This window comes from Lepisma saccharinum, chromosome 10 (genome assembly GCF_977018435.1).
Source record: "Lepisma saccharinum chromosome 10, izLepSacc3.1, whole genome shotgun sequence".
NCBI classification, from domain to species: domain Eukaryota; kingdom Metazoa; phylum Arthropoda; class Insecta; order Zygentoma; family Lepismatidae; genus Lepisma; species Lepisma saccharinum.
In genome coordinates, this window is record NC_139238.1 from 35,206,648 (window position 1) to 35,267,595 (window position 60,948).

Here is a 60,948-nt window from a genome sequence, read left to right on the forward strand (position 1 = left end):
TTTAGATGAATCTCTGGAAGACATTTTTCATTAACGAAAATAAACTTACACACACTTAAATACTTGAATATTAATCAAATGCAGTTAGAATTCGCTTCAATCCAAGACCTACTGAGATTATATTTCACATCATTTATCCGAAGAACTACTTAACTTCAGAGTCCTGTCACACGGTCGCCACTTTTTGCTAGTGTCGTAGAGGCTTGAGCATTTTACATTATACTCAGTAAATCACTGTTCTACTTCACAGCAAATTATGAAATAACAATAATGTATATAGTTCAAAATCACAACACTGTTCTCTGATGAGTATACTTATTATTTGCACTGAATAAATACATTAATTATGCACCAATTACTATGATTCGAACTATATGCAACAAAACGTCCTTGTTATCTCTCTTCACTTGTTTCTTACAACTGGTTGCTACGCAACAAAACAGTATGCTATGACATTTCTTTCTTTTTCTTTTACACAAGAAGTGATTATATATTTTACAATTTGAAAACAGTCACAATATATTGAAAAAGATATCCAAAATGTTTACAATAGATTGATCCAAAATTTTTAACCTCCATGAAGTGAGGAACCTAAAAGTTTCATATGTTATTCTTAATTTAAAATAAATTATATTTATGTTTAAATGTTATTACGACAACTGGAATCCCTTCACAAGTTTGCATAAAATGCCTGTTCTGGGGTATATTTTAACCATATTTATTTGTGATGGATTAATTACATGAAATTAAAATATTAGTATCATTCTTTAGAAACATGGATAGACTCATTTGATAGCAGTTATTGAATATCGTACAATCTTCAACCTCCAGAACATGAGCTTTTTCATCATATTCCTAGTCACAGTTGATGGAATAATGAAGAAAGCTTATTAGAATGATATAAGAAATGAAGTGTGTAATGTTTGAATTCCATGGCGAAAGTCTCCTCGTGCATCTCATCGAAAATTAAAACCTCCATTTTAATCAGAAGCTTTGGCAAACAGCCAGGAAAATGGGTAGCAGAGTAGCACACTGAGACCAGCTAAACCTGGAGATATTTCGTTAATCACACCTGCTACAAAGATATGATTGCACAGTGTAGTTTACTTTATGACAAAAATTTATGGCGCCTGCTCTAAATCTGTGCTTCCAAAGGATTTTGTGTCGAGTCTCCTTCCTCGGCCTTTAACTACTAGAAGGGGAGGTTTTAATCTCGAAGTTAAGTCACGAGTTAATTGGGAGATTGCAAGTTTGAATGCGCAGGTGAGAGAGTTTGTGCTGGATATAGCTGCCTGTTATCTCTTCATTTTTCTCAAGCGCTTCCGAGTTTGAGGTTAAAGCCATGCTAAAATCGATTGTCTTAACTCTTTAAAGGTATTTCTTAGCCTGCCATGTTAATACCAGGATTAGTATTCTTCCTTTACCTTACTAAAAATATAGCGTTTGTTAAAACGTTACGGTATCTTGAAGAATAGCTATTATAATGTTGCAGTGTTGCCACAAAGTGTAATGTTATATTCCCGATCAGGCCCGTGCCCAAGGGGGGCAGGGGGGACATTGCCCCCACTCGAGCCATGGAAAATTTTAATTTGAACGTATAAAAACCTACAAAAATTACGTTGATGGTTTTTCAAATCTTGCTTGAATTTCGATTTTGTCCTTGCACAAATAAATAGGTGGTTTCTGGACAGATGCAGGCTCTAGAAGTCTGCAATATTGGGTTATTTTAGTTCTATAACCATTGATGCAAGGCTATCAGACGTTCAGATTTAGTCGGGACAGTCCATCCCTTTTAATCCATGTCCCGACCTTTTCGCCTTGGCTCGGACACTACTTGCTTTAATAGAATAAACACTCTTGCGCCACTACAGACATTGTACTGGTTATGTAGGACTTTCTGTAGAATACTGTGTCAACTGTACGTTCGGGCAAAGAACGCGCTAAGAGAGAGAGGGGGGTTTGTGTGATGAAGCCCGCCACGAAATACCTTGGAAATAGTAGTAGAAGAATTTAAAATTAGCCTTGCCTCTTCTTTATTTCGCAATGCTTAAATCACAGTTGCTTGCCTACAGATCAAGTAGAATTGTTATGTAAGCAGCTGTCTGTACTGTGTTGTCGTATAATGAAAACTTACTTGAACTCTTACTAATAACTCAGGTAATAAGAGTGTCTCGTCGTCATGCATTTCAAGTTCTTGCAAATCACTAGGTATGCGCGGTGTCCCGAAATTTTGGTGACAGGTTCGGGGGAAGAAATTTAGTCTCTATCTCCGATTTTCAGGATTTCGAACAGTACAGAAATTTCGAATGCGTGTGTGTTTTAAATTTTAATCCTTGAAGTTCTTTCATCTGCATTAAAATTGCCTGAAATTTCTTGAAAATGTCCAGAAATTCGAAAACAATCAATTCAGGGAGAAATACTGTGTAGCATTCAATATTCCCACACAGGTATATGTTAGGAATTGTCTGTCTCTCTCTGTTTGTGCGTGTATTAAAATTATGGCCCTGCGAAAAATCGATCCGATTTTTTTTTCTGGACAGGTTCTTGTTTCACACGTTTTGAACTACAATTTTAACACACTCAAAAGTTTTTAGATCTCATAGAAATTTTACATCATTCCTTTCAGAATATGAAAATATATTTTCACTTCCTTCAGTGTCTAACGATTTTTTTAGTAGCTGCCATGATTATTTCATGTTGTTTTTACGACTTCCAATGCCGATATACACTACGTCAAGCAGGAAGGAAAGATATTGAGTTTTCACAAGGCATAAGAGTTGCCAAGTCACGTTCCGGAATACCCCAAGGAAATCAAACGGCACATCCACTTTTCATGATTGTATCTTAATTTTTGCTGAATATAAACTTACGTCCTTCATTTCTTTATACTCTTTTCCCCAACCTTTCCACACGTTTTTGGTTGCAGATAGTCGCATCTGGTTCACCGCCAATTTCTGTTTGATCGTGCACCCTGAGAGTTTTCTCAAAGCCCACAACCAGAAGCAGGAAATTGGTTTTGGAGCTTGAATTGCTGGCTGTTGACTCGGGGGAAAGCTTTCGTCCGTCGCGGTGGTGCTAACGCTGCACTGTTGCCAGTTAACGTATCGCCAGCAGCGAACACTGAATTCAAAAGAGGAATAGCGGAAGTTTACAAGACACTACCGCCCCCTATATTTAGAAGTGTCTGTGTGTGTGTGCGCGAACGTACGAGGAGGTTATAATCATACCATAGATGTTCGAAATTTGAGCTTTCATCACATATTATAACCTGTATGTATTATCTTGGTTGATTGATTGATTGAATTAGGTTATTTTACGTCGCTTTTCTGCCGTTTTTTGCTAATTGCGACCATGAGGATGAATGACATGATGAAAATGATGAAGGGACACTCACAAAGAACACCCATGCCCAGGCCGGAATTCGAACCCGGGATCTTTGGAAGCAAGGGCGCCCGCAGGGGTGGGGGGCCAGGGGGCACTTGCCCCCTGAGATATCTGGAAAAGGTTCATGTAATTCAAATGTTGAAATTGTAGCGATATTTCATTACAAATAATATTGTTTTCTGTAATTTACAGGCTGTCAGTTACAATTAACTGCCATGTCCGAAAAAATAACGAGAGAACGTTTTCACAAGACGTTAGAATCATGTTGACTGCCGTAACTCAGGGTGCGCGGGACGGAAAATTTTTGATCGAGACAAGATTGGGAAGGAAATATTAATAATCTTGACGTTCCAGACTGAAAAATGTGAAATTTTCGAAATTTCCCGATATGGTGAAAATCTTGAATTGCGCACACTATTTCCTCTTCAGGTGATTGTTCTTGTACTTCAAGAATAAAAACTTAATTTCAATTTGAGACATTTATAATGCAGATAATATCAAGAATTAACTTAATATCTGTTTGATATTTGTACATTATGAAGAAGTACAAAAAAAGACAAAGAACCATTCAACAACAAAGTGGTAGATGTTTATGGAAAGGTCGCAAGGCGATTTTAGTTTCTATCTAAATAGTAGACTCGAGTCTGAACCTGTATACAACACCAAAACATTTTCAATTCAATTTGAATTTTATGATTTGTAAATTAATAATAATAATAAAGTATCTATAACTGAAGGGTAAAACTAAATATATGCTTACAGGCCGAAACCAAGTGTTAGGTAATAATCAAAATCTAATTATTGATAACAACTCGTTTGAACCAGTTTCCAAATTCAAGTACTTAGGAGTAATACTAACAAATTAAAATGATATTAAAGTGGAAATAAAAAGCAGGCTTAATTCAGGAAATGCATGTTACTTTTCTCTTCATAATCTTTTGTCTTCTCGTCTTATATCTAAGAAACTAAAAGTTAAAATATACAAAACAGAAATTTTGCCTGTAATATTATATGGATGAGAAACTTGATCCCTTACATTGAAAGAGGAACATAAATTGAGAGTATTTGAAAATAAGATATTTAGGGCCTAAGAGGGATGAAGAGACAGGTTAGTGGGGAAGGTTACATATTTTAGAAGTACATAATTTGTATTCATGTCCAGATATTATTAGAATGATTAAATCAGGTCATGTGGGACCAATGGGAGAGGAAGGAAGAGTTTACAGGATTTTTGTTGGGAAACCTGATGGTAAGAGACCAGTAGGAAGACCAAGACGATGATGGAGGGATAATGTTGAGATGGACCTAAAGGAAATTGGTAGGGATGGAAAAGAGTATATAGATCTCGTTCAGGATAGAGACAGATGGAAGGACTGTGTTGCTGCAGCCATGAACCTTCGGGTTGAAGAAGGCTAGAGAGTTAGTTAGTTAGTTAGTTAGTTGACTGAAGGGTAAGATACTCTGCGTGCCCCCTGAGACAAAAAGAATACTCTATGCAGTAGTAGTGTTATTAAATAAAAAAATATAGGAACGCCCTGCATACATTGCAATATTGTCGAGAAGGCATATGGTAGAGTGGGGACGTGAGGGTACGGCTCCACACATCCCCAATCTCGATCTTTTGTGAAGATTCTCGCCACCGAAGTTCTTGGGTGCTGGGAAAGGTGTTCTTTGTAAATTTCTCTTCATCTAATCATCACTAATCAGTAATCATCATTGTCGCGATAAACAAAAAATTGCAAGCAACCATATTTAGTAATATACATACCACCTTGAGGTGATGTGATCAGCATCGCGTTCCAGCCGCCTTGGGAGACTGAAGGAAGCCACGGGAAAACCTCGACAGCATTCCCTCCTAAATTCACTTTTTAACTGGAAATATGAGGGTCTCCCTTATCGCACAACACTTGAGCAACCTTGTGTTTGCCGTCACGGGAGAAGGCTTTTAATTTTAGACTAAATGCCTAAGTTGGTAGGTTAGGCAAGCTATGTTTAGTTCTCTTAGCATATATAATACATTTGCTTTATGCTAAAAGAACCAAACCTAACAGACAGTGGCGTAAATAACACCCCCGCAGTGTGGAGGGGCGCATGAGCTTCGGTGATGTAGTAAGAATGAAAAAACCAATAGTTCACAAAGGTTTTTCTTTCGGTGTTAAAATATATTTTCAAACAAACATATCATATTGTTATGCCCCTACAACTACAAATAGAAAATGTTAATCACTAGAAGAGAAGCTTCATGAGCTCAGTAGTTCAAGTCCTTAGCTAAGAGGTCGTTTTCCAAGCTAAAATTGATCAAACATTTCTTGAGAACCACAATGACAAGAATGAAATTGAGAAGCGATCGGGCTCGAATACTGGACTTGACCAAACTAGCTGCTTGACTGGTAATGAGCATTTAACAATATCGTAATTTTTGTAGTAACTGTATTTTCAATATATAATTTTTCACAATTTGTCTGTTGTCTTAAAATTTCGTACCAGTTTTTTTTTTACATTGATTCAAATTACATGTATGTATTTTCATATTTGTATATACCTAATATAAATGTAGGCGGGAATTCATATTTTAGAAAAGAAAGCCTTTTTTATTATTTAATGAATAGGGCACACAACTGAAAGTTGCGGGGGGGGGGGGCGCAGAGCGTGTTAGTTACGCTACTGCTATAGCGCAGGAGGCCTTAGAAAGAGCTTTTCGCGGGCTAACAGCAGACGTCGCTCGCACACTATTGCCGATACTCTCGTGTCGTCTGCTCTTCAGCCGAACAAACAGGCAGAGGTCACTGACCCTTCCAGAAGGGTGCAGCGAGCTAGCTGTGGCAACCGGGCTCGCTCATTCGCGGACCTGATTGGTTCTCGCAGACACACCCCCATATTGTCGTCTGCTGCAAGCCTGCGAAACGATCTTTCTAAGGCCTCCTGCACTATAATTGTGACTGTCTTCTACATTCACAAATAACTAATATTTACTTGATTTCTATTGCGTACAAGTTTATAAAATTAACAGGGAACTATTGAGATTAAGAACGCTGTATCAATGTCGATATTTGTTTTAAGTTGTTGATTTCGATTCGTTTTTGTTATATGTAATGGATTGACTTAAAAAAATGTCTTGTGTCAGAAATCGAAAATGAGTTTATATCAAATGTTATAAAGTGAAATAATATTTTGGAAGTTGAGTTGTGTTGTTTAATTCTTGCAATGTAAGTATAATAACATTATGAAAACCAGTTGAGCGCTGAGGACTTGCAATTTAATTTTAAAATTGTGTTAGTTTTCATCCTTCGCGTACAATATATATTCAGTGTGAAGTATCGTTGCATAATAGACCTATAAGAACGTAGGCATTCCTCGTCTGACGTGAGAAAGAAAGTTTGCTCAAGGGTTGTGCGATAAGGGAGATCCCGAAATATGAAGTTACGCTCGCTCACCGCCATGATAGTATCCCGGCTTCGAATTTTTGGCTTCAAGTTGGCCCATGTTAAAAGGCCCACGTTTCCGGTCTGGTAGTTGGACGTGGTTATTTTCAAGGTTATTAGAAGTTATTTTGATCTCCCTTACTTCAACATGCTGCACGTGTTGGCTACATTGTCTAACAGATTCGATATTAGGTTTAAGCAATATGGTGTATACTCGCAGTAAACGAGTGATCAAAAAGGAGTGATAATGGATCGCCAACAGTGGAAAGATAATTCACAGAGTTCACAATGGTGTCTTCTATGCAAAAATGTGTCCAATGGTAATTTTGAATCGGAAAGGATTAAAAGGCAAATATGTCTGCAACTAGCGTCGATTCATAATAATCACGTAAGTAGTGAAATATCTTATTTTTGATAGCAGTAGCTTATATATATAGTTTTTGTGTGTGTTGAAACCAAGTTATTTTATCAGTAGTTCATTTACGTGGAATTGTCAACGCGAAAAGAATGTCTACAACTTTATTATTTCTACAGCATTAAATCAAGCAAACACTAAACAGCATATGTTGAACTGAAAAATAAGCTGCCATTGTTGTGTTATGTTGAGTATAGCAACCATCTTTATAACAGTAACTTTTATACTTAATAATGGTGTCATGAAATTAGGTTAAAACGTACAATTTTCCTATTCCAATTGCTTAATATACAGAGATCAAAATTAAGAATATCCATGTTTCAGTTCCCATTGTTAGATAACGAACTATTATTTATTTTCATCGACATTGATCTTTTTCAGGTCACTGTTGCACATGTCAAAAGTACTTCATGGTCGTTTAATGCTTTTGGTCCTTGAACATAAGCTAAAAATATTAAATATTACGTTTAAGTTTTGAAAGTGTGACAAACATTATTGTGTGGAAAAGAACTTTGCCGTGTTCACTGAATAGGTTGATAACGTTTTTGAAAGGCAACAATCATCACTTCATCACCGTATTCATCCGTTAGTTCACTGTTTTAACAAATCTGTTCTTCGCCACCTTTTGATAAAATCTCAGTCAATGTTTTTAATTACATTGTGCATTTCCGATTATCACAGTCCCCCTCGATCAAGTAACGTTAATGATAACTTCAGTATTGTGTTGAAAGATGATTCCTGCTAAATTAAAGTGCAAAGAAACAGTAATTTGCTTGCAACTATTTTCCACTGATGTTCGCCTACTGTAATTCTGCCTATTAAGGGTTCTAAAAGTCCAGTTTTTACAGAATTTCCTGTATTCCACAACCTGATTTACTCTTTGTAAAAGCTTATATTTTATATTGTTTAATGTAATATGTAATGTAATGTGCAATTAAGTATAAAGGGCGATTTTTAAATTCCATTTTACCGTATGCCATGTATTGGAAAACGAGAAATTGCAGTACTTCACTGTCCCCTTTGTTTTGCATAAGAGGGTGAGGACGGCTGCGAACCGAAACGGTGTGGGGAGCCAGGGCTTGGGCGAGTCGTGAGGAGACATGCAAGCAGGGACGGCGCTACAGGGGGACTAGGGGGGCTGAAGCCCCCAAAACCAGGCCTGAGACCCCTGATTTTTGTAGTACGGTAGATGCATTTCGGCCGAAAACTTATAAAAGTAAAATTTACATTTTCCATTATAAAACTGGAGGTACATAGTGGTTCGGAACCCACTTTAAACTATAGGTCCAGTCCCAATTAGCCTTACTGTGCATAAAGTGGACTTAAAACACCAACTCAATCCAATCCAAATTCATTATAAAATTTCCATTGGGGCAAGTACAATATCCAAGTACATTTTCTAATTCGGTTAGATCAAAATTACTTTATTATTATGTGCTCTGAAATCAATGGGTCACTGGTCATTCGATACTAAGTAACTTGCCAATCTTGAGTCGCCAAACTTGCTACGGAATCTGTTACCTGCCTGGAAGATGTACGTGTTCAGTGGCAGTGACATGGTTCTCTAATTGTTGATGGCATTATTATTAGTCTCTGAAAATCGTATCACTATATTTCGGAATAGGTCTAACAGGTGTGACAAATGAATTTTTATAAGTAAGACGACGTTCAAAATCTAAAGAAGCGTTATGTTTCCTATCTGTTTGTTAGTTCCTCATTGGAGTACCGACAATATTGCATGAGAGTTAGAGATGCTCTCTCGTTGGTTTCATCGTTATATCTACTCTAAGTAACTAACTCTCCAGCATTCTTAAACCCGAAGGTTTATGCCTTCAGCAACACAAGCCTTCCTCCTTATCGCTGAAAATATTCGAGAGGGAGAAATGCGAAGTTAAAGAATCAAAGAGTACACAAACTATCTAATTCCTAAATGCTAAACATTAGAAATATTAAAATTGGCTTCCCAGGCCCTATAGTCTAGCGATAAAATTGCTGTCTTTATATCAATGGGTTCCGGGTTCAATTCAATTCAAATTTTCTTTATTGAAGGGTGAAGTTCAGCCTGTGGCTGTTCCATCCATCCCCGGTTGAGGTAACATTTCATTAAGTCGTTCAGATTCCACTAGAAGGGCTTCCCGGATGGCGTAATGGCAACGTCGTCGGTAACGAAGGGGTCCCGGGTTCGATTCCCGGTGGAGGCACATAGTGGTTCGGACCCCACTTTACACTGTAGGTCCAGTCCCGATTAACCTTAATGTGCATAAAGTGGACTTAAAACACCAACTCAATCAATCAATAATACAAATTCAATCAAGTAATCATTGAAATACGGTGCGAATATCAGCAGACCTGGGCAATTTTCTTGCTCGCAGTCCATGTTAATTAATGATAATTTGCGAGGTTAGCAAATAATTGCTGCAGTACCACCATAGTAGCCAAACTTGATTCCGTGGAGAAGGATCAGTCTTTGAAGTACTTCTAAAATTATTGATCCAATTCTGTTCAGTATTTATGCATATATTCTGAAATAAAATTGAAATCTTCAGCAGTTATTTTCACCAATCAAAATGCCCAGTGCAAGAATTGCAACTATATTCATTGCTTTTATGTCAATGTATTTATTTGTCTCGTAATGGAGTTGAAATTGTATTGAAAATATGTTTGTTCCTTGAATGTGACTGACACCTCTTAAGTGGACGGTATTTTACTCTCATCCTCATCATTTTAGCCCGAAGTTCTGAATTCCAGTCGTTGAACAAGAAAAAGTAAGATATTTCATCATGGCAGAGAAATTTACACACTTTCTATTCAATGGTCGTATTGTTTATTTCATGCCTACTTTATTAAGTTTGTTCCACTTTACTGAAGCACGAAAAGCTACGATCTATCTACTGTTGTGATTTGGACAGTTTAGAGTTATGGCGCACTGAGGCATGAAGGAATTCAAAATGAAGACCCTTCAGCAGCTGCTTGCAATGGTTGAAATATTGAAAATTGCATTTTACGAACTTTATAAGCTTCGTGATATTGAAATGTGCATACCACCATCAACGGCTGCTTGCGGCAAATCAAGTGTTATCTTTCGTAATCGAATTGGTAACGAGAGGTTTAGTGATCCATCTATTCTGTCCTTTGAGAAAGAGCTTGCAAAATATTTGTATTTAAACAAGGTTGTAGCTGCTCATGAAAAACGAAGTATCTTATCGTAGTTTCTTGCTGTGGTTATTTTCTTATTTGAACAAAAATGTACTCGCACTCTTTACATAGAAAGAGTATTACGTGTAGTATTTATACATATATCCAGCGAGTTGATAATGAGTGTAGATTTTATAGTGTATTTTGTTTACTGTTCATATGAATAGTAATTATGCAAAAAGTAAAATAAAATAAAAAATATATAATTATTGTATTTTATTTGATATAAAATATTCGTGCCTATGGGAAAAAATGCAACATAACATCTCAGTGATTTATCTGTGGATCTGACAGTAAAATATGTCGCTGGTAAAAGTAGTAAAGTAAAGTATTACGTAATTACCTTTTAGTCGGTATTAGTTAGCCCCCTAGAATTTGACTCCGAAAACTGTAGCCCCCCCCCCCCCTTATTTTAGACTGGCGCCGTCACTGCGTGCAAGACTGTGGGTGGGCTCGCCAACGCTTCCGGAATGTCCGGGAGTCTCGTGGAATCACTCACCCATTTTCCCAGACAAACTTTGTTATCTCCTGGAATTATGAGGTTTAGTATTATTAAATGATCAGTGGTTCGAAAACTGGGGGGAAGGTGCCAAAACTGGGGGAAGGAAAAGACAATTTACTTCCCTTCGTAGATAAGGTTTAGCATAGTGCGGGGGCAAAAGTGGCAAAAAGTGAGGGGGGGACAACTGCCCCCAAGCCTCCAATAAACGCCGCCACTGAATATGATACATATACGTATATGTTTTATTATTATCTTTGTATTTTCTTTTGGTATGCATTTGTCGAGCTAAGAAATTTGTTGTCACAACCAAATAATTGAACTTCACAATACTATTTTGAAGATTCCTGAAAAGTGAGTCATTGTTTAAATACGTTGGAGGAGGGAGAAATAGAACTTTGTTGCCTCAAATTCTGAAGACTTCTTTATTTCTCTCCATCCAGTTTTGCTTCATTATATACAATTTGTAGTATTCAGTGAGATTAAGTAATTTTCAGTGTTCGAGAAAAGAAAAGGCTGTATTACTGCGCGTTCAATGGTGTGTGTAAAAGTTATTTCGATTGGTTACAGAAATAGTAGGGTTTGAAGCGGAATGTAAAGACTGTATGAATAAATTTATGGTCTTTTATTTTGAAGAATTTTGTCATAGCATTACGGCTTCAGAAGAGTCTGTGTAGTATCTGTACATACATTGATTTTGTTTTGTTTACGAATAAATTGAGGTTGCTAAGCTTGACGCGCGGTTTAGGTTGATTTGATCAAGTTGATTCAATTTTGTATTCAGAGTAACAAGACCACAAACAGACAATAGCTGGAGCTGATATTCAGGGCATTAATCTTCCAGAACATTTTAATCTAATGGGTTTGGAGTCTGTAAAGAAATCTACCTGAATTTTATTCTTTAAAGTTGGCAAGCGTAAGTGTGGTCGAGGGCAGGCCGTAAGAGTGAGAAAAGAGAATCTTCGTTGGAGGACACTGAACCACAGTTGTCTAGCGAAGCTACAATCACTTCATCAGCTACAAGTTCTGTTGTTGCACTCACGGAAGTATTTTTAGAAGTTTGGCCCCTAAGTTATCCTTTGTTTTGAACCCTGCCGACATTATTATTATTACACTAGTCAACAACCATTTTGCAACATCAAAGGTAACATGTGTTCTTAACTAATTCGGATGTGCTGATTTCAGATCTGAAACTGAAATTTTTGTATCACGTAACATTTGAGAGATACACGTGGCGTCATATCTGGCATAACGTGGATACGTTATTTACATTTGGATTCCAATTTATATGATTTTGGGCAACAATCAAAATAAATTTTGCAACATTGTATAAACAAACACACTTATAAAAAGATTTGTTTCTTTTTCTGGCTATGTTGACCTTCAAAAAGGCTGCTTCTCCCTCCCCCAGAATGAGTTACTGATAAGAAATAATAAGGGAGAATGCTCTACAGACTGAAGGGAGTGTGATTTAATGAGTTCAGTATTACGTGCTTTGAGGTAGAGAAGTTGTGTTGAAGTTACTTGGGTGATACTGCAATGAAGAAAAACCGACGTTTTTGTGTAAATTTACCAAACAATTTCTGCTATGTGCGGGCAGTACACTTTAAAAAGTCAATGCCGAATGTTGACAGAAACGTTGAAACAAGCGTATTATAGCTACTTCGGGTGCAATGTTGGTGATCAAGACAAAGTGTGGGCTTCCCATGTGTGCTGTGTGACTTGTTATTCAACTCTTGTGAGGTGGTTTCGTGGAGACAAAACCCGTGCTATGGCATTTGCGGTGCCAATGGTTTAGCGTGAACCGAGTAGCCATGCTGAGGACTGTTACTTCTGCTTAACAAGCATAGCGGGACATTCTAAACGAACAAAATCCAGTATTGTGTACCCCAATATTCCTTCCGCTATGAGACCCATACCACATGGACCTGAACTCCCAATCCCTAGCCCACCCTCACATTTAGAGGAATCTGATGCAGAAGAAGAAGAGCCACCCATCCTGTCCACTTCCAATGATCCAAGCTATTTTCCACAATCAGAGATGGAACCACTCATTGTCGACCAGTCCAGACTGAATGACTTGGTTAGATATATATATCTAACTAAGCAGCGGCTGAGGTGCTTGGATCTCGACTTCAACAGCGGAATCTGCTGGCTTCAGGAATTAGAATTACCCATTTCAGAAAGAGACATGAACAGTTTTCAGGCTACTTTGAAATGAAAAATTCCCTCTGTGTATGTACAAATATAGACTGTTTAATGGATAAGCTTGGGTTGGAGCACATTCCTGAGGAATGGAGACTGTTTATAGACTCGTCCAAAAGTAGCCTGAAAGCAGTGTTGTTACAAAATGGCAACCAAAAACCATCCATACCAGTCGCATATTCTGTTGAGATGAAGGAAACATATGACAGTATGTCTGTCTTGTTAAATATGATTCAATATAATAAGTACTGCTGGCAGATTTGTGGCGACTTAAAGGTCATTGCCATATTAATGGAACTCCAAGGTGGGTTTACAAATTATTGTTGTTTCCTTTGCTTGTGGGACAGTAGGGCTACAGAATCGCACTACACTGTGAAAAACTGGCCTCCGAGAAAAACCTATATACCAGGGCAACAAAATGTGAAGTATGCTCCATTAGTTAATTCTAACAACATATTGCTTCCTCCTTTGCATATCAAATTAGGCCTCATGAAGAATTTTGTAAAGGCCATGGACAAAGATGGAGATGGTTTTGCATACCTCAGGAGCTTCTTTCCAAAACTAAGTGATGCTAAAGTGAAAGAGGGAATATTCGTTGGCCCCCAAATTCGGAAACTGTTGAGAGACCACAACTTTGATAGGAAGTTAAGTGTCAAAGAACTAGCTGCCTGGAAGGCTTTTAGTGCAGTGGTGAATGGATTTCTGGGCAATACTAAAGCACCAAACCATAATCAATTAGTTCTGGAACTCCTTGATTCTTATGCAAAGCTTGGATGTCGAATGTCGCTCAAAATCCACTTTCTCCACTCCCACCTGGATTTTTTCCCAAATAACTTAGGAGCCGTCAGTGGTGAACAAGGGGAACGATTCCATCAAGACATTCGCACAATAGAGCAGAGATAACAAGGTAGATGGGATCCTCACATGATGGGCGATTACTGCTGGTTCCTAGTTAGAGATAGTGATAAACATTACAAGAGGAGGAAATAAGGGTAAGTGCATCCATTGTGATAGCTGTATATTGTGTATATTACATATATACACACACACATATGTGTGCGTGTTTGTGCCTTGATCGTTTTTACATCATATTGATGATATTTACTCATACAAGTGTAATAACTACATTCGTAACCTAGTTAAAAATACAAGTCACGTAATATATTTTCGTCGCCTTCACTACAATCCTCTATACTAGTGTAACACAAAAACGTTACGTGTTTTTACTATCATTTTCGTGTTCAGGAGGTTCGATTTAGTTAAACTGACCCTTTTTTTCCAGTGTTGCAGAAAAAAAGTTTAAATTTGTTGACTAGTGTTATTAGCAGTTTTGTTATCATGGTACTTCACTTCTACTTATCGCATGCTCTGCATAAATAATATTTGTAAACTTTAAAATATAGACACACCTGATTAAAAATTATTCATTCAACTTCGTTTTCGTTTATAAGGGCCACTCGCACTATGCATTTCGCCGGACAATACGAATACCGTGCACGCGCAAAACAAAATAAATCGACCCTACATATATATGGTAGCCACGGTAGCCACTTGACATTCAATTGTTGGCATTCAAAATGTTTACATTCGTTTCTTCAAGAAACAATTGTTTATATTCGTGCACTGTTAAGTGACACCGCGTGGCTTCCATAGTCTGCCATACAGACTTGTACTCCGGCCGGTTATAATGCAGAACTGATGTAACAAGTTACTTAAAAGCCAGAATCTCCTTTCTTCTACCTTCTTTCATGAAATAAGCAAGCATTTCTTAAAAATTTTGCTATTATCACAATATTAAGAAATATTAATAGTCGATGGTCTTTGTCACTTCTGCCCCTTCAGCATCTCATTTTTATGCACCCCTCCCTGGACTTGACCCTAGGCTATAGCCTAGGATAGCCTAGTGGTAAATCCCTCTCTGGTTGCACTTGGAACAGCCATGAGCCACAAGCATCATGGTAGATTGACACATTGGGTACTACAGTGGCGTATGGGGGTTATTCCTGAGTAAACAAAAAAATAATCGATCAGGCAATTCGATTATAGATGGCGGGGAAAGAACTTCTGGTTTGGGTAATTTTCCAATGTAAACAAGTGGAATACAGATCGTTACCGAGCTTATTTTCTTCTATAAGTTGGGATACAAAATAGATCACTTGAAATTTTTGAGTGATATAGAGAAACAAAGGTACATAGAAAAGATTGGAAATTTCCCGGATCCTTTGGATGAAGATTTATGGATAAATAGTAGTCTTTTCCAAGACAATGTTGATCTTCTACCAACAATTTCGTGTTAAGACTTCTGCAGGATGAAATAAAGCTTACGTAAATTATAAACATTGAAATACAGTAAAATGTATAATTTTTGACATTGTGTAATCAAACACAGCCCCTTTAATTTTAGATTAATTTTATCATATGGCTTAGAGAGAGCGTAGCCAGAAATTTTTGTAAGGGGTAAAGACCAGTAATAAAAGTAGAATAGTAGAAATAATAATAATAATTACAACTGTTGTAAATGTTATACAAGAAATAATTTCTAAACTAATGAAATAAAAAAATCGAAATTTATTATTATTATTTATTTATTAATGCTATTCGAGTGCATATCCAGCACAACAGTTACAATACTGAAATGCACAGTTATTGTATTTTATTATTTTTTAAAATTTTATGTTTATTTCACCTCGAATACCCAGACACATCGCAGAAGTGTTTACCATTCGGAGAGCGTCCATCATGAAGACAGAGTAGTTAGCATGTCTCGCTACGACGCCAGGGGGGTTCGAATCCCGGCCTGGATGTTTGTGAATGTCCATTCATCAATTTCATCATATCATCACTCATCTCCATCTTCGCAAATTAGCCAAAAGTGGCACAAAAGGCGAAGTAAAATGAAGCAAATCAATCATTCATACAATCATGAAGACAGGCCTCACCTTCAACTTCCGAAAGACTTGTGAGGTTGAGGGAGGGCCAGGGCTTGAGCGAGTCATGAGGATGACACCGAGGTTGGACATCGGGTCTGGCCGTATGAGTACGAGGTCTAGTCGTGAAGGTGAGGCTGGTTTAAAATGAACACCTCTGTTAAAGTCCGCGCGTTTATTATATCCCCATCGGCAACCCTTTTATAAAACTTAACACTGACAACAATAGCAAACAATAGCCAAGCCGCTCCCGATAAGCGCCTGCACTCAGACGTTGTTGCCACATTTTCTTTACATTTCTTGTAGTTGCAAGGCGGCTCTCGTTATTTTTGCGCCATAACCACGTGCGGGGTTGATTTTTTTAACTAGTTGTGTTGTGTTGTGCTGTTTTGTTGCTTTGTTATAGTGTTGTGCTTTTAGTTTTTCCTTAGACTTTGCATAATGCAAGTTATCACTCACGGCTGCTAGTGAAAATCCTAAGTATGAAGACAAAACTGCAGGATATTATTTCCTTCATGGAGAGCAGAGGTGCCCACCCCCCTCAAAGCCAATGGCGCATTCGCCCCAAAAATCATGTCATGCGTCCCCCCAGATTATATCATGTGCCCCCCCAAAACATCATTCGCGCCCTCAAACCATATCGTAATCCCCACAAAGTATTTAATTACGACAGTGTGTCTACCGAAAGTAACTTGTTTCTTAGCTTTACAGAACACTATACTTGATCTGTCCTTATTCCCTAAACAGGGGTGCCCATCACTCAAGACCACCCCTAAAATCGTTCATAAACCCCCGAAAATAGTTTGGATGAATGTGTAATAGTTGATGTCTATTTGAATGAAATACCATGTTACATTGTCCATATTTTTTGATTGTTCGATTTTCGAAAAAACTTAAAGCTAGCACATTGATTGGTTAAATGTAGTAAATTAAAATATGTAAATATGCATATAAATAGTATTTTTGAGTTTGTTAATAAAACTCAATTTGAGTATTTAACACAAATTGTTACACAACTTAAGATAAAGATAGACAATTCAACCTTGGCAAACCAAATAACATGCTCCAGCCGTATGGAAGATTCAATTTGTTTCACGAGACATTACAGAACCCTAGCTAGAAATTCTTAACCTCAGGGCGATAATATAACAGGGTTCCTCTTTCAAAGAACTCACCCCCAGTTTTCCTCGGGTAAATATAATTATTTTAGTAACAAACCATAATGCATAACAATAATTACTTGGATTTTATCTTCAGTGAAAATTTAAAATTTTCCTGTGACAAGTTACAAATACGGATTCGATATATTTTTGTCCCAAATGATGCACCTGCTTTACATTAAGCAGTATACCAACACTAAGCATTATATTTTAAGAAGTGATGTTATTAATGAATATCGAGAATATCGCTTGTGTCTTGTAATGCAGCTATAGTATGAAACTTCACATTCACCTCAGTAAAGCGCCAAACACGCATTCTCGCAACACATGGTTGCGTGTGAAGCAAGCAAGAAAATGTTTACACCCATTTCTTTGCAGGCTTTCAAGAATATTAATTTAATGGGGTGTCAATACTTCCTTAAGATCCCGAGATATTTTGTCTTTTCCAGCTCTTCCTTTGGCACGTTTGGGGTCGAAAACGTGTACTACATACAATATCGCTAAATACAGTCTCCAAAATTTAATGTTCGAACTCTCTCTCTCCACTACAGAAATCTCTCGACAATCTAAGATTTAACACTTTATCAAGAGCTTCCTATTTCCTCCTTTAAATTTAATACAATACACCAAAATTTCCATGCTAGTTTTAGACAGCATTGCTTCCTCCAAAAAAAAATAATTCTCAGTCTCCACACCAGAATTTCCGCAACAGTCTAAGACAATAGTAATAGACAAGAATTGGATATTCCCCCTCAATTTAATGTTCAATCCCCCTCTAACTAAAATACCAGCCATAATGTAAGACCTATTTGGATACTGCGCCCCCCCCCCGTTTAATTCAGAATCCCCCCAGAACCCCGGTGTCAATTAAGACCTAATATGTAAGAGTTGGATATTTCTCCCCCCCCCTTTCGATAATACCCTTAAACACTTCCTTTTTAATCTTTATCTGTATTTATTTTCTCTTTCCATATTCTTTAATTTTGTTTCTCTTTCTTTTTTTTCCTTACAATTTCCTTCTTTTCCTCTTTATCTCTTCAATTTGGCAACATCGCTTTCCTACTCCAGTTTGTTGCTTCTACTTCAAAAGAAAACCGCCAACTTGGGTGTTTCTTTTAACAAAGAGTACCGCTCCCTTTGTTAACCGCTGGGGATATAATGAACGCGCGCCTCCGAATTTGACCATTGACGAACGGGCACTACTGCCAATTTAGTTTGCACACCCATTTTCATTCACAAATATATTGAAGTGGAAATATTCTGATTAATTGGAACGTTTCTGTCAGAAACATGCAATGAAAATCAGCATGCAATTATCGCAAGCGATAAGCGACACGTGCAGCTTGTCGTGTCGCTGCGGTTTGAAAAGTTGCATTCATTTCTGAAGGTTGGTTTCCAAGAGACACATATCCGTGACCCTTCAGTCTGGATGCTCCGTAAAATGCATTTTTCCTTTCAGTCCCCCCCCCCCCCCCATAACCATAACACTAGCCTTTATCGGTACATGCATTTTCGCAATTCCTCCTGCCACCTCAGTGCCCGAAAATGTTGAGCGATCTAGCCACCACGGGTTACGGGCTCGAGTCCTGGCCTTGGAACGAATCCTCTTTCCTGCCTCCTCATCGATTTCATCAAATGGTCGCGATTAGCTTACGGGAGGAGAAAAAGGACATACAAATGCAATAAATAGAAAAATAATTTTGCCCTTCCTATAATTTCATATTTTTATTTTTGAGGGATACACATCCGGTACTGAATATATCAGAGGCAAGGAATTAACGAACATTTGTACCAGTTTGCGAATTAACGGGGGGAATGCCAGGGATTCCCCCCCCCCCCACAAAAAAATCTCAGACGAAAGAATTTTATTTTTTATCCCTGCCAGGGATGTTTTTAACACCTTCAAACACGACTGAAAAATAATTCGGGAATCATTTATTATTTAAAACTTTTGCATTCTACTTCTCGTTTGAAGTTCTAGTTTTAAATAGCATATTATTTACTTGGTAGACTAACAGTGTCATCGGATGCAGAGATTTTACAAAAAATTATAAACATGAAGGTGGGTTAGATGGGCAAGTTTTCTCAGAAACTTCATTAACTTTTTTATCGGAAATTTGACATCGTGATATATCGTCAAGAAAATATCGTCATAAACGATACGATATTTTTCCATATCGTGATATCGGCGATATATCGTCTCCACGCTATATATCGCCAAATATCGTGACAATATATAGCTGACAGGATATATATCGCTAAAGTATTTTGGCGATATATAGCCAACACGATATATATCGCCAAAATATCGTGACGATATATCGTCTAGTTGATACCGCCTGGACGATATTTTTTTCAATATCGCGATATATCGGGTAGACGATATATTGCCAAACACTAGTACTGTTTCTAAATAGCCTGTAAAGCTTATCATAAGATTTAATGTTAGAATCACTGTTCTAATGTACTTAGAACTGCAAGGCAGTAGTTTAGTTTACTGACTGCTCGCTCACATGTACAAATTTTTACACCCCTAAAAGAAACTACCCCCCGAAATTAAATCACACATACTCTTCTGGGTGGGCATCCCCCCCTAAAGCAAAAAGCTTAATTCTCACAGTGATTTGGACCATCAGTATTCAGTATATTCAAAAGCCTAGCATCAGTGGCGCAGGAACGGGAAGGGGGTACAGGGGTACATTATACCCCCAAATTTTTTAAGGGGGGTACAGTACCCACCTAAACCGTAGATCCGAGTTGTACCCCCTGTACACCCCTAAAATAATTTGAGAGACTCAAGGTGCTGCTGTAAAAAAAACTATTTTCTAATAGCTCCACACAAAGTTTATATTGAAAAGGTTTCTCGGGCAATCAGCCAGGTGATTTCCGGAGAGGCTTCGAGCTTTTGAGAGCTAACGTCACTCTCATCTTCAGCCATTGAAGTTTATATTGTTTACACACATTATCTTCCTTTCAAAAAAATCAAACAACTGTAAATGAAGACTAAAATTGGTAAACGCTGTAAGTGCCACAATAATTCAAACGCCGTTTTCCACGTTAAACTGTGAAATGTGTCATGCTTTATAACGTGGTAAACGTGAAATATGGCTGGTAGCCTATTAAGTAGTTCATATGGCGTGTAGAGAGGTCACTAATGTGAACGTTCTTACGGGCTGATGTGCTGAACGATGCGATTTCCCAACACTTTCGCTTTTGGCACTTACAGTTAAAACGTTTACCTCTTTTAGTCCTCAAATCTCTTCTTATATATTGTGGTACTCTAAGTTAGTTCACTTCATCTGTGCTCTTGGAAATCATTTTGAGGAGAAGAAATTGTTTAATGAGCCCAGAACAAGGTCCAGAGTTTTACATGTTTCCGAATTGTTGTGTTTTTAGAACATGTTTCTAAAATAACCATAAATTGTAAAAAGAAAGGAATAAAAATGTTTTATCGAAACTAAACATCCCATTAAAGAGCTGGAAATTTGTGTGCGTTGTTCTACAATGGAATTTTCACACCATCAATATATATATATATATATATATATATATATATATATATATATATATATATATATAATTCAAACACACACACACACACACTGGCGGACGCGGACCCTGTTGCCTGTTGTTAATTTCATCATTTCATCACTCATCCCCATCTTCGCAAATTAGCCAAGAGGCACAAAACGCGAAGTAAAATAAACTCAGTCAATCAATCAAAACACTGGCGGACGCAGGATATTTTTTCGGGAAAAGCTGGGATTGCAAAGGTGGATAGTATGTATCTGCTTTCCAGGGAGTCGGTACACACAGTAAGATATTTCGTATATTTATAATTTTGTACTCTGAAAAATGTCAATTGGGGATTACTTTAAAGGGGGTTGCATTTACTAGACTTTTCCCCCGAGTTCCCTCGCTGCTTTAATTTAAAAATGCGATTTTCTCAAAATTTCGGAAGGGGATGTAGTCCCATCATCCCCCCTCTGTGTACGTCAGTGCACCCTCCCCCCACACACATATACATACTCGTATATAGATACATATATATGCATATGTTGAATTTTGTACCCTCCCCCCAAATGAAAAACGTTCCTGTGCCACTGCCTAGCATGATCGTGCCGGGCTAGGCATTTTTAATAGTTGATAAATTACGTGAAATAATCTATGGCAACTATTGATTCGGCTAACCAATAATTTAGAAGACATCTAAGTTTAATTTTAAATGCACAAATATAAATATATTATATTTGATTGTGTTTTATATGGATGCAAAAAAGGCGATGAGAACTGTATTTTCTTCTCTTGTAGACAGAAAAAACTAATCGCACTGTTCGTAGCTGATCAGCGAGAAGTACAGTTCAATTTTATCTCACAAACTATCAGAGTTATAAAGATAAACTTTGGTGCAGCTACGAAATAGTAATTAACTCGATAAGACTGTTTAACTAAGAGAGAGAATAATCAAACCTCATACGGATATAACATTTTCTGAGGTTTAAATATCTACAGCTTGAACAAGACCCCCGGCAAACTCGCCAACTAAAGTCCACAGTCTTTCGTTTTCTCCTCTCGCTTCTCCCCTTCTATCGTGGCTGCGAGCCCTGTGTTGCCAACTTGCCACACTGCACTCTAAAGAACGGGGTATGATCCCTTGCTTTGCATAAAAGTGTAACAAACATGTGCTTTATTTACATTTATTTACAGAAGTGAGCGGACTAAATCTGACTCGTTCTTCTAATTATTCACCTACCAAGCCGCCTATGAACAGTTTGCGTTTTACTTATTTACTTAGTGTCAAAGATTATCACCACTGTTTTTTTATTTTCTTGAAAAAACTTTCCAATTTTTCATTCCAACCGCTGTATGCTTTGCAGCTTGTTTATAACTTCATTTCCTCGATTCGTTATATAAAAATTATCAACCATCGTATGTACAGTGACCGACAATAAAATGGGACACCTATTAGCTTCCCTGCAAGACGTTATGTGTGTTGCCTAACTTTACGGCGATAAGTGACTTTTAATAGCAAGTTTTCAAGGGCAGCTTCTACCAACGCCGTAGAGGTAGGCAACACACATGGCGTCTTGCAGGGAAGCGAGTATTTCAGGATCTAGGTGTCCTATTTTATTGCTGGTGACTGTACCAAGTGGGGCCAATAAAATGTCTTCACTAAGGTATCTAATAACATTTATATTTTTTTTTGTTTCAATAACACAAATCCATAATTGGGGAGGGCACATTGCACACATGGACGTCGGGAGGGGGGTCGAACGGGTCGATGGACCCCCCTGGAAATTGACATCGTTCATGTGATGATACAAGAATGTTGAAAGTTTGTTACTCTTATTGTTAAGAACAGAAATAAAGTTTATTTAGTTAGTATTCGAAAAGAATAATTAAAGTAAAAATGCATTGGATGCAAAAGAAATTAGTGAAAAATCCAGGAAGAAGGTTATATTCTACCATTTCATCCAAAAAAACAAGTCGTTCTACAGTTTTCGAAACTCTAAGAATTACAGTTGTAGGTGAGAGGTCACACAACAAACTTTATGAAAAAAAATTCTCCTAACATTTAAAGCCTTTTGTCGAACGAGACGTAATATAAAAATGCATTTAAGATACTAACTGCATAAAATGCAAAAGAAAAAATGGAAAATAGTTGTGCTGGTATTCACTCATTTGGTGCATCGAGTCTACCCATTTATGTAATAATAATAATAATAATAATAATAATAATTATTATTATTATTATTAGCTATTATTTCCAATAAAATTTACTTTTGTTAGTTTATAATATTTATAATTGTATAATAACATTTATAACCACGGTAAAAATACTTATTATTTTTCTATTCAGCTTTTTTCATTTGACCCCCCCCCCCCTCTGCAAAAATTTCTGGCGACGCCCATGATTGCACAGCGGTTTGGATCCCACTTCAAACTGTAGATTCAGTCTCGATTAGCCTGTACATGCATAAAGTTGACTAAACCCAAAAATCTAATTGGAAACACATGATATGAGGGAGACACACCATTATCTTTGGGGGATGGGTACCCCTGCCTTTCCTGATTTCACTTCCCTCTGTCATTTCTTCTCCTACTTTCACTTTAACTGATCCTTTCATGTATAGACATCTTAAGAGTCCTCTCTTTCCAATACGAGAAGAGGCTTTGAGAATTCATCAAAGTTCGTGAAACTTTTCCGAAGTTCAATCATGATGTTTTTCCGACCTTGTATGTTGAATGTGAAATATTCAAATTCCATGAGCGTCTTATGAATGCCATCTTTTCGCCGACAAAGGGAGTCTGAAATATTAATCTGTTGCCTAGGTCACAGGGTTATGTGAAATGCAAATTCTTCAGATAAGATTCGCTCTCCAAATATTGTAGGCTCACTGAAAATGCAATAGAATCAGAGAGAAAGTATTGCAATTTTGCTCTTTCTGTTTTGAATTCTTCTCCCATAAGCTGTATTTCGGTGACAGAATAATTTCCCCCTTTTTGCAAATCAGCAATAGATTTTCTAGACGATGTCTCTTCAAATATATTAACGTGTTCTGTTAAATATACAGAGTTGGCCAAAAATAAACTTAACAATAAACAAACTTAATCAAAGTTATCACTCCACTGTTCTCCCAGTTTTTCTTCATTGATTGATTTGATTTATTTTACTTCGCTTTTTGTGCCCCTTTTGGCTAATTTGCGAAGATGGGGATGAGTGATGATATGATGAAATTGATGAATGGTCACTCACAAACATCCATGCCCAGGCCGGGATTCGAACCCGGGACTCCCTGGCGTCGTAGCGCGATGTGCTAACCACTCCGCCACGGGGGCCGGCTCTTCCATTGTTGGAATGCGTTATTTTGTGTGAATAGTCTGCAGGTCCCGTATCGTTCTCTCTCTCTCTCTTCTATCGTCTCCTGTCACGCTGGATTCCATCCTAGGAAACAGAAAGAAGTTCACAGGTGTCAGATCTGTAGAATATGAAGGCTCGAGTACAACAATAGTGTTACTCTACGCCAAAAAATCTACAATAAGGAACGCTAGGGCATGGTCATCATGCATCCACCATCCTTCAGGCCAAAATCGCCGCAGGCACGGAACACTTCTTCGCTTGAACACTACCAGACTGGAAATGATGCAATGACGCGACAAACGCCACAAACGGAATATTATGTCCAAAGAATCCCACTAGGTGGCACCAGTAGCGGAATACCGAATATCGACACACTGGAGCGATACTTCGGATTCTTTTAGGACATACCTCGTATTTATAAGTCGCTTCTCCGCCTCTAGGAAATCGTGACAACCATGTATACATGTAAATTGTTTTTCGTTTTCATTGTCGTTATCTACGATAAAATTTAATTGATGCATCACGCACAACATTTTAAAATATGTACCTCTTTCAAAATGACTTCCTTCATCACTGATTTGGAGTCTTTTGGTGCTCGTTTATCAGGAACAACTAACCCGCCTTGTTTCATTGCAGGTCGCTGACGAGAACGTCATCTCGAAGCAGGTGTGCAAATCTTGCATCGCCAAAGCAGAGGAGTTTTGCAAGCGAAATACCGCTGAGCAGAGACGAAACCAGGACATGAAGGCGAAGGAAAGCAAATTCTACCCTTGGAGACATGTTGTGCCATCCATTGACGACTGGGTAAGTTAATATTTTTCGCTATTCCTTTCAGCCCCAAGAGATTATTTTACTGTGGAGAGTTCAACCTATTTCCCCAGAATATTTTAGTCTTACCTCCCACCCACGTCAGGCCCAAAGAAGCACGAAATTCAGCCGGCAACATCCTCTCCTTCCTCCCCCTTATCGTAATGTGATCCAGGAGTTCGCTTTCGCATGTCCTATTTTCGTTTCGTTGCTGTTTTTCGAAAACTTAGTTACCATCGATTTGGAGTCACGATGATGCAGTCGGTAGGATGTCTGACTGGCACGCGGGTTCGATTCCTGGGGCGGGGGGCAGGCCCATATCAAAGGTAGGCTAGGGGGAGTGAAGCCTAGGGTGCCATGCACAGAGGGAGTCATTCTCTAAGTTTATTGCTCTACTATAACTAGTAGAGATAAGTAGGTACTCCACTCCAGAGTCGCACAACCCTGCTTTGCTCACATATCATGAAAACTACGAAAGTTATTCACACCTTATTACTTTTTGCAATGACTTTGTATTTTAGTTACTTTTTGCAATATTTTTGTAAAATAAATATCTGTGTGTTCCTTGCGACCGCGCACTGTTTCACCCAGTGGTCGAATTGGAAATAAATTACAGCCGGTATGCTTGCTTGCATGCATAGACCTGTTTTTTGATACAATCCTTTTCATATGTGAAGTCTTAAATACTCGTACATCGATTCTCATCCCCTCTCTTTGTCACTACAAACTGCGCTCCATTTTCAATTGTGCCACGCATGAATTGTAATAACTAATAATGTATTAGACATTATACCACTCACTACTGGAGAAGTTCCTAACACAAACTGGTAAAATTAGAACTTAGGACCACAAGAATCGAGAGCAGAACTGAAAATTGGCGTGGGCACTTAAACGGATAAACCACGTGACTAAATTTTTAGCGCATAACATTTTATATAATTTTGATTAATGAAACCAAATAATTGTTAAAGAGATAAAGTTAATGCTAAAACTATGCAAAAAGCGAAGTTTACACTATCAGAATTTATGCAAGAAACAGAGGGAGAGAAATGAGCGAATAGAATCTTTTCCATTGCGTAGCTACTTGTGAGATCAGCCCCAATAAATAAATGCCAATTTTAAAAATGTACTGCCGGTATGTTCTTTGGCACCCGTATGCTATTCCGGCTCATACCGGCCAAATTCGATCCCTGGTTTCTCCGCTAAAAATGACGTCACCGATGCGACGTTGAGTTGCCAGCATGCAGGCAGCAAACGGTCTTTTTTAAAAGCTGTGGCGCTGAAATAATGCACCAACGATAAAAATGTTACTGACAAAAGCTGTCTGCACCATTAAAATGACACCCTGTATAATTTTTTACAGTTTGTCTGTTGTATTAACCTTTCGTACCAGTTTTTACATGTAGCCAATGTATTTTCATAGTATGTACGGTACCTAATATAAATGGACGGGTTAAAGTTACAGTGGTGTAAGTCACTTTTTGTTTTTAAGAAAAGAGTCTGACTCACAGCACTTTGCTGATCAACACAACAGCTGTTTCCTTTATCACTAGACCTTAAACTGTCGTCTGTTGACAGTTGAATGAATCTCTGACTTATTTCATGTTTTCTGTTAACAGATTGACTTATCTCGATGATCTGGTTTCTGTGTCTAAGTCTCTTTTTTTAAAAGTGACTTACACCACTGTAACTTTAACACGTCCAAATGTAGGCTGTAGAAAGGAAAGCTTTTTTTTCCCCCGAAACGAGAAGGAGCACACAACTGAAAGTTGCGGTGGGGCGCACAGCATGTTAGTAACCTTACTGGCTATCACAATTACCATTCATTTTTGCTTTGTTCGAGGAGGCAGCTTGTTGAAACGCCATAACTTCCGCCCACTTAGCAATCCTAGTTCAGCCCTATGCACAGTGATCCAGAATGCCAAAAAGATCAGGAGCTCGCCATTTGACCCCTAAATCAATACAAATGCGTAAGATTAGCATATTTAAGGTAAAGTTGACAGTTTGGGTCCACAGAATTTACATGAGATTTATCATTATGGTTTTTATACAAAAAGCATAATTTTGTCCTATTTCAATACACACATGGGACCACAGCATAGGCGCCGACTCCATGGGGCTTGGGGGGGCTCGAGCCCCCCGAATGTTAACGATGTGGGGGCAAAGCCCCCCAAATAATTTTGCTTAAGAGGATCTAATTTATTATTTTGCTTCTCTTGTAAAGTTTACTCTGAATTGTGCCTCATGAACTTAACTTTAAATACACATTTGAAATGTTCTAGACCATCAACTTTGGGGGGCTGAGACTGCTAAACCATCAACTTTGGGGAAAGCTATGACCAGAGACAGCAAAACACATGATTTGTTACTAAGTATATAACTATGAGTATTGTTAACATTTTTACTAAAAAGAGTTTTAAAAGAAGATGTGCATGAACTAGGAGAGTGGATGGGACGTTCGGGCTGCAAATGGCTCTCACATGCATGACATTCAGAACGAGATCATTGATATATTAGGGAGATCCAAAGGCGGCGATTAGGGGGGTGAGGGGGCAGTTGACCCCCCTTTTTGCCACTTTTGCCGCCGCACTATGCTAACCTTACCTACGAGGGGAAAGTAAACTATCCTTGCCCCCCCCCCCCCCCAAGTTTTTGCACCTTGCCCCCTAGTTTTGGCACCAAATCGCCGCCACTGGGAGATCTGTTTTGCGCTCCGTGGTGGCAGATATTAAAAGTCTGGAATATTTTGTGACATATTTATCTGTGAACAATTGACATTTTGCATTCGAACTGTAAATGAAAATTTTAATATTTTTGAGGAATTCAAGGCTTTTACGAGATTCCGAACACTGAGTCCAAAACTTTAAAAAGGGAGGGAGTGTGTCATTCATTAATTTATTTCAGTGATCAGAGCCCCCCCAATAATTTTGACAAGTCGGCGCCCCTGGACCACAGTAAAACAAAACAATACACACAGTGCACTTGGAAGACTGAAATACATTCCCAGAAGTATATAAAATAATATTAATAAAAATAATGATAATAAGGATAATAATAATAATTGTGAAAAGTATCGTTATAATCAATTTACGCACAATAAATGTTTACAGCCAGGAAGACAGACTTCCTATCAAATCACTTTCAAGATAAATTAATGTCTTTTAAGGCATTAAATAATATTTATTCATTAGTTTCAATATCTTTGCTTCTTTAATTGTACTTTGGTGGTGAATGTGAGTTTGTTAGACGTATTTTCCCGGCGAAGTTCTTCTGTTGATAACTTTTAATTTCTGTCGCTACTTTCTTCAAAACTGATAATCTGCTTTTGCGAGTGCATAGAGTAGAAGAAAAGCAACTACAAACACACAAATTTTTTAAAGTCAACTGAAATTATTTTTAAGGAATTTATCTTCTATCGCCAACAGTTCATATGCTTAAAATACTTTGCTGCACACATCAACGCTAGTGTTTTTAACACAATCTTCAGCGGTATTGTCAATATTTATAGAATCTAACACGAATGAAACAAATGCTTCATTTGATCATTCCTATCTTCATCAAATTTTTCATGAAGAATGTTTTGTGCATTTCAAGTGAACGGGTAAAAATGGCCCAAGCGATTTTGAAATATTTTTTCATCTTTACCAATGAAAGTCTGAGGCTACCCTTTTCAGTACCTATCCTCCAGTGAACACTTCCGAATGTTATGGTCTTGAATCAGTTGGCGATTCGTTAGTTCCCCTCACAGGGCCGTAGAAACATCGCCTGTGTAAATTTCACCCACAAACGCTCCTGAGTTTCGGCTTGATATTTAAACATGTTCTATTTTTATCATTTTTATCAATTGTGAAATACAATAAAGATGTTCAAAATTAATACAATTACTTTAACCAATAAAGGTATTATTAATCAAATGCTTCAATGTAATTACAATAATTTGAACTTAGGCACTAATTTTTATTCTGGCTGGGTAATATTTATTTGTAGCTATAAGCTCTTTTCAGTTCTTACGGCGGGCGCTCTAGAAGCTGGCAGGGTAAGTGGGGAGCGGTGATTACGGCGCAGACCAACCAGACAACAGCAGTGGCGCCGAGTGACAGGACGCGGCAGAAAAAAGTACTACTTGAACCTCGTTCTACTGGCTGCTGCGTTTCTTATCGTGCTGGATTGGTCGCTTCCCCGTTCCCCACTTCCCCTGCCAGCTTTTAGAGCGCCCTCCATAAGAACTGAAAAGAGCTAGCTTTTGGCAAAAAATTTCGGGAGGGTGTTAATGAAAGCTTTGAGGGGGTTTTAGGGGTTGTTGGGGGCTTTTGAATAAATCACTGTTACACTGCCGGAGACCTCCAATTCTCCAGCGCGCGCACACGTGACCACATTTGATTCAGGGTTGCCAGTCGACCCCATTGAAATCAGAGCACACGTTCACAAATACGCCAATGTTGACAAAAGTAGCAAAACTTTTCTCCCGTTTCGTTTTCACAGTACTGTAAAGTATCCTTTGCTTCAGAAATCGTCGCGGGAAATAGTGGCGAAAGCTATGATAACTCAAGATAACTTTTGTATTTTCAAGTCAAAAATAAAAACGCTATATCTTACTTTAATTCAAATATGTGTTCTTTTTCTGTGTATTACTTAGAAGTTGTGAGTCTACCTAATGTTATTGTCCGACGAAAAAAATATTGCTACAACAAAAGTAAGTACAAAATATAGTCCGAAAATTCCATTTTCACGAACCGCCATTTTGAGGCCCGAAAACAAAAACAAATAATCGATTTACAGATAAATTTCTCTGGCAGTTTAATGCCCCATTTAGTTGTTTAGAGAAGTGTTTTATCTCCTTACCGGAAAATCAAAATTTCTATTTTTGCCGACTATTTCGACATTCTGGATCACTGTGCTATGGGGAAAAATAATCTGGGAATATCTAAATAAGACATCTTACAAACAGTGGCAAACACTCCATTCGAAAGAGGGAGCTACAAAACACCCTTCCCCCTTTGTTTTTAATTATGTATGTGTGTATGACACTATCTTATCTTTCACACTGTGTTTACAAAAATGTTCAATATCAATTGAGGCAGGCCCGTACTCAAGAGCAGGGCACGGGTGCCATGCCAACCCCCCCTCGAGCCATGAAAAAATTTAATTTGAACGTACAAAGGCTGTCGCAGAGGAGGTGAGACTAATTCCTGTATAGGAAAACAGCTACCTCCATTGGCTAGCAAATGTACTAGGGTGAAAATTTGGTTCATTTGCTGCCGATTGAGACCAAAATGAGCGCAATAGGTCAAAAGGTCGTGACTGCGTAGTAGTTAAAAGACAAGCATGTACATGAACCTCTCCAAGAATCATTAAAATGAAACAAAAAATTTACAAACCACATTTTTTTCAGAATCAGCCATATAGAGTAGACGTACATCTTTTTCAAAATAGGCACCATTGACAGCTAATCAAGCGTCCATACGCTCCTGCCACTTTGTGAATGTCTTTGAAAATTTGTCGTCAGGTAGCGAACTGAAGAAAACTTGCGCTGCGGTGATCACTTCTTTGTTCGTCATGAAATGACGACCACGTAAAACGGCATTTCAAAGTGGAAATAGCCAAAAGTCGCAGGGTGCAAGGTCCGGGCTGTATGCTGTATGCAGTAAAATTTATATTTTTCTCTTCGTCGCGTAATCCTGAAAAGCCCACGCGGTATGCGGGCGTGCGTTATCGTTGTGCAATATGAAGGAGTTCTTCAAATGCGACCTCTTTTTTTGCTACGTGCTGGGGCAGAGTCTCAATGACTCCTTGGTAATACTGTGGCTCTACTCAGTCTGTCTTGATCGGCATATGCCTGTTGAAACATTGCATATGTTTCCGCAGCACTTTTCCCTAAACTCCAACAAAATTTTATGGCATGTCGCTGTTCATCTTGAATACTCATCGCGAAAAGCAATGTTATACACAAAACCTTGGAGGGGTAAACGAAACACGTTCCACGTAAATCAACACAGCTGCTCACTAACGTGGATTCGCAACATATGAAAACTTGCTACGGAAACACAATGAGTCATTCTACACGACGCGACTAGTGCCGAAACCATAGGCAGTGTTGCCAAGCCAGGAAAAAATCTGTCTCACCTTCTCTGCGACAGCCTTTTATAAAGACCTATGAAAATAACGTTGATGATTTTTAAAATTTTGCAAGAATTTCGATTTTGTTCTTACACAAATGAATGGGCTCCAGAATTCTGCAGTCTGCAATATTTGGCAATTTTAGATTTATAACCATTGATACAAGGCTATCAGACATCCCGATTTAGTCGGGAAAGTCCATTCCTTTCAATCCATGTCCCGACTTTTTTCGTCTCGGCTCAGACACTATGTGCTATAAAGGAAGACTTGCGCCACTGCAGACATTGTAGATACTGGTTATGTAGGACTTTCTGTAGAATACTGTGTACATTTTTAAAATTGTCTGGATTTATTTTATGAGTCAAAAACAGTTGTTTGACACTCGAGAAATAGGAACCCCTTGATTATTGAATGGTTTCTTCTGTTACAGTATCACTAATTTTTAACATTAATTTAAATAAAGGGGAATTTTGTATGATTTTTACATTATGGAACAAAAGTTCCTCAATGACTGTAATACAAAACCAACCATATAGGGGGGGGGGGCGCATTTAGCTATCCACCAGTACCGCAAGGTCTGGTCCCTTTTCGCCGCCACTGAGCAGAAGCATAAAACCTTGATCTTTCTCCAGCGTGAGGGTTTCTCTGCAACTGATATCGATTCTCTCAATCATAGAATGGCTTACGATTATATGTAAATAGGAGAATCCACTTCGCAGCAGAATCGTTGCTAGATTTTGGGGGCAAATGATTGCCTGATGTACTTTCAACAGATATATTATTTTCCCAAAATACTCAAGAAAATAAGTACAATATTATTTACGAGATTCAGTCAATCTGAATTTATTTTACTACAAGTTTTATTCTTTTCTACTTGTAATTGTCTTGAACATAAATACACGGGGTGTGACCATACAAGACTAACAACTTTCACAGTATGTAGAGGACATCAAGGTGAAAAAATCGATGTTGCAAGATCTGCAAATTGTATTTTCTATCCCACATGTATGCAACTCCATTTAATATCTTCTTGGTTGCCACTGGCATTAATTTTTACTGTCAAATAAGATTCCAAAAGCGAAAAACAGCGAAACAATATTTTGCCAGCAGAGACACTGCCAGGGTGAAGTCACTTATCTTAGCCTTTCCATTCAGATAATTAATTTACAGGGTTCGCACTGACCTGAAAGTCCTGGACAACTGGAGAAGTTCGGAAAACCAAGATAAGAGTGAGAAGGTAATTGGAAACAAAGATTTTTTTTTTTTAAAAGTGTTCAAAACCTGGAAAAGTCTGCTTGCTTGCTTGTAAGCGAAAACACATTTCGTTTTATCTTCCCAACAATCTTCCTTTTTTTGTTAATTCCTTCCTTTTATTTTTCATATATTTTCAAAAATGTTCAACAAACTTGATTCGTTTGATTAACTTGCAAAGTTGAAGTACAACTCTAATTTATTAGCATGTTAAATCATTATACAGTAATCTGAAAAGTTATGTAAAATGCCAGGAAAAGTCAGGAACTTCGATTTTGCAAAATGGGTGAACACTCATCTATCACCGCACAGACATATGTTGCTTCTCGTAGGCTATTTTTATTATTTAATTTTTAAAAAAACGGAGGTTAGAAAATGTCGTTCCTCAAGGATTCCTAGCATCGAAATGAGCAAATTTATCTACACACCCTCTCCCATATATATATATATATATATATATATATATATATATATATATATATATATATATATATATATATATATTTACAACATTAATACACATGATGTGCCTCTTTTGAGAAAATTTATGAAATCCGCCTTTGGGTCTGCCCCCCCCCCCCTGAAAAAATCCTGGGTACGGGCGTGAGTTGAGGGTAGCACGTGGTACTCCTGTGTATGGGACAATGGAGGGTTGGTCACTGCTTAGAAGGTAGTCTGTTCTCTTCCTGTCCTGGTACAATGTTCTAATCTCTATCCATGCGCGCCGACTACGTGGGTGCTCCGGGGCTCGAGCACCCACATAAATAATCTTGTGGGTGCGCCGCACCCACAAGATTTTTAGTTTGATAAAAACAAAATAAAATAAATATTTCTCACTTGCCATTATCAAAAAAATAATAAGCAATTAAAACATTGAGATGGAGGTTAAAATTTCTAACGTCTAAAACATAATTGTTTCAAATGTGTTTGTGCAAAAGTAATCAAGCAACACATTCCCCCCTTCCTTGCCTGTCTCTGGCCAAGTCAAAGGCAGTCTCCACAATAATAGTGGAAGTATATTGACATTACCAAAATTGCAAACAAATTCATAAGTGCAAATGACGTAAGAAGGAATGTGTTTTGTATTGAAAGTTAACGTCATGATTATTATTATTATTATTATTATTTGGTACATAAAGTTAGTCATTTTGTAGTTTCTGTTCACAACAAAATCCTTGCATAGTTCTTTCTGCAATACAATTAAAATTATTTGCATTTATGAAGATTTTTTCATTTTTATTTATATGAATGTGGTATTTTCTTTTAGTAACGTGTTGATAATATCATTGCATTGCCTCTTGCAATCATTGTGCATGTAAGTTGTTTAAAATATACAATACTTGATAATTACAGATCTAACCGCCATTGATATGCACCCACAGAAATTTTGGAAAGTCGGCGCCCTTGTCTCTATCTCTCTCCTTCTCGTGCTGTCACACTCTCTCTCCCTCCCTCTGTTTCAAGAACAATCGCTTCCTCCCACTGCAGTAGAACTTGACAGTTGTTACGAACGTTTGGCAACGCTGCAATTGTATCACACGAGTTTTCTGTGCTGTTTACATTTTTTGGCGACACAATTGTTGAAAGATAATATGTGCGCCTCTTTGTGACCAACGTTAGTTCGACATGGGTGAGTGCTTTTCTGGGGCTGGGAGTAGAGACAAGGTTAACTTGAGGTAATGATTTTGTAGTGCGCGTTTACAGCCCAAGTGTAGCTATTTTAAAGTTTCAAAGTGCAAGTGCAGAACTCCATTCTGAACAGCTGTTCTTATTGACTGCGTAACAGCAATGAATGAATGCTCTTTGGATTTGTAACAGCCAAATGGAATCTTCCAATTCCGCTAACAGATTTATTTACGGGCAGCTGAGTGTGTTACAGGATCAAGTTTTGCGATAATCACGTGTCTACAGTTGAAGCGACAGTTGTAGACAGCAACTTTTGTTGGTGGCAGAAATGTTTTATGAAGGAAGTGGTGTCATATTACTTAGAGTAAGTGATTTGTTTTCCTAGATAAGTCCTGGTGTAGGTTTGGTAGATTATGCAAAGTTAATCATAGCTGCTAAAACAATACAGTTGTATATTTTGTTAACAGATATCATTAGTTTTTTCTTGTTATCATCAGGTATTGAAAAATGTTACGGTGACGTACTGTTGAGTGCATTAAAAAAAAGAAAACGGAGACAGTGGTGCGTACAGTACATTCGGGGACGTTGGACGTGCTCAATTTCACACAGTGAACTGCGGAAAAGTTTGTAGACGGAATAAATCGCGTTGATTTTTTTTACTACATTTGAGTAGGCCTACATTGTACGAATGTACTTTTTTGTACATCGAATGAGTAGTTTTCTGGTTTTAACGGCTGTCTTGTAATTTAGGATTCCCTGGTTGAAGTTGGATGCACATACAACTGCAGGTTCGGTTTTGCAGAGCTTGTCTGACATGAGATGGGGCGGATTTTGCGTACCACGTGTTATGCTTAAAACAATGCTCCAGAAATGACAGGTAGAGTCGGAAGCGTAAGTGCGTTGCATGCATAAAATGAAATTAGTAGTACTACCCGAGTTTTGATTATTTGATCCTCTGTTGACGAAATATACAAACATGCCTGCTTGTTAAAATTGTCTAATCAGATATTTTTAAATATTTTTTTTGTAGTTACAACCCATTTTTGTTTGTGACTACAATGTAAACTAAACTACAATGTGCGTACATAAGGTATTTGACAGTATGGAATAGGAGGTAGTTGTTTGTATTTGTGTTGTTTCTTTTATTTAACGTCACTTTTCTTCGACTTTTGGCTAATCGAGACGAGCCACGAGGTAGTTGCAAACGACATTATTGCCACAAAAGTAGGTTTCCTATGAAATTTTAGGTGTCACGAAATATTTAAATGCAGCGGTGGCTGAATCGCTGGGTATAAAAGACCCGTTATCGCATGTTCTTGCATATATTTTGAGGTTATGCTGATGGGATGGCACGTGACCAGGGGGAGGGCTCGGGAGCTGAAGCCCCCTTCTAAATCATACAAATGGTTAATTTAAATATTGTATAATGGTAATAAATTTTACTTCCTTAGCAGGATTAAACATCTTGTATAATAAGTTGTATTATACTGAAAAAATTATTTTCAGGGCTTCTGCGCCCCCTCCACCTTTTCGCCTTTAGACGGCGGCTGCTGATAAGGGATCAGCCCCTCCCGAAATAAAATTCTGGCTACGTGCCTGCTGATGGGAATTTTTTTAAAAGAATTGTTAAGGAGTGAGTGAATATAATTTGCATTTGGACGCAGAAATGAGTGTGGACATTTTTCTTGGGTGTGCAAGCTTGAACAAAATATCGCATTCCATAATGCAATGTAAATAAAATTGCATTCTCATATCCTTATCACTATGGGTGTTGCCATAATTTTTGTGGGGGGGCAGGCCATTTATAAAAGTTGAACTGTAGAAATAATAATAATAATTATTATTATTATCATGGTTAAGATTGTTATTATACAATAATTATTATACACTAATAGAAATAAAAAATATTGGAAATTATTATTATTTACTTCCATGAAAGGAATCTTCCACCACATGATTGAATATTTATCACAACTGTTTTCATTATTTTTAACATTTCATACCCTCAGTGTACTGAAATGCTTATTCCATTTCGTTACTAACATTTACATACAAAAGTATGGGGAAATTTTAGTCAAAGTTTTATGTTGTGTGCAGGCCCGTAGCCAGGAATTCTTAGTAGGGGGGGGGGGCGAAGTCAATCCTAGAGGGGGCAAATTTTTAATATATTGTGTTGCATTGGCACATATAGCAGGGTACAAAGGGGCACTTGCCCCACTCCTTCAAAAGTGATAAGTGACAGGAAAGGGATGATATCTTGAAACTGCAATGAACAAAAAAAATTCGAGCAACATCAAATAACAATATTTCGATAATGACTTTTCAGACTACCAAAGAATACAAAGATAAAGTTTAACATAAATAGGCTAATCTGGACTGTATCTACTTGATATTTACAGGTCAATAATGTTAATAGACGATTAATATGTACCAACAGCTTTTGGCTTCTTTGCAGAACTGATTAAGAAAATCCTTTATAAATCGTGCATCATAATGTTTCCTTCTAGTTTCCAGTATGCAAGATTTTTACGCACAAAGGAATCTAACGACTATCCAACAACACAATTGTCTTGTGTTATGCAAGAAAAATCGAATTAATTAAATAATAATGGTTACATATTATCTACACTTTGATGAATTGTGTAAAAATTTGTAATACATTTTTTTTGTAGGCCTACTTGCTAAAACATTAAAAAATGGGTCCCTTATACTCCACCACGAATTCTATTTGCTTCAAATGAAAGACTCTTGCATCACTACAGACAATGTTTGCCTACTGGTTACGTTAACCATTTTGCTAAATATTGTGTTGTTGAAATACATGTGTTTGACACCCGACAAACAAATAGGAATCCCTTGATTGATCAGTGACTTCTTGGATTACAGTGTCATCAATCATTAATGTTTCATATCAAGTTTTATAGAGGGAAACGTTGTATCCCCTTTACATTATTAAAAAAAAATACCTTCCTTAATGACTATGGTACGAAACCGAACGATATTAGGGACCTCCTTCGCCTTACCCCATTTCCACGACACGAGGTCGCTTATCGCCACCACCACTTTTTGAGCAGAAGCGTACAAACCCCAAATATCAGTTTTTTTTACGCTGATACTGATTTCTGCCAGTCTCAGAATGGCTTAAGATAAATGAATAAAATTAGGAGAATCCACTCCATAGCAGAAGAGTTGACATAATTATTTGTCAAAAAATTAGGTTGTGCCTGAGGTACTTTAACAGACAACGTCTGCTACAGACACAATGTAATATTATAAATATAAGAAAATAAATATAATATAATTTGAGAGATTTTCAATCATATTTATTTCATTGCAGCTTTTTTCTACTTGTCATTATCTTGAACCTATATTCATAGGGTGCCGCCTGATAACACCGACAACTTTCACAGTGTGTACAGGACATTAAGACAAGCAACTTTTCTCAGTCACTATTTGCTTGTCTAATTCTTCTTTCGATGTATGGCATCTTCTGTCCATAATGTATGCATTCCCATTGATAGCTTCGCAGTTGCAAATGTCATTTATTTCTATACTGTCATTTAAAATTCTGAGAGCAATATATAACATGCTATGGAAACAATATCATGCAAACAGTCAGGGTTAAAACTTAACTTTCTCTTTATAAAATGGATATCATAACACAAACCTATGTTGCTTATCATATTTGATGCGTTTGCATAGAGAAATGATTCATAAGATTTGAAATTGATATTTACACTCCATAAGATGCTTAGTGTAACCCGTATCAAACTACAAATTTTATTGCTTTCTAACCGAAATAATAAATGTGAAACACTATCACATTTTCATCGTGTTTGATAATAATTTGAGCCAGTAAGCTGTCCTACATCTTTCACTAGCTGACCTCCATGGTGGGATGGTTACATAACACACTACGAAGTCAGGGGTTCAAGCCTGGGCATGAGTGTTCTTTGTGAGCAGAGGCGAAACCACTAATTTTTGTCTGTAGAGGGGGTCAAGTACCAGGACAAATGTTCCAATAATAATAATAGTAATATAGTACTAGTAGTGGTAGTAATAATAGTAGCATTAAAAGATGTTATTATTGTCGTAAATCATGTAAATGGGGCAGAAGTTGGTGCTAAAGCATTTGTGTTTGAACAAATGATTTGAAATATTTTTTCAACACGTTCAATTTCATATTAGCTAATAATGGAAAACAAGCACACAAACTGTATTTTTGAAAGACAGAATATGCATGACGAACATTATTATTTTTGTACATATGATATGTATAACTTTCATGTAACATATATTTTACACATATGCAACATGAAGCAACGTAAAATAAAAAATACACATATACAACATGTTAACGCTAAATTATGTTTGTGTACGTATTCAAAGTTTCTTTAAAATACAGTAGAGCGTCGATTATCCGAACGTCGGTCAACCGAACGACCGCTTAACCGAACTGTGTACTCGCTCGCACCTGTTACTCTCCCACCCTACCGTCCATCATCCCCCTCACTCCCAAACCAAGTTTCCCACAGTAGTCGCCGCACTGAGCCACCGCTGGCGGAACATTGCTTCTAATGGGGCCTTCATAAGGCGCTGCTGACCGGCCAAGCCACCAGTCGCTGTGTTTCAACAATCAGCACACTTCTGTCGGTGTATGTATTGTTCATGCAAAATGCGTATGTAATATGTACATATTTTTGTTTAATAAACTGTACCACATACTATATATTCCTACTAAAGTTGCCTTTGTACGTTACTTTGTAATACTTAAAGAGATGCCTGTTTTTATGAATAAATTTACTGTACAGTACTTCTTTTTGGCAAATAAACATGTACAGTTCGATTATCCGAACAAACCAGTTTTCTGAACACCCATGTCCCCCAATTACTTCGGATAATCGACGCTCTACTGTATATATATTATTTAAATACATTACATGATCAATTCATCCGCCAGATTGTCTCTCAAATGTTCATGCATTTAAGCAGCAACAATCTGAAGTATATATCTGGCCTTACTTCTCTCTCGGGTAATTTAAAAATGCATTACAGAAAAGAATCATATTGGGATCGAAGTGAGAAGGAAAATCTTTAGATCCAAATATTTGCAAAATGAAAACAATGTTGATTTAATAGAGTGCAAATAATTCCACCGGGTGCCATGGCATTCTCTTTAACTTTTTTTTTTTCATTTAGATCGTTTTGGTTCCCAGGGCTGACTTCCCCCCCCCCCTAGCTATGGCTCTGAATTTGGACTATAAGAATAGCAGATATTGAGTTTGCCAGCGAACCGAGCAAGAATATTTTACGAAATGTACTTTTATTTGTATAAAATTTGAAATCGAGGGGGCAATTGCCCCTCTGTGCACCCTGCAAGTGCCTTTACCCGTCTGGAAGGAAAATGCAAGAAACACTTGAAAACTAATTCCGTCTTGCTATACTTAGATTCTGCTAGTCATGTTTCTTTACTTCAATGTTTGCTCCCCCTAGATTGGACTTCCGTCCAATGCCTCTACCCCCCCCCCCCTGCCCCTCTGTAGTTGCAGCACTGTTTGTGAGTGTCTCTTCATCAATTTCACGTCATCATTCATTGTCACGATTAGCTAGATGTGGCAGAAAAGCAACGCTAAGTAACAAAAAGCAAATATCCACTCCCTCTCTCTGTCACATGAATCGCTATTACCAAAAGGTAGACTTGGGAAACAAAAAAATTATGCAGTTCAAACTTCATAGCAACACATCCAAGAAAAACATCCAAATACATTAGGCACCTTTAATACAAGACTACACAAAATGTCACAACTGTTCTAGATACTGAAAATTGAGAAAACATTTCCCGAAGTCTGAATCTGGAAGGTAATTTTTTCCCCCATCCTGATCCCACACACCTTCATAAATCACAATATCAATAAATGTCTTCGTTATGTTACTAGAGTAATACAGGATATAATTGTAAAGGTTAGTGGGAATTTGAGGTAGGAATGTGTTCTGAATTTTTCACAGGGGGGGGGGGGGGGGGGCAAAGCAGGCTCTAGCTACGGGCCTGGTTGTGTGACCTCTCATATAAAACTTTATTTTTTAAAACATGACTCCTGTATTTTATACAGTTTTTTTATTCAATCTAGTACAGCTTTTACTTTGATTATTCTGTTCAAATGCTAACTGGACCTTATTTCTGTTATTAACAATAACAATTCCAAACTTTTTTTTTTAAAGTTGAAATGAACTATGCCAATTTCCAGATGGTTCAACGGACCAGTTTGACCTCTGCCTTTCAAGGTCCATGGGTACACTTGAAAAAGTGATAAAGGAACAAAACACTGTCGAGATCGACTTAGTTGATCAAAGATTGCTCATTTTTCCAATTGCATTACATACACATAAGTGTAACCATTGGATATTCCATATGGCAAAAAACAAGAACTAATGTGAACATTTATTCCAAGTACTAGCTGCTTTAAGGTTGAGTTGGTTCTTAAGAAAGAGTTCTTCTTAGGTATTTATTATAAATCTGACTTCAGTAGTATGCATTAGAATTCAGAAGAAATTCAGTTCAAGTGTGCTGTTTTTCCAAAGAACTTCTAAATCACAGGAAATGTGGTGTCAAGAATTAAACTACCTATGCTTTGAGTCAATAAATGAATTCATAACATATTGATTCTACAATATATAAAAACTTCAATTGGATACAATTCACCAATTGGAAATTGTCTTGATTTTTGAAAGAAAAAAAAATCAGTTGAGATTTGGATTGAAACCAATACATTTCGATACATACAGGGTAGGATTCAAAAGTAATGAGCCTTCGTTCAAAAAGACATATTTATTGAGCTGATCGGTACAACTGACTAATAGTCTTCAAAATAAGCACCTCCTGCATCAATGCACTTCTGTAGGCGGCTTTTCCATGACCCAAAGGCATCCCCGAAGTCCTGTTCTGGGATGGCTGCAAGGGCTGCCTTGACATTTGCTTTGATGTCCTCGATGGAGTCAAAACGTTTTCCTTTCAGCACTGATTTTAAGCGTGGAAACAAGAAGAAGTCAGGAGGCGACAAGTCCGGACTGTAGGGAGGCTGGGGTACCACAGGAACGTTGACTCGGACCAGGTAGTCATTGGCAATGAAGGTGGTGTGGCTGGGGGCGTTATCGTGGTGAAGCTTCCAGTTGTCCTTGATGTCCCTTCGCTTGCGCACGATGCTTCTTTTCAGCCTTTTCAGGACTTCCTGGTAGTAAGCAGTGTTCACGGTCTGTCCGGGCGGGACAAACTCGTAGTGGACGATCCCCGTCACTCCGAAAAAGGCGATGAGCATGGTCTTCGTTTCGATTTGCTCATCCGCGCTTTCTTGGGACGGGGTGAGTTTGAGGTGTGCCACTCAGCGCTTTGTAGTTTTGTTTCTTGATCATACTGAAAAGTCCACGTTTCGTCACCGCTTATCACTGTTTCGAGAATGGTAGGATCGCCTTCGCACAATTGCAGCAGTTCTTCGCATCGGAGCACTCGGTTCTGTTTCTGTTCTACAGTCAAAACTCGCGGCACAAGTTTCGCGCAGACTTTCCGCATGTGCAAGACCTTGGTAACAATGCGTTGCACCGTTGTCTCCGATAAGTTCAGGTCTTCTGCTACTTGGTAGAGACTCAAACGCCGGTCCGTGTTCAAAAAATCACGCACTCGCTGCACATTCACGTCAGTTCTGGCCGACGACGGGCGTCCAGACCGGGGTTCGTCAGTCACCTCTTCCCGGCCCTCACGAAAAGCGTTGTGCCACTTTTTGACTTGAGAAGAGGACAGACACTCAGTCCCAAACACCTGATTAAGCATTGTGACCGTTTCGGAAGGAGACTTGCCCAACCGGATGCAAAATTTGATCGCGTAGCGTTGCTCTAACGAACTTTCCATATCGCCGAGTCACGCCCCACCGTATAGGGGCTACTGTTAAGGCCGATGCTACGGCTCCGAAAGCTGGGAGCCAACTGACACGCGTTGCGCTGCGAAGCCAACACCCACCACCACCGTTCATGTCAAGCGGAGTGCGCTGCAGGGTGCGCACGCGTCAGTATACAGTGAGGCTCATTACTTATGAATCCTACCCTGTATATTAGGCATTCGATAGAATCCAATTCATTCCAATTGAAATCAATTCAATCCAATTGAAGTTTCAATTGGAACCAATAAAAAAATTCCAGCTGGGTATCATATCATATCAACTTTTATATTTTTTATGTTACTTTTCTGATTCTCAAGTTTAATGGTGGTATTAAGGATGAATGTTAAAATAGATAATGTGACAAGCATCCATGCCTTACCCAGCATATACAACATTAATGCTTATGTGTTTATTCCTCCCCTAACCTTCATGGTGAAGTGGTTACATAGTATCGATCTCTTGCCATGACACAAAATATCCCAGGCAAACCAGGGTTATTTTCTTATCATCCCTGCCTGTATCTGGCTTCATAGCATGTTACACTGAACTCTGCTATGGTGTCCAGCATTTTCCTCACTTCGTTTGACAATATTGTTACCCAAGTAACCAGAACCATTGAGCCTACTAGAGTTTTTATGTGGGAAAGATTGGGTTTACATTGGTTGGCAAATTGAAGTTGATCTTAGGTTAGGTCAATGGACTCACTTTCCCATGTTGATGATTGACTCAAAATGTTCCCATCAAAGGTTCCAGGTTTCAAATACTAGTATGGGTAATACTTTGTCTCTCTTCATCGATACCATCTAATCACCATTCATCCTTATTGTCATGATTACCCAGAAGTGGCAAAATAGCAATGCAAAATAAGGAAATTACAGATGCTATCCTGGCTAATATTTGAAGTGTTGGACATCCCCAAACCAGTGTAAGAATGCCACCCCTGCCACATACTTCTCTGTGAGACTGTGGATATACAGGGTGGCTCAAAAAGTCACTTAACACCCCTGATACAAGACCACTGCAGCGTGCAACATGGAAATGGTGATGACCAATCGTTATCAGGCCAAGGGGGAACCACATTGACGCCACCCTCGCGGTCGGCGGCCATTTTGATGTCCGCCATCTTGAATTCAACTTCAGAATTTTAAATGGGAAGGAGGTGATATGATATATCAAATCAGGCTAGAATTTTACGAGAAATGCAATGGTGACGGTTTTTTCGACGTATCTTTAACCAGTAAAAAGTTATGACTGAATTCTTGTACCAATTTGCTCCTTTTTGAAGTGTTAGAAAAATGCCTTAAAATTTGTTTAGCGCATCGGTAATGCATCGAGACCAAAGTGATGTCTAGGGAGAGAAGTTCGCATGCCATAGCACACGATTTTTATCGGATACATCCACGAAGAGCTGCGCATTATGAATGGTTGTCGCGAACAATTTACAGTGTGACGCTTCAATTGAATTAAAAGTCCTTCACAGTGACAAGGCTAATGTTTATGTCATAAGGAAGTTCATAAACAGAATATGCGACCCTTCATCTGATAAAATACCTTTGGACAGAAACTGCTTCACAACGTGCTCATAGTGTTATGGGGTTCCTCCCTATTAAAAAAAAAATAAAAACTCTGTAAAAAGTACCTTCTTCCATAAGCAAGGAAGAAAAAACCTGTTTATTTAACAAATCTAAGTAGCCCTAAGCATTTAAGATTCCGTTGATGAAAAATTGACTAACCAATCGTGTTCCACACAGCACGACACACCATTAACTTACCAGCACTAACCATTCAGCTTTGATCTGTCGAAAATGGAATATCATATAAAAAGCATTGAATATTCTGTTTATGAACTTCCTTATGAACATAAACATTAGCCTTGTCACTGTGAAGAACTTTTCATTTAATGGAAGCGTCACACTGTAATTGTTCGCGACAACCATTCATAATGTGCAGCTCTTTATGGATGTATCCGATTAAAATCTTGTGCAATGGCATGCAAACTTCTCTCCCTAGACATCACTTTGATCTCGATGCATTACCGAAGCACTAAACAAATTTTAAGGCATTTTTCTAACACTTCGAAAAGGAGCAAATTGGTACAAGAATTCATTCATAACTTTTTACTGGTTAAAGATACATCGAAAAACCCATCACCATTGCATTTCTTGTGAAATTCTAGCCTGATTTGATATATCATATCACCACCTTCCCATTTAAAATTCTGAAGTTGAATTCAAGATGGCGGACATCAAGATGGCCGCCGACCATATGGGTGGCGTCAATGTGGTTCCCCCTTGGCCTGGCAGCGATTGGTCATCACCATTTCTACGTTGCGCGCTGCAGTGGCGTTGTACCGAGGGTGTTAAGTGACTTTTTGAGTCACCCTGTATGTTGCATAATATTTAATCCAAGTGTGGATGGCGTAGATATACACCATGCGCAATGTGCTGTTGCAGTGTGGAAGGCATATAGCTATATATAAATAAATAAATGCATACACGTTTTGTATTTGCTTTGACGATTTGACTGCGGGTGGCGTATATATATATGCCCAGACATTGAGAACATAACGATCATGTTAGGTAAAATTTTGCTAGCTGTAGCAAAAACTAAAACAAAACATTTCTGATGGATGCGGTAAATGTGGTTTAAAATTACTTACGTGAAATTTAGAAATTTTGTATTTCCGCGTTGCACAATTTAATAGTCAAATCCTATTAATTTTGAAGATCCTCTTGTCTTCATTCACTAAGGGTACGACAGAGGATCTTCGAAATTAATAGGATTTGACTATTAAATTGTGCAACGCCAAAATACGAAATTTCTAAATTTCACTTAAGTAAAACATTTCTCTTCACAGAAGAGAAAGAAGATGAAAAAGATGAAAGAGAATATAAATTAGACGTAAGAAAATTCGTCTGATGTTGTGCGACGTAGTTCTTGCATAATGGAAAACCAAAATGTTGCTCAAAAACCAAATTTTGCATGATCCAAATATTTGAGTTGCACTTGCTTGATGTTTTAAGACAATTTAATGTGCATATAGGCTAATCGGGACTGGAGCTATGGCTTAAAGTGGAATCTGAACCACTGTGCCGCCACCGGTGTATTGATTACAAGGCAACCACGTTACCACTACGGCATTGGTAACCGAGTTGCACTTCTTTGTGTTCACCTCTGAAAGCTGTGAAGGTGAATATGATTTGGAAAATGAATCAAAGAATCAATTTTCTAGTAAAGACTTGTTCGGGAAATTCCACACTTAATGGGTTAATGAAGAGAAATCAAATCTTATCACTAGAGACCGGATGTTTAGGCACTAAAAACATATAAAATAGGCAGGCAAATAAGCACTTATAATTTTCAAAATAGGCAGTAAAATAGGCATTAAAATACAAATAGGCAATAAAAAGGCAATGAAATTTAACTCAAAATAATGAAGACAGATATACAAAAAGAAATAGGTGTTTAAATAATATAGAAACATACCTGTACATTCTTTATAGTTGCTTAAAATAAACCAGGAGCTCATCATTGGAGACAGCAGTCAAATATTGTACTTAATAAATCACTGCAAACAGGAGTCACGTCACCCCAAAATTTTCCATTGTATAATGGCTACACACAATAGTCTGTCAAAAGAAATTGTTGGCTACTTCCAACCAGTACGCAAATTATTTAAATATACACTTTATCACACAGGGTTATTTCAGTTAAAAAATTTACACTATATATTCCACACAGCAGTTCGAACTAAGAAACTGTTTAAATGCATTTCAAGTTTGTACTGTACTGTATGGCAGTCTCTGAATAAGAAGCACTAATTGTGGTTGCACATCACAACAAGGTATTTCTTCAGGTGATCAACCGACAAGTTATGTCTGCAATCGGAAAACACATTTTTTAGAATTGAAAAAGATCTTTCAACCTCCACGTGGATCTAACTCAGTTTGTATATTCTCACCTTTCAGAACATGTTGAATTGCCCTTAATTTGTCCAAGTCCTTATTGTCTGCAATAACTAGCTAACTGTGATTTTAAAATTTCTTGGAAGCATCGGAAACTAATCCTGGGAACAGGAAATTGTATGCACCGAGTTCAGTCATGTCCCAATTTTAAAGAAAAAATGCCTAAAATAGGCAATATCTGGCATTTATGAAATAATATAGGCAATATCGTTTGAAATAGGCAAAATAGGCAAAATTAAATTGCCTTTAAATGAAGCTAATCTCTCCCCCCTGGCCATCGCAACATTCGTTTTCATCATATCTCTAACAGGAAAGAATAGGCATTTTACCTAACATCCGGTCTCTACTTATCACCTATCTACAATTACTTTTGTATCAAAATGTGTTGGAATATTTTGTAACAGTTTCTAATTTACATCAAGTTGAAATTAAGTTGACGTTAAAAAATCAGGACTTAACCTTCTACTTCATAGCCACTGTTTCTAAACTTTTTATTCTGTCTTTGCATTGCTACCATCGAATGATGGATTTTTCACAATTGATTTAAATCATCTTTATTTTAGCATGTTGAGTACTGGACTCATGATCTTGCCAAGGATTGGCCCAGGTTGGAGTCCTGACATGAGCTTTGTGAATGTCTTTTCATCAATTGCATATGTTCATAATTTATCCTCATCATCACAATTAACCTAAAGAAGCAGAAAACCAACATACATAAACAAAAATGCAATCATGTAATTGGCACATTTTTCTTTTTTGTCAAATTTTAGTCTTTCATCCTTGAATAGCATTGAGATAGAATGATATAGCTACTTCTATTTTGTGCACCCCTAGGTCAGGGCAGAACTGGCTCTGTGCCTAAATCTAGCTTTGTGTGTATCAATATTTCCTTGTAATCAATTAGAATAGAATCTTGGCAGAGCTAAGCAGAGCCTGCCCTGGGTGTGGTGCCTAGGCACATAACATGTGAACAAAAATATGAAAATTGTTGAGATTAATTTTAAAAATCTGAGATCTCATTGATTAATATATCCCTCTAAACCTTTTAATGGGGAATAATCTATTACTCCCTCTGTCCCATAATTATAGTCCGGTATGCCAAAATGGTAACTTTTTATTTAGGTTCTTTTGGATACTTGATCAGCCAATTTGTACTGATCCTTGAGTAATAACGTTGTATGACTCATTCCCGTGTTTCAGTTTCTTCTTCTGTATACACAAATGTCACAGTTTGAATATCGGACAAGTATTTAGTGACAACAAACAAAAGTGTACCGGACAATAATTATGGGACAGAGGGAGTAACATTTTGGTACAAACTTTATCATTTTCTCCCCTAAAATCGTACATACACCAATCAAAATTAAAAAATGTGGATAAATTCGTACTCATTCTGAAAGCTGGTTCCCTAAATGATAAACAGTTATATATTACATATCTTGTGTAATATGATACTAGTATAATTTATGATATCCATTTTCACATTCAACTGCTTTTATTGGCATTATTTATTGTTTGCCTACTAAAATTCAAATTTTCTTGTCGTCTTTGATGCAAAGTTTTCAATGAGGTTCGGTAATCTACAGACGAGTAAATTCTCTTCTCAATGCAACGTAGTTGATCTCGGGTAATTTTTGATAAGTTTAAGCTTCAAAAAAATTCTCTCAACGGTAGCTACAGTAACAGGTATTGTCAGCAAAATTCTCAATGCAATGTACACGTTTGGAAAGGAATCTGAAAGATGCCGAATGTCTTTTTGGGCTTTTTCTGCTGTTTTAATTTCGTAAGTTGAGAGATCAGGAACAGTTTCAGTTCTGAGCATAAATCACTGCCACCAATATTGTGGCATTCGCCATGGCTCAATGTACATTTTACGAAGACCAGTTATTGCTTTCATTGGTAAATTTGGTGTAAATCGAAAGTTACTGTTATATCCAAATCCTTACAATGCTTGGCAAATTTTTCTTGAGTCATACCCCATAGTCATGCACCTTTATGCATTGTAAATGCAAAACAAAAGTATCATCTTACAAGTATTTTTAATATTGTATTTGCCGATGAGGGTAAATGCTTTATTTTTATTCTGTATGTGAATGGCCTGACATGGGGCTTTGGGCAAGCACCAGGATTGTCACTTCCCTAAGGCCGGCTCTGCAGCTAAGCTCATTAGACTTATCTTTTTTTTCTGAAAAAAGTTTGCTGTTAGTGTTTGGAACTTATGTTGAAATAATTTTTGCATATGAAACAGTATTATGATATACCTTGAATAGCAATTTAAAACCGAAAATAATGTTCTGTAATCAATACTGATATTGATATATCACCTGTGAAAGAGATAACATGCACAAAATATTGCTGTGTATTTGAATTCTTGCAGTGTTTGTTTTTCTTTATTTCATTGCTACAATTTTTTCCTGTGCTTTATTAGTCATTTTCCAGATGCATTAAGTTTAATCCGCTTTTATTACAGTAACTGGAGAAGTCACATAATGAACAAGTATTGATATATTTATTGTAGAATAAGAAAAACATATATATCAAACAAGTTTGTTATATATTTTTTTTATTTTTTCAGGGCAGGAGAAGTGATGAAAAGTTGTCTGCAAACGAAGTGGCCAACATGCCATGCGAAACACAATATTCAAGATCACAGAATAGCGACCCAGAAATGAGTGCAGCTTTGAATACAGTGTTGCATGAATTCTCAACTGAAGAAATAAACAGTCTATCAGATGTTGTTCAGGAAGAACTGACAGCAATGCAGAATAAAACATTCCCGACAGGATACCGTGACACACAAGTTGTAGCAACAAGTCCTTCAATTTCTGACTCTCCACGAAACCATATTTGGTATCGGTATGCTGCAGAAGGGACCAGCGCTGCATCTAGAAATGGAGCTAATGTGACCAATGGTCCTGCATGTCAACCAAACATGGAGTATGTTTCCAATGCACGTCAACCAAACATTGAGTATGTTAACAATGTTAACAATGCACCCATACATCAATCAAACACAGAGTATGTTCATGTACCTCCTGCACGTCAACGAAACATTGCATATGTTAATGTATCTCCTACTGCACACCAACCAAACATCGAGTACATTAATAATGCTCCTCCTGTGTCATTTGCCCAAGAACTCACGTACCAGCATTGGCCAGAGAATGAAAGAAGAATGAACAGCATTCTACTTGAAAGATATCCTAATATGCAGTGTTCCGTGGCCGTGGAGGAGTTGCCAAATAGCCCCCCTGAAGAAAACGTGATTCTTTACGAGGAAGAATTAGTTACCCAGTTTTCAAGAGTGATTGATCTGCATACAGCTACGGAAACTATTGTATGCGAGGAAGCCCACGTTACTAACACACTGAGTGCAACGTACAACAACCAAAATTTCAAAGGAAATATGAAAAATCATATCAACGGGAACCAGTCGAGGGCTAATTACAATCCCTTCTTCACGACCAGTTCACAGAATCAGCAGTGGGTGGCATTTGACAGAAGTGATGCTGCACCAACTACGGTGGTGCAGATGCCTACTGCCACAGTGCAGAAAGTTATCCCAATGCATTACAGAGGCAATCAACATGTTGTGGAGCAGCAGAATTTACAGATAGTTCCGGAACGTCCTGTGAACCAGCAGAATCTGTTTGGGTGTTACTACAACCAGTACGAGCAGCAAAGTATACCTAGGAATAGAATGGGAAAAGGAACCATTTCAACCCCAATTTCAATGGAAAATATTGAAAGGTTAGTAATGCATTTGTACTAGAGAAATGAAAATGTTCTTCAGTACTACCTTATTGTGCAGAAATGCAAATGTAAAATGCAGACTCGAATTGAGGTCTAGCATACCATGTCATTTCTCTTCCAAGCTTGCTACAAAGTCAGCCAGACCTAGCTTCACCTGATTTTTTCACTTCCACTCTTTTACTTACGCAGAATTGTCTGAGTCAGTGGTACTGCATTGGGATCTGTTGTCTTTGGTATAGCTATGGAACGGTATGCCAAAAACCCAGGGTCAAGTCACAGTTGAGTCTGTATTCTTCATTAAAATTTCTACATGTTGCATTATTAAGCAGCGGTAGAGTAACCTATCCAAAAGTGTAAGCCTCTTATGATTAAGGACCAAATTTTTAGGTAAAAACATATTTTCTTTTGTTCCTTCGGATGTTGGCCTAACTCGGTAGGAGTGCTGACCTTACAGTAATATAATCTTTGAAGTCTTATTTTGCTTAAAAATGCATAGTTTCACCTTTAGCACACATATATCTAGGGCAGTAGTGGCTGCTACCTATTCGCACACTCGCACGTGGACACCCAAATAAATTTGCAATGTAATTGATATTTATTATATTTATTCATTGAAAGCCATTTCTTCAAAACAGCAAATGTTCCCGGGGCATATCACCTTCCATTTACTTCCTTACATCAGCTTTTCTATCTGAGTAACTTGTGTCGAATGGGCATGAACGTAATTGGGAAGTTCACACAGCAGCACATCGAAATTGCACTGTGTTCGACGTCAGGTAGAGGAAGCAGAAATACTCTTATGGCTTGGATCAAGGGCTTTTGGACTCGCTTCGCATAAAGAATTGTGACATAGTAGTTACAGACATGCGCTGTTACTTCTTCATCATGTAGTGTTGCAATTTTTCCACTCCTTGCCATGTGACGGAGTCGAGAACAACCCATGTATCATTGCAAATCGAGGGATTTTTTTCTCAGCAAGGGAAATTTTGATCTCTCTCACCTCATGGGGTTCTGAGCAAAGTATTGAAATCTGAATGAGGGGAGGGCAGGAAAGGAAGGGGAAAGGGCATGGCGTGTAGTGATGAGCTTATTCAACAATGCAAGGCCAGATGCGATGAGTGGAATACATTGATACAGATGCTGGAAAAATAGTTTCATAAACTGTCAGTGGTTTGAATTAAAAACATTCACAATGTCGTAGAAATTGGTGCATTTAGACGCTCTGACTTGTATTTGGAAGTTCAACGAAAATTTCAAATAATCAGTGTTTGATCTTGTATTTTTGTCACGGAAGAGTAAATCCAATTCTTTATTCAGTGCATACAAGAATCTGTAACATGTACTATTATGCCACTAATTTGAGATAATTTTTGTAAAGGTGCTGGTAAGAACTAGTTTGTATTTGATTAGGGTTTCGAGGATCCTCATTACAATGACTAAAGTGCTATTGTATCATTATCAGGGAAAGGTGCGTCATAACTTGTATTGCAAATGCGATTAGCAGAAACGGCAGGAATACAGTAATTGAGTGGGAATAAGAACACTTCTTCTGGACGCGACGGCAAGGTTCACACCCATAGACCCAGACCACGAGCTACCACTGATGTAGGGAATAACATAAAATGTACATATTTTCGACATTCCAGACAAAATAAAGATTCCAATTTTTTTGTGTAAATACATATTTTGGAGTTAATGCATAAAATATGCAAAATATGCAGTAAATTGGTAAATTGCTGTCCTACTAGAGATTCCATAACATACCGGTCACTACTGCTGGTGTTGTTTAGTCAACCTTGTGCCAAGGCAGATACAGCATTCTCAAGTCACCAGCACTTGTCAGGAAACAAATATTGCAATGCAGCTTTACATATGCGTCCACAAGTGCTAGGTCTCAATATGCTCAAAGGAAGGACGTTGTAACTGTTTGCTACATTATTTAGATTTAAGTACAGGGTGAGGCAAAAGTCTCCCATTTTAATTTGAAAATGACTTAATGGAGGGCGATGAAACATTGTATATGGGTAATTGGGGTGGGGGCACACCAGATAGGGCTAGTGTGTATAGTGGCTGCCATCCAGATTTTCAAATGGGAAAGGGGTCATGTATCATATCATTTTACATGTGTGTTTTCTCAGAAATAAGAACATGCAGTTATTTTTCCCCTAACTTTATTTGGTGAGGATATTTTCACAGTTGAAGTTTACATTTGGCATCCTACAAGATGTGCTCTATGTGTTGCCCTTTTGTACTATACACAACGTAAGACATTTCAGCCAATCCTCATGGACACGCAATAACACTGCAGGGTCGACAGAGTCACATGCTTGTTGGATCCGGTGCTGAAGATGTCGGAGATCAATGATTTTCTCTTGATAAACTATTGCTTTAAGATGACTCCAAATATAAAAGTCAAGGGGTGTAAGATCTGGAGAACGGGGTGGCCACACAGTTGGCGTCTTCGACCAATCCAGTGACCCGGGAGCTGTTCATCCAACCACTGCCTGACACATAACACGTAGTGCGGAGGTGCGCCGTCCTGCTGGAAATAGGCTGGTAATTTGCCATCTGGGTTCATCAGTGAGGGGAACACATCTTCCTGGAGAATATTCAGATATCTCTCCCCATTCAGGTTGCCCTAGATGAAGACAGGTCCCACAATTCGGGTGTTCCATATCCCACATCACACCATTACCTTCCTTAAGAGGATATGTCCACGATGGGTTGGTATCTGACCAATAACGATGATTCTGCTTATTTACCTCACCATTCGCAAAGAATATGGCCTCATCGCTAAACAGAACACTTTTCGGGAACTGGGGATCCTCGTTGCAACGAGCCAAACCCAGTCTGCAAACTTTAACTGCCTGTCTGGGTCATCCTCAGTTAAGAATTGCTGCATTTGAATTTTGTAGGGATGCCACTTGTTAGTATGCAACACACGGAGTATGGATCTCTGACTGACTCCTCACACTGAAGCAAAATGCCAGTTACTGCATTTCGGGTTCTTGGCCATTGCTGTTTCTTCGTCGGTAGCAGTTGTCGGCTATCCACTATGTTCTCTGTCGCACCCGGATCCCATCTCCTTAAACTTCTGCATTACATGCAACACTGTGGTATGTGAGATTTGAATTTGAATTTTATTTTTCTTCCGTTCACCCTTGTTTAAAAGGGTCGTCTCTCTCTGGATGCCGGACATTGAAATCATCTGCAATTACCCTGGCACTGTGCTCCCCACTTATAACAACAATTTTGATCTGTTATTGGAGGGTTAGAGCCATGTTAGATCACCTGGAACAAATAAATTACAACCCATTACATTACCCCAAATATGAACTTCAACTGTGAAAATATCCTCACCACATAAAGTTAGGGGGAAAATAACTGCATATTCTTATATCTGAGAAAACGCACATGTAAAATGATATGCTACATGACCCCCCTCCCATTTGAAAATCTGGATGTAATTCCAAGATCGCCACCATCTAGTGTGCCCCACCCCAATTACCCATATCTGAATTTCATCACCCTCCATCAAGTCGTTTTCAAATTAAAAGGGTGGTGCCTGACTTTTGCCTCACCCTGTAGAATATTTGTTGCAGTGCACCTCCCACTGAAGAAAATCAAATTCCTGTTGCAATACATACAATTTGCAGCACCACATGATGAATCCACGTTACGTAAATGCTACATCCTACAGTGTTACGAAGACACCATTCAAAAAAGTTAGATCAGTGTGAGAACATGAAAAAGTGGGTCAGTCATTTTGAATGAAAATATTTTTTACTTGTAGCTTCATATTTTCGCTGTTTTTAGAACATAAAAAAAAAAAATATTTTTTCAGATAATTATGAAACACATGTTGCAAAGAATAATAGTTAGATCATGTAATAATAAGGGAAATTTATTCCCAACCATTTTCTGTTGTTGTTTGCCTTTGTACAGGATAGAAACCTTCATCTTCCCGTGCAGTGGTGTACTCGGCTTCTGCCACTTGAAGAGAGCATTGGAGGCTTCCCTGTCCTTTTACATGCGCTTCGAACACTATACCTGACTTTTCATTATTGTATGGGTACCTGAGGGTTGCAGGTTGACTGCAACTACTTCCAGAGTTGCCAACCTTAGAACGTCAAAACCTCCTACACATGTGAAAGTGGCCACATTCTTGCATTCTGAACCGTTCACTCTGACAGAAAAATGTATTCTTATCTATGGTGGGCTTGCATTTAACGATTTATGTAACACAAGATAGCTAGTAAGAGAGAAGTACATGTAATAAAAATGTGTGTACACTGCTTTCCCCCTAAATTGCAGATTTATTAAAATTCACAAGTTAAAGGTACTTTTGTTAACCTCATCAGACATGAGAAACAAAATAATGAGTAATTCTTATGATTTTGCAAATAACAGTTATTTAGCGAAATAGTCCTGGATGCCATTTTTATGGGATGGGAAACTTTTTGATCCCCCCCCCCCAAAAGTTAGGTCCCAAGTTACTCCCATGGCACTGCCTTAATATGCCTGAACCTAGTCCAGGAATATGCGAGTAATATCCAAATGATGCCCAGTTCTAGTCCAAAATATAGACTTTTCTTATCTACCCACAAACGTTCAAATTCCATCCCTGTTCCAATGTCTAAAACATATTAAAAATGATCCACAGAATATCCATGAACATTGTTCAATACGTTTTTCATTGTCTGTTTTTATCTTTCACTTCTTTTTGTATCTGCCTTACTCTTTGCCTGCATCTTCTAATTTTGCCATCTGTCTTTCTACCATTTGCATATAGAGTGTGTCCGGATGAAAATATACCAATAAGAAATTTGAATAACTTGGCAACCGTTGGTGATAGAAATATCCGGTTACGTTTATTTGGAAGAGGGAATCATATAATTTTATGATAAGCAAAAGAAATTTGCAGTACTCGCCTCAGTAGATCTCAATGTGAGTTCCTCTGGTGGCTCGACAAACATCAAGTCGGTACTCAACCTCAATCATACGTTGTGCAACGTTTGACGTGTCACAGATGCACATGCATTGATAAATCTTTCTCATAGATCATCCAACCCTTGCACAGGTGTTTGGTAGACAATAGTCTTGACATACCCAAAATCCACATGCAGTTATTGAGCATGAACACGACAACCCAAAGTTAAATGTGGGGTGTGCTTTGACATGAGATTCTGTAATTGGGCCTTTTTTCTTTGTAGGGGCTTCAGTTATGGAAGCAAGTTACCTTGAAATGTAAGAACAGTATGCTGTACCTTGTATACCTCATGGGTATATGTTCCGAGACACCCCCCGCATTATGCCCGTTGTGTCAAGAAATTCCTACAAAACCATTTCCCCGACAATTGGATTGGGAGGGGGTCCTCTTAAATGGCCTCCAAGGTCGCCCGACTTGTCTCCTCTGGACTTTTTTTGTGGGGGTATGTTAAGACCATTGTCTACCAAACACCTGTGCAAGGGTTGGATGATCTATGATAAAGAATTATCAATGCATGTGCATCTGTGGTATGCCAAACGTTGCACAACGTATGCATTGAGGTTGAGTACCGACTTGATGTTTGTCAAGCCACCAAAGGAGCTCACATTGAGATATACTGAGGCGAGTACTGCAATTTTCTTTTGCTTATCATAAAATTCTATGATTCTCTCTTCCAAATAAATGTAATCGGACATTTCTATCACCAACGGTTGCCAAGTTATTCAAATTTCTTATTGGTATATTTTCAACCGGACGCACTGTATATTACTTGTTTCACATCAGAATATGAATTATTAGGCTCTTCATTATTTCTATTTTGAATTTTCTTCCACCTACTTACTACATGTTCTGTATTAAAATTTACACTGTTTGTATTTATTTGTTGTTATTCTCTTATATCATTTACTATGTTACAATTTTAATATTCTTACCTCAACTAGCCTAGGGCTAATAGACATATTGGTTTATGGGTAAAATTACCAACAATTTTGCCAATCTGGTACATTCTATAAATAGCCTGTAATTGAATAAATGGTTTCAACATTTTGTTATTGTTTTTATGTATCTAAAGGTATAACTGGTTTTGTACAGTAAATTTCCAAAACACGTAATTTCTAAGGCAAAATGTATTGCAGTCACCTGGTTACTGTTCGACAATAGAAGACCCATCAAACTAAAGTAGGCAAATCCAAATGTCAAGAAAAATTGTACAAACAACTCAATGGATTTCACATCAATATTTTGTTTGTATGCATTTGGTTGATTCTGTTGTTCACTTTTTACTGCAGCAGTGCTCGAAGTGTAGGAGAATCATGGGTGGATGCTATCCCCCAGCTAAGAAAATTTTCATAAAGCATTCCCCCTCTCCCCAGCCTGGTTTCATTGCATAAGAATCCCCCACCTACTGAGTTGTCTCCTTGTTGATCCATACAAGCAGACCCTTCCATCCTTCCAGCTAGGAAATTCCACTTCGAGCACTTCAGCGAGGTGGAATCTGCTTCATCACCATCTGCCTTCTTCTTGTAGTCCAGTGGTTCCCAAAGTGTGTGTCGTGGCACCCTGGCTGGTTTAAAGGGTTGCCGTGAAATGTTCCAATATTTTCATTGAAATTCAATCAATGATATCATTGTTCCAAATATGTGCTTATTTAGTACTTTTTACATACAAAATGTTTCTGAATTTAAAATATATACCGGGTGTCCCACAAGTCTTTCTCTGATTACAAACTTTATAACCGCTATATGCAAAGTAGAAATGTGAAAGTGGTGCCAAAATGTAACAACCTGCAACAAATAAACTTGATTAGTTTTCCAACATTTTGGCACAACTTTCACATCTCTACACTGCATATAGCGGATATGAATAAAGTTTGTAATCAGGGAAAGACTTCTGGGACACCCGGTATATATATTTTTTAACTTAAGGCAAGCAACCTAACCACACTAACAGAGTGTTGCAAGTGTTAGATAGGCCTACATTCTGACTTGGGTGCTGCCTAAAAATCTTGAACACTAAGGGTGTCGTGAAACAAAAGAAGTTTGGTTTGGTTTGAGTTGATGTTTTAAGTCCACCTTGTGCACAGTAAGGCTAATCAGGGCAGGACCTACAGTTTCAAGTGGAATCCGAACCACTATGTGCCTTCACCGAGTATCGAACCTGGGGCCCCTTGATTACAAGGCGACGACGCTACCACAGTGCCATCGGGCAAGCCCCAAAAAAGTTGGGGAACCCCTGCATGTAGTCATTACACTATTTTGTCACTTAGACTCTTTCAGTAAGCTTATGTTGTCAGTGGTTGCAACTGATGCACTTGTACTGGACATGCATTAATTAAAGAGGTGGATACTCATTCACTGTTGCCACAGAACATTTTCCATTTAATATTGGGTTAGTAGAATAGTGTTAAAAAATTGATGCTTGTCAGTATCGGTTAATATTCCAATTGCTCCATTTCTAATATCTACTCAAGCCAGTTCAAATTAAATACAGCATGTCCCAAAATGATTAACAGTGTTTCATAGTCGTTTAATTTCCCTTATATGTGGGGTACAAGGCAAAGCTTACATGGGAGTAAACAACAATTCAACAAGTTTACATAGTGTACCTTATAAGTGTTCAATGTGAGCACCTTTTATGACACGGCACACATCCATTCGGTAGTACAATTCTTCCCAAACATGGGTCAGCATGTCTGAAATGATAAGTTGAATCTTAAAAAGTTGTTTGAAACTTATTAAACCATCGATGAATGTTTTTATCTGGCAGAGGACCACTTCCAAATCTCCGTCGAAAAGCTCGCTAAACGGAAACAGCAGAACCACACCTTGCAAATTCAATGACACACAAGGACTTCTGCACGGGAGTTGCCATCTTGTAATACACCTATGGCACTGTAACTGATGAGCGCTCAGGGTAGCAAACTTCCACAGCAGTTCGTATCATACATCTACAATGCAAAAATTCACGTTCGTTTGTTGCAACTTACCAACTACTTGAAATCCCGATAATCATTTTGGGACATGGCGTACATTCGTTATCCTGTAAGGTTAATAATCTTCTCGTGCAGCATTCTATTGAATTTTCCTTTGTTTCAGCGAGCCCTTTATTTTATTACAGGCCTAGCATTGTTACAGTTGTAGATAGAAGAGGTAATGGAGCATGCAATAACCAGTGGAAAAACTTCAGTGGATTTCCTGAATACACGCCCAGCAACTTTGAAGAGATTGCTGCTCTCAGAAACAGTCAGAGATTTAATGCCATTAACGGAAATGATCCCACAAATGAACAGTTTCAACCTGTTCCAAACTTTGGCTCCAAATGGCGACAGCCCAGCACAGATAGATTCAGCTCAAGCAATGAGGAGAGGAAGATGTTATTCAGGTGCAAATCCTGTGGCAATATCTTGCCAATTGGACCCCTAGGAAGAAACAAGAAATGTGACTTCTGCAATGCAGAACAAGGCAACGCAAATCTGCAAGCTGTGCCACAGCAACAGGCCTCTCCACAGTATGGAGTCGAAAGTGCATGGATGTCATGCAACAGAGGAGAACAGATTTTTGGGAATGAATACCTAGAGCGACCGTGTCAAACTGTTATGCGCAGAAAGGATACCAGAGGTGGCACACCTGTGCCGATACTTGGCAGAAAATTTGAGAACCAGCAGAATGCTAGCAGAAATCTGCACATGCTTCGTAACTATCGCTTTAATCCTGTCATGCCTTTCATATGCCACATTTGCAGTGAGAGCTATTTCAATAAAGTAATTCTTGAAAATCACATCAGAAATGTGCATGGACTACACTGAATGAAGAAAACTGCATTGAGGAGAATGAATAACTTGAAGAATATTCAAGCCAATGTTAATTCCTGCCATTAATAAAATAAAAAAACTCATAGATGAATGCACAATTTTCAATAGAAACTTTTGTGGATAGAATTTCCCACTTAGTGGAATTCACATTTATATGTGAATTATTTTTATATATAATTTATTTACAAGTGCCTTTTAAATATACATATGTATATATCTTGATGCAAATGTCCACTATGATTGACTATTTGTTGTTTAGATGCTGATAGATCTGTGATAATGTGGGAAATGTGTGATATAACATGTACAATGCTCATGTAATACAGTAAAATGGTCTATGGTGTATTTGAGTAATCAGCCATTATTTTGTCTTTATAATAATCATTGTGGATGCTAAAAACCACATCAAAAGATTATCTTTTATATTTTAAATGTGCAAAAAGTTTTGAGTTTTATTACAGAAAGTTTACCAAGTTGACTTATCTTAGAAACTAGTTTTTGTTAGTTTGTAGTATTAGCAAACATTCTGAAATGTGATGCTGTTGTGAGATTTAACGTATTTAATTCTGAGATGTGAGAATTGTTTGGATGACAGACAGTGGAATAATAGTACAAGTTGTTTAGGGGATTAGTATGCTTAAGATTAATTGTAGGCCTATAGGCTTGTAGCATACAAAATAATACACACATATGAAAGACATAATTTTGAAATGTATGTGATAATGATAATGCAATTATATTGCTAGAATTTGTTGCAAAGTTGCTATAAGAAGATCGTTTGTCTTCTTCTTTTTGTTGAGATTGAAATGTTCCTCAGTATTTGTTTTAAAGCAGCCAGTTTCACAGTATTAATTAAGGCTGTCATAATTTGATGTTTTAGTGTTTGTGAATATTTTGAATAAATATATTATTTTGCAATAATTACAAAAATAAGATTTTGTTTGAATATAGGAACCTCGCACTTGTCAGCAGTTTGTGAGAGCTGACATGATCCTTTAATGTACAACAAAATGGTGCTGTATTAAGTTTTTATACTAAAATTAAGTAAGTTTATATTAAGAAGTATTGTAATAGTTTTGTAAAATGTACCAGTGGAAATTATAATACATAGTATGATCAAAATATATATGTGTATTGGAACTTATATTTCACAATTAGCTTAGTTGAACTGTTGAATTCTATGAAAATTTAGTTCTGAATTTTACACCAAACCGAACAAAATGGTTTAGCATATACCTGGTTAAATGATTAGTCTCAATACACTTAAATAAGTGAATAAAGGCAAGCAGTTGCATATTATTAATTAGATATGTATTAGGTATATTGATACTTTCAAATATTAGAAATATTTCATTGGCTGTAATACTACACAGGGTTTTCGGTCACATGTCCATGGAAAAATGCATGAAAATCATGCAATATGTGATGTTTGAAATCTGTGCAATATGAGCATGGTATAACATTTGCTATGCGTTAATATTTTGTAAACTCTTGACTTTTCCAAATTAGCAATTTGCATAATAGTGTTTAGTTGTGAAACACTACATTGTGTGTTAAGAAATTAGTGAAAGAAAGTATATCTTAGGAGAAAAACTACAAGTCACATGAGTATACAAATTAAGATGTATTTTATTGTGCAACATAATTTAATACATGCACTTTATATGGTTACAAAACTATGCACATATTTTTGGCTTTTTGATATAAAAATTACTTTTTTTTTCAATACCATGGTTTTGGTACAAAGTAAAATTGTTACTTGCTTATGTGATCCCACATATTCTTTATTTGTTTCCCAGTGCTAGTCTGTTTTCATATAATTTGTTAATCATAAAAATCATAATAGTATTTCAAGTATCCAGATGGAAAATTGACAATTTAAGAATTTAAGTGTATGTTTTGTTTTGTTCAACATATCCAAAAATATTCTAGTTTGTATTAACTATTCTAAGAGGTTGAGACTTAAATATATATATATATATATATATTTACATTCAAATCATATTTTATCAAATAACTTTTGTCTGTACCTTTTTTAAGATAAAAGTTCCATATGTATATAAATGTATGTATACAACAACATGGAAGTGTTGCTCAGGTGAGAAACATATTTTGATCTCATTGTATGTATTTTTTGGTGCCTTATCAATAAATGCAGTAGTGTACAATTTCATCTCTCTAGTTTTAATTAGTTTTTCTGAAGTGATAAAAGACAGAATAATTAATGTTTAATCAGCAACTCTGATACCTTACCTTTAGCACAGTCAGATGTACAAGTATTACTTGGCAACTCTTATTAATTTTTCTCTTGCATTCTTCGTTTTTCAAGTCTGCTTGTTTGGACTTTTGTTTCAATGCATGAAGCTCTCATACTCTACTCATAAGGCAAAGAGAATAAAAATTGCACTGAACGATTTGCTTGGTAATAATTAAATATCACACTATACACACAAGCACTCAATTTTATAAAATGAAATGAAATAGGTGAGGGAATAAGTACAAACAGCATGTCAGACAAACAAATTCTTACTAATGGAATGGTGAGAATTCCAAATTTGAGGGGTGGATGGGGTAGTTTGTGGGCAGATTGGATGATTTTGGATAACAAAACAGACCATCACTAAACTGTTA

At 37.6% G+C, this 60,948-nt stretch overlaps 1 protein-coding gene across 4 annotated transcripts; it reads left to right on the plus strand.

The window, feature by feature from the left end:
- Positions 1 to 6,512: 6,512 nt before the first annotated feature.
- LOC145994323 (uncharacterized) lies at positions 6,513 to 60,340 on the plus strand. Of its 4 annotated transcripts, none has more exons than XM_083130429.1 (4): positions 6,513 to 6,590; positions 24,706 to 24,873; positions 48,339 to 49,513; positions 57,624 to 60,340. In XM_083130429.1, the coding sequence occupies exons 2-4, from the start codon at positions 24,811 to 24,813 to the stop codon at positions 58,309 to 58,311; spliced, it is 1,926 nt and encodes a 641-aa protein (XP_082986555.1). In that variant the 5' UTR covers positions 6,513 to 6,590; positions 24,706 to 24,810; the 3' UTR covers positions 58,312 to 60,340. The 4 variants fall into 4 exon arrangements, with proteins under 4 accessions (XP_082986555.1, XP_082986554.1, XP_082986556.1 ...); XM_083130428.1 differs by lacking the exon at positions 6,513 to 6,590 and adding an exon at positions 7,011 to 7,194; XM_083130430.1 differs by lacking the exons at positions 6,513 to 6,590; positions 24,706 to 24,873 and adding an exon at positions 34,166 to 34,234.
- The last annotated feature ends 608 nt before the right edge of the window (positions 60,341 to 60,948 follow it).

Excerpts from the sequence above, each read along its gene's own strand:
- LOC145994323 (XM_083130428.1), top strand. The coding sequence starts at position 7,054 with ATGGATCGCCAACAGTGGAAAGATAATTCACAGAGTTCACAATGGTGT. Across the intron at positions 7,195-24,705 it reads CGTCGATTCATAATAATCAC|GTCGCTGACGAGAACGTCAT; the intron begins GTAAGTAGTGAA and ends GTTTCATTGCAG. Across the intron at positions 49,514-57,623 it reads TCAATGGAAAATATTGAAAG|GCCTAGCATTGTTACAGTTG; the intron begins GTTAGTAATGCA and ends ATTTTATTACAG.